The sequence below is a fragment of the Opisthocomus hoazin genome, chromosome W, assembly GCF_030867145.1.
Source record: "Opisthocomus hoazin isolate bOpiHoa1 chromosome W, bOpiHoa1.hap1, whole genome shotgun sequence".
In the NCBI taxonomy this organism is placed as follows: Eukaryota; Metazoa; Chordata; class Aves; order Opisthocomiformes; family Opisthocomidae; genus Opisthocomus; species Opisthocomus hoazin.
In genome coordinates this window covers 25,135,545-25,207,633 of record NC_134453.1, presented here as the reverse complement: position 1 = coordinate 25,207,633, position 72,089 = coordinate 25,135,545, and the positions used below count along the sequence as shown (strand labels likewise).

The 72,089-nt window shown below is 46.1% G+C and overlaps 1 protein-coding gene across 1 annotated transcript; it reads left to right on the top strand.

Moving 5' to 3' along the window:
• Positions 1 to 44,291: 44,291 nt before the first annotated feature.
• LOC142365469 (uncharacterized) lies at positions 44,292 to 44,714 on the top strand. Its single transcript, XM_075446297.1, has one exon. The coding sequence runs from the start codon at positions 44,292 to 44,294 to the stop codon at positions 44,712 to 44,714; it is 423 nt and encodes a 140-aa protein (XP_075302412.1).
• Positions 44,715 to 72,089: the final 27,375 nt, after the last annotated feature.

Here is a 72,089-nt window from a genome sequence, read left to right as displayed (position 1 = left end):
ACTTGCATGTTAAAAAGATTTACAAGCTTTATAATTATTCCAAGCGCTTTGTCCGTCTCTGGCCGTGTTCCTCGCGGAATTACGGAACCGCAGATAGGGACTCCCACTCACTTCACAACAATGCTATGTCTCAACCACACATACACACGCACAAAGACAAAACTTTTAACATAAAATCCCCGGGTATTCAAATTATAACATTATCACTTCAGTTAACATTCATACAAAAGTCACCCGAATGCAGTTACAGTTAGCATTCATACAAAAACCACTCAAACGCAATTGCGCGGAGGTCTGCTTACCCTTCTCCTGCTTCTTCTATGCAAAAACCACCCGAACGCAATTGCGCGGAGGTCTGCTTACCCTTCCAAACATTAGCAGGTCCGTCCTGGCTCCTGACACTGGGATGCAGCGGTAACCTCGGGTTTGCTCGATCTACCCTCAAGATCGCTAGCGGCCGCTCTATCGATCAGCAAACCCCCCCTTCCTTACCAGGGTACCCTTTCCCCACGGGGACTATGCTGCATGCCAGACGTATCAGTGCGATTTACCAGCAGCCCCGGCCACGCGTACGACTTACAGGCCCTTCCCTACAAAATATACCTTTCATATCCGCGGCTTCAGGAGATTGTTGTCTGCTCTCCGGGTGAGCGGCCGGCAGCGGAGGCTCCTCCGAGGAAAGTGCCCGGGGCGCGCCTAGGAGGGTCCGCTCCACAGTCGCTCCCACGGTCAAGTAGAGATTCTCCTGTCTAGTTCACCAAAACTAACGTGCGGAAAGCAGACTCCACAATCTGTAAAATTGTAAAGTAGGTATGTTTATTTGGTGCCGGGCAACACGGGGGATAGTCCCACCAGTCGTGTGCGCCGAGCAACGTGTCTCTTCAATTTATACAATCAAATATTACATATACATTAGATTTCCCAATACACCTATACATATGCATCTATCCTCATTGCATATCAAAATCAGTTCCGAGAAATAATTTCCATATTATAATTAGTTCCAAGAAGTAATTTCCATAGTCTCCTCCCATCTGCGCTTGCGCAGTGCCTCCTAGTGGTGGTCGTCGGGGGTCCCAAGATGAAGGCCCATCCTCTTCATCACGGTGTCCGCTGATTGACCTTTGTTTCTGCGCAAACTCAGTTCTCTCCTGGCTCCCATCCATACAGCAGGGTCGGTCTTGACCGGTTCTAGGCGACTCCCAGCCCCTATCAGGAACTAACCCCTTTGTATGGAGATGCAAGACTCTCTGCTTCCGTTAATTTAGACAATAGATAGGCACTATCAGTTTTTTAAATGCACAGCAACTATTAGGTAATGCCACTTCTAGTAAAATCCCTTTTAAACCCTTCCTTCACATGATCACAGAATCACAGAATGGTAGGGGTTGGAAGGGACCTCTGGGGATCATCTAGTCCAACCCCCCTGCCAAAGCAGGGTCACCTACAGCAGGCTGCACAGGACCTTGTCCAAGCGGGTTTTGAATATCTCCAGAGAAGGAGACTCCACAACCTCCCTGGGCAGCCTGTTCCAGGGCTCCATCACCCTCAAAGTAAAGAAGTTCTTCCTCATGTTCAGATGGAACTTCCTATGCTTCAGTTTGTGCCCATTGCCCCTTGTCCTGTCACTGGGCACCACTGAAATGAGTCTGGCCCCATCCTCCTGACACCCACCCTTAAGATATGCATGAGTGATAAGGAACTTCACAAAGATTAAGCAGAAACAAAGGACTGACTATCAGAGGCCTCAGGCAAAAATACACCCAAGGACATATAACTAGCACATGCTAAGGAAGTGCAGATAAAACAGCAGACCCCAAGATAAGGAAACTGAGAAATCCAAAAACTGCTCAGTGAGCCAACTCATGACCATATATGGCAGGACAGGCTCAGAATTCACGGAAAGGACACTAAGAAGTACCACTTCTACAACCACCAGGGACCACCAGAGACCACCAAAGACCACCACAAGAAACCTCACCCGCATGCGCAATGACTATGCAAATATGATAATTGGTTCCAGGAAATAGAATAAATATGTATGAACACTCCAGGAAACTTAATGCACATGAATGTAACAGGGCAATATAAGCTTGGGGTGAGGTAACATACAGCATGCATGCCAAGAGGAACTATCCTCCATGCATCTGGCGCTGTAATAAAGAATGCTTGCTTTCTAAAATTCCCAAATGAGTTTTAGAGAGGCTTTGTTTTTGCCGACTTATGGTATCAAATGCAGTGCTGCATACAAATAGAAGCCTAACCTTGATATCGGGCAGAAATATTTAGGGCATAGTAATGCTTAGGTCATAGTGACATCATTGCCTGACTACTTTGTATAAGCAATGCATACCTTACTAACAATTATGCCCTTGAAGAGGAGCTAACAGACTGATAAAAGGGGAACATCCTGCCCAGAAGGTCTGAAAGCTAGATGACTGCCAAGGAAAAATGAAGTTAACAAATATCTAGGGTAACTAGGAAAAAGGTAAAGGTGGCAGGGGGAGATCATGACCACTGACTCAATTCAGAACCAAAAAGACTGCACCCCCCCCAGCGTGCGAGCACGTGTAGTTAAGTAAGGAAGGAGTATACATCTAAGTGTGTAATGCGATGAACCAGTCAGAATGTATTGAGTAATTTATTTGGTTTTGTGAGAGTATATAGTCCTTGTGACTCTGCTAAGTGAGATGCTAGCTTTGTGGAATTATCACCTAGCACCCATATCTGCGCAAATATGCAATAAAGACAATATCTCTGCTCTATGTGTATATTGGTGTTTTGGTTTGGCCTCGATAAATGCCAGGTGCCCACCAAAACAGCTCTATCACTCCCCCTCCTCAGCTGGGCAGGGGAGAGGACATATGATAAAAGGCTCGAGGGTCAAGATAAGGACAGGGAGACATCACTCACCAATTACCGTCAAAGACAAAACGGACTGAACTTGGGGAGAAAAGAAAGTTTAATTTATCGTCAATCAAATCAGAGTAGGACAGTGAGAAATAAAACCAAATCTTAAAACACCTTCCCCCCTCCTTCTTCCCGGGCTCAACTTCACTCCCATTTCTCTACCTACTCCCCCTCCCCCCCTCGAGCGGTGCAGGGGGATGCGGAATGAGGGGTTATGATCAGTTCATCACATGTTGTCTCTGCCGCTTTTTCCTCCTCAGGGGGAGGACTCTTCACACTCTTCCCCTGCTCCAGCGTGAGGTCCCTCTCACAGGAGACAGTTCTTCACAAACTTCTCCAGTGTGAGTCCTTCCCATGGGCTGCAGCTCTTCATGAACTGCCCCAGCATAGGTCCTTCCCACGGGGTCACAAGTCCTGCCAGCAAACCTGCTCTGACGTGGGCTTCTCTCTCTACAGGTCCACAGGTCCTGCCAGGAGCCTGCTCCAGCACAGGCTCCCCACGGGGTCAGAGCCTCCTTCAGGCATACATCCGCTCTGGCATGGGGTCCCCTCCACGGGCTATACGTGGATATCTGCTCCACTGTGGATCTCCATGGACTGCAGGGGAACAACCTGCCTCACCACGGTCTTCATCACGAGTTGCAAGGGAAGAGTCTCTGCTCTGGCATCTCGAGCACCTCCTCCCCCTCCTTCTTCACTGACCTTGGTGTCTGCAGAGTTGTTTCTCTCACATAGTCTCACTCCTCTCTCTCCACTGCCCTTTCACCGCAGTTTTTTTCCATGTCTTAAATATGTTATCACAGAGGTGCTACCACTGTTGCTGATTGGCTTGGCCTTGGGCAGCGGCGGGTCCATCTTAGAGCTGGCTGGCACTGGCTTTGTCAGACATGGGGGAAGCTTCTCGCAGCTTCTCACAGAAGCCACCCTTATAGCCCCCCCACTACCAAAAACCTTCCCACCTCATAACAATTGGCGTATCTCACACCAGGTAAACAATCCCACTTTTGGGACAACAGTTTTGGCACCCCAGATGGTGTAACCAAGGTGATGGAATTAGTTAATCATAAAGCACGAACAATGCTGCTATATGTCCCTTGTACAGCCCTGCCCATCTGGACGTTAGGTCTGGGAACAGAGGGTTTAGTCCCTAGGTAATCATTAACGTTAAACAATAATGGTGAAGGGGGATTTTTTTAATAGAAATAGTGCTATTAAATGACTGCAGGTGTATTTGTGGTACCTATCTATTGTGTGAATTAACTGAAGCAAAAAGTCATACATCTCCCCCCCAAAGAAGGTAGTTTCAATTGAAATGAGCAGGTGCCTAGAACTGGTCAAGACGACCCGTGCCGCAGGGACAAGAGCCAGAAGAGGACTGAGTTTGCGCAGAAACTGTGATGAAGAGGATGAGCCTTCATCTTGGGACCCCCGACGACCACCACTAGGAGGCACTGCGCAAGTGCGGGTGGGAGGAGTGTATGAAAATGGACTGATTTGACTATGAAAGAAAGGGCTTATGTAATCAGATGAATATGTATATTTTGATCTATATAAACTGCACGGAAAAGGTATGGGGTATGCACGCTTGGTGGAATTATCCCCCGTGCATCCAGCGCTGCAATAAAGAATGCCTGCCTTTTAACACTACATTGGTGTTACGAGGTTTTATTCCCGGATTTTCGGTGACAGTTTCTGGCGACCCAGATGGGACCCTGCTTGTGAAAACCGACGGATCCGCGGGATCACGGGACCTCCAGCCGGCATCGAGGGATTCTCGAGGAGAACCTCTGATCCCCGGACCGAAGTATTCCAAGTAATTCCCCTGGAATTTAATTAAGGCATTCTTTAGGTATAATATACGCCTGCTCGTAAATCGTGGTGAAAACCTCGTAGAGTTGGGCTAAAAGGTACCTTTGTGGAAAGTCTCTGCTCGGTGAAATCCGGTGGAGCCGGGGCCCAAGGGGGAGGTCTTCAACAGCGGGTTGAAGTCTCCAGGATCTCAGCAGGGGGCTGGGATCCCAAAAGGGAGCTCCAACAAGGGTTGGGGTCCCTCTGATTAGTGTTTGTGATATAGTGCACAATCACTACCACTGGTCATTTGAAGGATGGGCACCTTTCCGAGTAAAAGACCCATCCCAAGGGGCACGCCTTTGGGATGTATTTTAAAGCACTGGAAAGAACTGGGGGGGGATCCTTTAACTCGGAAACAGTTAATTGAATATTGTAATCATTGGTGGCCGTTATATACTCTGGATGATGGGGAAAAGTGGCCGGAGGACGGGACACTGTGTTATAATACCATTTTGCAATTGATGTTGTTTTGTAAAAGGGAAGGTAAATGGGAAGAAATGACATACGTAGATTTGTTTTTCTCGCTGAGAAATCATCCGGAATGGCAAAGGCAGTGTGGGATACATCCGCATAGTTCTATGGTAATGGCTTTTGGAAAGGGAAAATGTAAGAAAGGTTCAAAGAAATGCTGCGCCGCTTGTGGTGTCGGAAAAGAATGTTTGAAGTTTGAGTCTGAGGAGAATGATGTCGAGCTAATGGTGGCACCACGTCGGAGATGGGGGGATAATCAGGAAGAGGAATCCGAGATCGGTAACCCTTCCACCTCCCCTCTGGGGGAGGGTGCGGGAGGATTTAGCCCGGTTTCGGGAAGAACGCGGGGAAGGACAGGGGGGGCAGCAGAGCCAGCTCCCCTCCAGGCCCCACTCCGAGAAGCAGTAGGAAATACTGGTCCGGTGACAGTAAAGGTTCCATTTTCAATAACTGATTTAAGGTCGTGGAAGGAGATAGCAGGCACTTATCGAGAGGACCCTGAGAGAGTAGCAAAGGTCTTTGAGACAATAATTAGGACCCAGGATCCTGATTGGAATGATTTGCAGGTGATTTTAGATACTTTGCTTGATGGCACGGAGAAAAGGATGGTACTGAATACTGCTAAGAAACAGGTAGAGGGAGCTCACGCTCATGGAGATTTGCAGGGAACGGTAGATCAGAACTTTCCCTCTTCAGATCCTGACTGTGACCCGAATCAGCCGGGACCCAGAGTAATGTTGACCAGATATCAGAGGTGGATTTTGTTCGGTGTTAAACATGCGATGCCAAAGGCGATAAATTGGTCAAAAATTTATGAAATAAGGCAGGAACTAAATGAGTCTCCTTCAGTTTTTATGGAGAGACTGAAGGAAACTGCCCGAAAGTATACTAATTTGGACCCAGAACAACCAGACGAAGCAATACAATTGGCCTCCATATTCATGGGTCAATCGGCTCCCGATATTAGGAAAAAGCTCCAAAAATTGGAAGGACCTGAATCTAGAGATTTGGGGAAAATGCTCGAAGTAGCATGGACTGTTTATAATAATAGAGAAAAAGAGAAGGAAGTAAAACAAGCTCGGAGAGATGGAAAGTTATTGGCGGCTCTAACTGGGAATAATAGAAGAGGCAGAGGAAGAGGAAGAGGGATGAATGTTGGAGAAAGAGAGAGGATAAATCTTCGATTAGCACCAGACCAATGTGCTATTTGTAAGGAACGTGGGCACTGGAAAAGACAATGTCCTAAGGCCGGGGAATTAGATCCGACTCTTCGCGCGATTAAATTGATGACTTCAGATGAGGAATCATGAAGAGGACCGGGGGAGTCAACCCTAGCTGAACCCCTGGTTACACTAAAGCTAGGGAATGAAGAAATAGAATTTTTAGTAGATACAGGAGCCACTTATTTGGTATTGAACACATGTAGAGGAAAATGTAGTCATCAGTCGGTAGATGTCGTTGGTGCGACAGGACAAAGGGAAAATCGGCCTTTTCTAGAACCATTAAAATTTAAATTGGGAAAACAGTGGGTAACACACCAGTTTTTATATATGCCTGAATGCCCTTTGCCTTTGTTAGGGCGAGATTTGTTAAGTAAATTAGAGGCACAAATAACTTTTAAAAATGGGGAAATTGAATTATTGATACCTGAATCAAAAGCCATAGAGGCGAAAGTATTTATGTTACAGGATTCTTTTAAAGAAGAACGAATTCCAGAAGAGGTGGAAAATGCTGTAACCCCCTTGGTTTGGGCAAGTGAGATTCCAGGACGATCTAAACTGGCAGAACCGGTAAAAGTGACCTTAAAACCCGGATCCAAACCAGTAAGACAAAAATAATATCCTATTAAGTGGGAGGCACGAAAAGGATTAGAGGGGTTAATCATGAAATTTTTGGAATATGGGCTTTTGGTGGAATGCGAGTCAGAATACAACACACCTATATTACCGGTAAAGAAACCTGGGGGACGGGAATATCGACTAGTCCAGGATCTAAGAGCTATAAATCAAATAGTTCAAGATATACACCCAGTAGTAGCCAATCCCTATACTTTATTGACATCCCTGAAAGAGGAGTATAAATGGTTTACTGTACTAGATTTAAAGGATGCCTTCTTTTGCATACCTCTGGATGCACAAAGTCAAAGCATATTTGCTTTTGAATGGGAAAGCCCTGCAACAGGACGAAAGATGCAACTGACATGGACTGTACTTCCACAAGGATTTAAAAATAGCCCCACAATATTTGGAAACCAGTTGGCAAAGGAATTAGAAATATGGAAGAGACAAAACCAGGAAAAGGGGACATTGTTACAATATGTAGATGATATTCTAATAGCAGCAGAAAGCAAAGAAGAATGTTTTGAAATTACTATCAGTTTGTTGAATTTCCTGGGCCAAGGAGGATATAGAGTCTCCAGAAATAAGGCCCAGATAGGAAGAGAAGCAGTGATTTATCTGGGATTTGAAATATCTCAAGGGCAAAGGCAACTAAGCAACGAAAGAAAGGAAGCCATTTGCCAAATCCCAGAACCTAACAGTCCAAAGGAGCTGAGAACCTTTTTGGGAATGATTGGATGGTGTCGGCTTTGGATTCCAAACTATGGACTATATGTGAAGCCACTTTACAACGCCTTAAGAAAATCCAAAGACTTGTATCTGACATGGACACCTGAATGCCAAAAATCATTTAAAGAACTTAAAAAAGCATTGATGATGGCCCCTGCTTTGGGTTTACCTAATTTAACCAAACCTTTTGAACTGTTTGTCCATGAGAGGCAGCATCTGGCCCTTGGAGTACTGGCACAACGTCTGGGATCCTGGAAGCGACCAGTAGGATACTTCTCAAAACAACTTGACAACGTGAGTAAAGGATGGCCGGGATGTTTGCGCGCTGTGGCAGCGACAGTATTGCTGATTCAAGAAGCTCGAAAATTGACTATGGGCCAAAAGATAGTGGTGTATGTACCACACATGGTGGTAACTGTCCTAGAACAAAAGGGGGGTCATTGGCTGTCCCCCAGCAGAATGCTAAAATATCAAGTTGTCTTGCTGGAGCAAGATGATGTGGAATTAAAAACCACAACCATTGTAAATCCAGCAATGTTTCTATCGACGGAGAATCCGACAGAAAATCTAGAACATGACTGCCTGCTAACTGTTGAACAAGTCTATTCTAGCAGACCGGACCTGAGGGATGAGCCTCTGGAGAACCCTGATCTGGAGTTGTTCACGGATGGAAGCAGCTTTGTGAAAGAAGGAAGACGAATGGCCGGATATGCTGTTGTCACCACGACCGAGTTATTGGAGTCAGGAACGCTACCTGCAAATACCTCGGCACAGAAAGCAGAACTGGTGGCATTGAGGCAAGCCTTGCGAATGGCAGAAGGAAAAAGGGTAAATATATGGACTGACTCTAAATATGCATTTGGTGTAATTCATGCTCATGGAGCCATCTGGAAAGAAAGAGGACTGCTCTCAGCCCAAGGTTCATCGATAAAACATAAAGAAGAAATCCTTCAGCTCCTCGAAGAAGCGCAAAAACCAAAGGAAGTGGCAGTGATGCACTGCAAGGCTCATCAATTTGGTCGGACAGCTGTAAACATAGGTAATCGATTGGCAGACAAAACAGCAAAAGAGGCTGCTGAACAAGGTATCTTTGCACTAGTACCAGTAAAACAAATAAAAATCCCAAATCTAAAGCCAAAATACAGTAAATTGAATGAACAATTGACAGAACAATTGAAAGCATCACAAAATACAGAAGGGTGGTGGGTAACGCCAGAAAAACAGGTAATTGTAACCCCGCAAGTTATGTTAGAACTTGCGAAAGAAAAACATACACAGACACATTGGGGTGTAGATGCTATGGTCTCAAGCCTAAAATCATCTGTGGTGTGTGTAGGAATGACAAGAGTAGTTAAATCCATAATAGCTAAGTGTCCAATTTGTCTCAAAAATAATCCTTTAAATCGGAAAAGGGCACCCCTAGGGGTAACAAAACAGGGTAACATTCCAGGAGATTACTGGCAAGTTGATTTTTCTGAACTCCCCAGGCAGAATGGATTCAGGTGTCTATTAGTATTAATTGATACTTTTTCTGGATGGCCGGAAGCCTTTCCTTGTCGCACCAACAAAGCGAGAGAAGTAGTTAAAATATTGTTAAAAGAAATAATACCAAAGTTTAGGGTACCAATTGGCATGTCTTCCGATAGGGGACCACATTTTGTAGCAGAAATAGTTCAACAAGTAAGTAAAATTTTAGGGATAAATTGGGATTTACATACCCCCTGGAGGCCACAATCAAGTGGAAGAATTGAAAGAATGAATCAGACATTAAAGCGACAAATAAGTAAAATTTGTCAAGAGGTGTCTTTCAAAATGGCCACAAGCTTTACCATTAGCACTTCTGAGAATCAGAGTTCAACCTAGATCTAAAGATGGTGTAAGTCCATACGAAATTTTGTATGGCAAACCTTATCAGACTCCTTTAATCCCAGGGGATATGAAAATAGCAGGGGAAACAGATTTAAAAATGTATTTGGTTTCTTTAGGAAGAACACTTGAAGCACTCCGAAAGTACGTTGTGCTGACCAGATCACTTGCTTTGGATACACCTGTGCATCAGTATGAACCAGGTGATTTCGTGTACATAAAGACTTGGAACTCTGAACCACTGCAGGAAAAGTGGAAAGGACCTTTTCAGGTACTGTTAACAACTTACACTGCGATCAAAGTAGAAGGGGTGGAACCGTGGATACACTACACTCGAGTGAAGAAGGCCCCTTCGTGAAGAGTCATCAACAGAGATCCAGAGACTGCAAAACTGACTTTGAAATATATCTAAAAAGAGTAGTTATTACTGTAAAATGCGAGGAGACTGTATCTCGATCTGGGAACTGATGATAATAGGAGCACTGTTCAGTATATTAGAAGTAAGAACAGAAAACGTCGATTCACTGCAAATAAAAGCGGAACAATTAATATACCTCCTAAGGAGGACTCCAGAAGAAAATTTGATGATCGGGCTTATAAAAGAATTTGCAAACTTACAAAACGTGACCCAAATAACTGCATGTCTTCCAATCCCAAGGGCTGTAGGAGAATCAGTTCCGTGGGGAATCTTAACAACAAATCTAAGTAACAAAGAACCCAAAAATGACAGTACTCATTGTGAACAAGTTCCCATTGTTGAGTGGCAAGAACGAATAGATTATGTTAGAAAACAATGGAAAACCCCTGGAAGTAGAGCAAATTGTGAGAAGTTACTAAATTATGTTTTTGTCCAAATAGTTTTTCCCAATATAGGTTGGTGTGCTTATGATGAACCCGTTAAGAAAAATGTTACTCGAACAATCATGAAATGGGAATGCAAAGAGTCCAACAAAACTAAACAAGAAATAACTTTGTGGGATTCAGTATGGTCAATGGCCATCACATCTCAGTTCCAGTATATGGCCAGTGCTCCCTGGTGTTTCACCTGGGATGGAATGATTTTTGCAGCTTTCCCATCGGTCGATGACAAAGGAAGTACTTCCCGGGAAAAGGAAATTGTAGTACCCTGGTGGAATTGTACAAAAATATATAATTGCAGTACAGTTAGTAAAGCAATCCAAAGTGTTCCACCTTTAGCAGCTGCCTTGAAATATGGATGCCAGTGTAGGGGACTTAGAAATGATTTACAGTTGACTGATACCTATAAGCCCAAAAGAGGAACATTCTTTAGTTGTAGAAAATCTACAATCCAAAGTCCAGGACACTTAGTTTGGGCAATGAGTGATGGAACCTGGTCCACTCACCTACCGGTTGATGGTAAGGTAAAACAAATTACTTTAGGAATGCCAACATGATGTCCAATTTGGAAAAAGACTCCCTTTAAGGGGAACTCTGAAAATTTAAAATTAATACGAATAAAAAGATCAAAAGTTGAAGAAGATGAAAACTGGAATGAGCCTTCAACAGGAGTAAAAATTGGATGGGCCTTAGAATCTTTATTGACTCCCTTATCAACTTATAGGAATAAGGCCTGGTTATATAAACTAACTGGTCAAGTTTAATTTATCGTCAATCAAATCAGAGTAGGACAGTGAGAAATAAAACCAAATCTTAAAACACCTTCCCCCCTCCTTCTTCCCGGGCTCAACTTCACTCCCATTTCTCTACCTACTCCCCCTCCCCCCCTCGAGCGGTGCAGGGGGATGCGGAATGAGGGGTTATGATCAGTTCATCACATGTTGTCTCTGCCGCTTTTTCCTCCTCAGGGGGAGGACTCTTCACACTCTTCCCCTGCTCCAGCGTGAGGTCCCTCTCACAGGAGACAGTTCTTCACAAACTTCTCCAGTGTGAGTCCTTCCCATGGGCTGCAGCTCTTCATGAACTGCCCCAGCATAGGTCCTTCCCACGGGGTCACAAGTCCTGCCAGCAAACCTGCTCTGACGTGGGCTTCTCTCTCTACAGGTCCACAGGTCCTGCCAGGAGCCTGCTCCAGCACAGGCTCCCCACGGGGTCAGAGCCTCCTTCAGGCATACATCCGCTCTGGCATGGGGTCCCCTCCACGGGCTATACGTGGATATCTGCTCCACTGTGGATCTCCATGGACTGCAGGGGAACAACCTGCCTCACCACGGTCTTCATCACGAGTTGCAAGGGAAGAGTCTCTGCTCTGGCATCTCGAGCACCTCCTCCCCCTCCTTCTTCACTGACCTTGGTGTCTGCAGAGTTGTTTCTCTCACATAGTCTCACTCCTCTCTCTCCACTGCCCTTTCACCGCAGTTTTTTTCCATGTCTTAAATATGTTATCACAGAGGTGCTACCACTGTTGCTGATTGGCTTGGCCTTGGGCAGCGGCGGGTCCATCTTAGAGCTGGCTGGCACTGGCTTTGTCAGACATGGGGGAAGCTTCTCGCAGCTTCTCACAGAAGCCACCCTTATAGCCCCCCCACTACCAAAAACCTTCCCACCTCATAACAATTGGCGTATCTCACACCAGGTAAACAATCCCACTTTTGGGACAACAGTTTTGGCACCCCAGATGGTGTAACCAAGGTGATGGAATTAGTTAATCATAAAGCACGAACAATGCTGCTATATGTCCCTTGTACAGCCCTGCCCATCTGGACGTTAGGTCTGGGAACAGAGGGTTTAGTCCCTAGGTAATCATTAACGTTAAACAATAATGGTGAAGGGGGATTTTTTTAATAGAAATAGTGCTATTAAATGACTGCAGGTGTATTTGTGGTACCTATCTATTGTGTGAATTAACTGAAGCAAAAAGTCATACATCTCCCCCCCAAAGAAGGTAGTTTCAATTGAAATGAGCAGGTGCCTAGAACTGGTCAAGACGACCCGTGCCGCAGGGACAAGAGCCAGAAGAGGACTGAGTTTGCGCAGAAACTGTGATGAAGAGGATGAGCCTTCATCTTGGGACCCCCGACGACCACCACTAGGAGGCACTGCGCAAGTGCGGGTGGGAGGAGTGTATGAAAATGGACTGATTTGACTATGAAAGAAAGGGCTTATGTAATCAGATGAATATGTATATTTTGATCTATATAAACTGCACGGAAAAGGTATGGGGTATGCACGCTTGGTGGAATTATCCCCCGTGCATCCAGCGCTGCAATAAAGAATGCCTGCCTTTTAACACTACATTGGTGTTACGAGGTTTTATTCCCGGATTTTCGGTGACAATGGGACTGCGCCGACAGCCTTGCCCAGATCGTCTTGCCATACCTGGTGGGGAGAAGCGGCCCAACTGGACTCCAGGGTGCACCGACCTGTTGATCAGGGACTCCACTGGCCCCTCTACTGCAGTCGGGCAGTAAGCGACACAACAATGCAATGCTGTTGGAAAAGAGGTATTTTTTTATAAGTACATAAGGGAAAAAGGAAAAGTCTTTTGGGAACTAACAAGGATTTGGGGACATTTTTGTCCCATTTGGGCTCTGCATAAGACATATTTGGAGACATATGCAGCAGCAGCATAGTTGTATTGTTTCTTACACATTGTTTAACGATGGGAGACGTTCCTCGTTTTGTATTTGTTTCTTACACGTTGTTTTAACGATGCATGTCTGTGAATTGGTTTTGTGTAAGAGACATTTGTTTGTGTAAGAAATGTTGGCCTACATTTGTGTAAGAAACATTGGTTTGTATTTGTGTAACAAACGTTGGTTTGTGTAAGAAATGTTGGATTCAGTACCGATAAGGGCAGTGCTACTTCTCAGGAGACTCCCCTTTGCTCTTCCTTAGGATGCATCCTAAAACACTGGAGTAAATCAGGGGGGGCCCCCTGACTAGGGATAAATTAAAATGGTATTGTAACCAATTGGAGGATGGTGAAAGATGGCCTGAAAATGGATCCTTAAAATATAGTATTATATTACAATTAATGCTGTTTTGTCATAGAATGGAAAAATGAGACAAGGTGCCGTATGTTGATGCTTTTATGACTTTGTATAAAAACCAGATATCCAAAAGAAATGTGGTAAAATGAAAAGATATTGCATGCAACGGTGGCCAAATTATGTATTGGGTGATGGGGTACGATGGCTGGAAAATGGGTCATTGCAGTTTAATACTGTATTGCAGTTGATGTTGTTTTGTCATCAACTTGGAAAACGTTGATGCTTTTGTATGCTGATGCTTTTGTGACTTTGTGTAGAAACCCAAGTGTTCAGAAAAAGTGTAAATTAGGAGAGATGAGTTGATGCCAGGTATTGAAGGGTTATGCAAAAACATATGTCAGCAGTGGCAGCCTGCTTCTAAGATTGCTTTAACTTTGCTTCTTCAGCTGTTTTGATTTAGTTAAGCCAGGGAAGGTAAAGCATGATAAGAGTATATCAGGTAAGTTACTGTTCATCGCTGCCGCAGTAATTTGATAATTAGTCTGTCTTTACTTTTACGGTCTGGTCCAAGGAATTTGAACCAGCCAGGTGTTTTTCATTTTCTCCTAAGAGTAAACTTCAGTTTTGTTCTCTTGTATCTGTATGTTGTGCAGGGGATGAGCAGGAGAAAGAAAATGCAAAAAAAAAAGTGGATGGAGTAGGAGGAATGTCTATATCTCAACTGACAGAAATAGCTTAATTGGGATGAAACAGAGAAAAGGAGGCCTGTAACTAGTGGTGTCCCCCAGGGGTCAGTACTGGGCCCAGTCTTGTTTAACTTCTTCATCAACGACCTGGATGAAGAGTTAGAGTGTACCCTCAGCAAGTTTGCTGATGACACCAAACTGGGAGGAGTGGTGGATACACCAGAAGGCTGTGCTGCCATTCAGCGTGACCTGGACAGGCTGGAAAGTTGGGCAGAGAGGAACCTGATGAGGTTCAACAAGGGCAAATGCAGGGTCCTGCACCTGGGGAGGAACAACCCCATGCATCAGCACAGGCTTGGGGTGGACCTGCTGGAGTGCAGCTCTGTGGAGAGGGACCTGGGTGTCCTGGTGGACGACAGGTTAACCATGAGCCAGCAGTGTGCCCTGGCCGGCAAGAAAGCTAATGGTATCCTGGGGTGCATTAGGAGGAGTGTGGCCAGCAGGTCGAGGGAGGTTCTCCTTCCCCTCTACTCTGCCCTGGTGAGGCCTCATCTGGAGTACTGTGTCCACTTCTGGGCTCCCCAGTTCAAGAAAGGTGAGGAGCTACTGGAGAGAGTCCAGCGGAGGGCTACAAGGATGGTGAGGGGACTGGAACATCTCCCCTACGAGGAGAGGCTGAGGGAGCTGGGCTTGTTCAGCCTGAAGAAGAGAAGGCTGCGAGGGGACCTAATATATACTTACAAATATCTGAAGGGTGGGTGTCAGGAGGATGGGGCCAGACTCTTTTCAGTGGTGCCCAGCGACAGGACAAGGGGCAATGGGCACAAACTTAAGCACAGGAAGTTCCGTCTGAATATGAGGAAGAACTTCTTCCCTCTGAGGGTGACGGAGCATTGGAACAGGCTGCCCAGGGAGGTTGTGGAGTCTCCTTCTCTGGAGATATTGAAGACCCGCCTGGACAAGGTCCTGTGCAGCCTGCTGTAGGTGATCCTGCTTTGGCAGGAGGGTTGGACTAGATGACCCACAGAGGTCCCTTCCAACCCCTACCATTCTGTGATTCTGTGTGATTCTGTGATTCTGTAATACCAAAAGGATAAATTAAAAGATAGAAAGCTGCAGGCTTCATTACTAGCTGCAGCAATTGTGGGGAACTCGGCAAGAGGCAGAGGCTGGGGCTGGAACCCTGGGTCTATGCCTGTTATAAATCACCCATTAGGATTAAATTAGTCCACATACTGCAGGGACGAAGGACATTGGAAAAATGAATGCCCAAAGAAGGAATTGATTACCCAAGGGGGGGATGTATACTGGAGGCTGATCTGATTATTTTGGGAATTTCAGGTTCGAACTGACAGGGACTGGGGGAGAACATTAAAATTCGCCAGCCGATCCCCTGGTTCCAGTTCAGGGAATGAAATTATAGATTTTCTGATAGACACGGGGGGCCACCCATTCTGTAGTGACTAATTGTAAGGGATCTTTAAGTAATATGTATATGCCTATTGTTGAGGTCACAGGAAAGCGAGCTTTGAAACCATTTCTGAAACCAATGGAATGTAAAATTGGAAGTAAAGTGGTATCTGATGAGTTTCTCTATATGCCAGGGTCCCCCATTCCTCTTTTAGGGCAATATTTACTTTGTAAATTAAGAGCACAAATAACCTTTTCTGATAAATTGATACAGCTACATCTACCAAAAGAAACTGCCTGGAAAACACAATTTTGTTTATTGACTACAAAATAACAGGAGGATATCAATGTCCTCGAGGGGATTCTGTACACTGTGATATCTACAGTATGGGCAACCAAGAGACTGGGAAGAGTGAAAAATGCTGTACCAATAAAAATTGAAATGAAACCTGGAGCACAATCGGCAAAAAAGAGACAGTATCCTATTAAACGGGAAGCCAGAATAGGTTCGGTGCTGTTGATAAATGACTTTACTCAGTATGGACTATTAACAGAATCTCAATCTGAATATAGTACTTCAATTTTGCCAGTCAGAAAGCCCCGGACACAGGAGTATCGGTTAGCACTGGATTTAAGAGAAATTAACTGGAAATGAGTTGATGTGCATCCAGTAGTTCCTAATCCATATACTTTATTATCATCAGTATCTGAGAATAAGGCTTATTTTACAGTACTGGACCTGAAGGATGCTTTCTTTTGTATACCTCTGGAAGAAGAAAGCCAGAAATTGTTCACGTTGGAATGGGAAAGTCTAACTCTGCTGCACTGTGCTACCCTAGGGATTTAAGAACAGCCCTACCTTGTCTGGTGGCGTACTTGCCAAAGAATTAGAAGACTGGCAAGGTAAGCATCCTTCTGTTGCTTTACTACAGTATGTAGATGATATATTAATAAGGACCACTTCAGAACAAAAATGCAAAAGAGCCACCATCAATCTGTTGAATTTCTTGGGACTTGCTGGATACAGAGTATCACAAAAGAAAGCCCAGATTGTGCAAACAACTGCGGAATACCTTGATTTTGAAATTTCACAGGGCAAAAGAAAATTTGGATTAGAACTAGAACGTGATTGATTGTTTGCAGGTTATAGAACAGGTGTATTCCAGCTGACCAGATTTGAAACTTTGGAAAAGCCAGACTGGGAGTTGTTGACTGATGGCAGCAGCTTCGTGGATAACAGAGAATGAAAAGCTGGATATGCTGTAGTGATGTTGCATAGAGAAATAAAGGCTAAACCATTACCTGTTAATCCATTGGCACAGGAAGCTGAAATCGTTACACTAACCAGAGTGCTGGAATTGTCTGAAAATATGAGAGTAAACATATATAAAGACGCAAAATATGCTTTTGGAGTGATACATGCCCATGGAGCCGTATGGAAAGAAAGAGGGCTGTTGTCCTCTCAAGGAACTCCAGTTAAACATGGGAAAGCAATATAAATTTATTACAGTCCATTCTCAAGCCAAAGGAAGTGTCTGTAATGCACTGTAAAGACAATCAGAAAGGACAAACAGATATCCTTAGTGGAAATCAGAAAGCTGACGAGACAGCAAAAAGGGCAGCTTTGACAGAGTCTTTGGTGGGGGTTTTAACTCCAACTGGAAGAATTTTACTGGAGCCTCCAGCATATTCGGAAAAGGACAATCAATTAGCAAAACTTCTAAATTGTACTAAAACCAAGGATGGATGGTGGACAACTGATACTGGACAAATAATAGTCACAACCCCACTAATGAAGGAATTAATAAAAATACTCATCAAGAAACTCATATGGGGGCAGATGCAGTAGTAGCAAACATCAGACGGTATGCTAAAGGGCCAAAAATGCAATCAAGTGCAGACGCAATAGTAAGGAAATGCCAGATCCGCTGTGCGAATAACCCTAAAATCCAAAGAAAGCCACTGATGGGTGAAGTAAAAAGGGGACTACTGGCAAATAGATTTCTCGGAGTTACCAAAATGGGGACAATATAAATATCTACTTGTTCTAGTAGATACATTTTCTGGGGGGTCTGAAGCTTTCCCTTGTCACAACAATAGGGCTAGGGATGTTGTTAAAATTTCATTAAAAGAAATTATCCCCAGGTTCAGGATCCAGGTTTGTCCTCTGACAATAGACCTCATTTTATCTGAGAAGTAGTTCAGGGAGTGTTGAGGTTTCTCCAATTTAAATGGGATCTACCTACCCCCTGGAGGCCACAATCTAGTGGGAAAGTAGAAAGAATGAATCAGGCTCTCAAGACGCACGTCTCTAAACTTTGTCAGGAAGCCCACCTGAAGTGGACAGAAGCCTTACCCTTAGCTCTTTTGTGAATTTGAATAACCCCTAGGATTGAGGAAGGAGTAACTCGCTTTGAGATGATAAAGGGGAAAGTATATCCCACAAATCTTTTAAACATTAAGGGAGACCAAATGCACATAAAATGACAGGCTGCAATTAAAAAATATTTGATTTCTCTTTCACAGACTTTGTCTTCACTACATAGGTACCTAAATCAAAAGGTTTCTCTTCCCTTGGATGCAACAGTTCACCCATTTCAACCAGGGGACACCATTTATATACGAACCTGGAAAGATGAACCATTGAAAGAGAAGTGGAAAGGACCCTATACCATGTTATTAAAGATTTATACTGCGGTCAAAGTAGAGGGAATTGATTTCTGGATTCATTATACACAGGTAAAATAAGCACCAAAGCCTGACCAAGATAAATGGATCTCTACACCAACTGAAGAATTTAAACTTCGATTGACCAGTGACCTTCAATGAACTGTAACTGGAAAAATGGACTTGCATAAGTAAAAATTGAGTAACCTGAGGCCAACTGTTTTTGTGTTTAGGATTAATAATTTTGTTACCTGTTGTTTTGCTGTTTATGTATGGAATGAAATTTTTCTCACACAAGAATAATTATAAAACCCCCCAAAAAGCATTATTAGTCTAACTCTGACGAAATGAGAATTGTGAATATTATAATCATATGTTCAGTACCTGTTGTCTGTAAAGGAAATTTAATCTTACAGCTTATTCAGTCATTTGGGAGAATCCACAACACGAGCAGTGTGACCACCTGTCTACCATTGCCAAAATCAGCAGCTAGCCCCTTGGAATGAGGAATCTTAACTTTATATCTAAACCAAACATTTGAGGCCATGATAGATAATGGAGCAGGAATTTTGACTCTAAAAGAAACTGGTGAAGAGGTGCTACGATTAGGAAAGTGGGCAGGGGCTTTTCATCTGACATTCAGAAGGATAATAGATATCTGTTGGCATGTAAATGAGGCTCAGAATACTCCTTTTGGAAAAGGGAGAGAATATAACCCAGGAGAAAGTGGACCTGAACCTTGTGAATGCCTCTGCTCTGATGAGACCCCACCTGGAGTATTGTGTCCAGATCTGGAGCCCTCAGCACAGGAAAGGCATGGAGCTGTTGGAGCGGGTCCAGAGGAGGGCCACAAAGATGATCAGAGGGATGGAACACCTCTCCTATAGCAGCCTTTCTGTACCTTAAGGGGGCCTATAGGAAAGAGGGGGAAAATATTTTCAGCAGGGCATGTTGCGATAGGACAAGGAGTAATGGCTTTAAACTAAGGGAGGATAGATTTAGACTAGGTATAAGGAAGAAATTTTTTACCATGAGGGTGATGAGGCAATGGAACAGATTGCCCAGATAGCTAGTGGAGGCCCCATCCCTGGAAACATTCAAGGTCAGGTTGGATGGGGCTCTGAGCAACCTGGTCTAGTTGAAGATATCCCTGCTCGCTGCAGGGGGGTTGGGCTAGATGACCTCTAAAGGTCCCTTCCAACCCAAAGCATTCTAGGATTCTATGATTCTATGAATGTTATCCCTGGGGAATGGACCTATCTCAGGTATGGACCACCCCAGAAGAAGGTGAGTGGCATTATATGGAAAGCACACCTTGGTGTATTGAGTGGACTGGGGAGGGAAGATCAAATCAAAAAGATAGAAACATTCCAGATATTAAACTATTGGCAAATATAGCAGCAACAAGAGTTAAGAAATCACAATATCTTTAGATGGAACTGCACCCGAGTTTTCAGTTGTTTCACAATCGATTATGGGATTCAATGGTTAGGTCCAGTTGCACACGTCCTGCAATTAGGATGTATTTGTAGGAATTATTCTACCTACATCAATGATACTTGGACTGGTACAATAATCAAAAGCAAATCTATTAATTGCAATAAAGAAACAGTAATCCCTATGGGTCAGTGATGATGGCACCTGGATGACACAATTGCCTCTAGAAGGGAAACAACGACAACACACATTGGGCATATTAACTTTATGCCCTCTGTGGAGAAAGAGACCCTTAGGACCTCAATTATGGGGAAAAATAAAGAGGGATGAAGCAGATCCCTGGAGACATCCCTCTTCAGGGACAAAAGTAGGGTGGATACATGTGCCCCTTATTCCATACCATTTATGTCATGCTCAAATCAATATTGCCTTTTCCTGTGGTGAAATATATATACATACAGACAGACAGACATATATATCACTAGGTTATGATTCATCTTTTTACACAAAAAGTTCACTGAGTTCATTTAGTTTATGACTGTGGGTCTCTGTTATGGGTTTGCATGGCAAGGTTTTTGGTAGTGGGGGGGCTGTAGGGGTGGCTTCTGTGAGAAGCTGCGAGAAGCTTCCCCCATGTCTGATAAAGCCAGTGCCAGCCAGCTCTAAGATGGACCCGCCGCTGCCCAAGGCCAAGCCAATCAGCAACAGTGGTAGCACCTCTGTGATATCATATTTAAGAATGGGAAGAAAAAAAACTCAGCAGGAGAAATGGAAGGGTAGAGAGAGGAGTGAGACTATCTGAGAGAAACAACTCTGCAGACACCAAGGTCAGTGAAGAAGGAGGGGGGAGAAGGTGCCTGAAATGTCGGAGCAGAGAGCCTTCCCTTGCAACTCGTGATGAAGACCATGGTGAGGCAGATTGTTCCCCTGCAGTCCATGGAGGTCCACAGTGGAGCAGATATCCACCTATAGCCCGTGGAAGGCACCCCACATCGGAGCAGGTGGATGCCTGAAGGAAGCTGTGACCTCCTGGGGAGCCTGTGCTGGAGCAGGCTCCTGGCAGGACCTGCGGACCTGTGAAGAGCCCATGCCCATGCCAGAGCAGGTTTTCTGGCAGGGCTTGTGACCCCGTGGGAAGGACACACATTGGAGAAGTTTGTGGAGAACTGTCTCCCCTGAGAGGGACCTCACGCTGGAGCCAGGGAGGAGTGTGAGGAGTCCTTCCCCTGTGGAGGAAGGAGCGGCAGAGATAACATGTGATGGACTGATTGTAACCCCCATTCCCCATCCCCCTGCACCACTCAGAGGAGGTGGAGAAATGGGATTGAAGTTGAGCCCGGGAAGAAGGGAGGGGTGGGGCGAATGTGTTTTAAGGTCTGGATTTATTTCTCACTATCCTACTCTGATTTGATTGTTGATGAATTAAACTTTCTTTTCTCCCCAAGTTCAGTCTGTTTTGTCTTTGACGGTAATTGGTGAGTGATGTCTCCCTGTCCTTATCTCGACCCTTGAGCCTTTCATGATATTTCCTCTCCCCTGCCCAGCTGAGGAGGGGAAGTGATAGAGCTGTTTTGGTGGGCACCTGGAATTTATCTGGGCTAAACCAAAACACTGTCATAGCAGTCTCTCAGGGCAGGAGAGATGGTATATACTTTGATGTGGTTCATGTCCAAGGATTGCAGGTTAGAAATGTCAATCTTGAGGAAGTTACTGGATGTCATTCAAAGAAGTTAGCTCAGGTTTCACCACCACTGCATTAACCTGGAAGACACTTACTGTACACTGTTCGTATTACGTAGCAGTTAACATCATACAGTTCAAAACTGAGTATTCTCACCAACAATCAGATCTCCCTGAGATATGCATTGGACTTCACCATCCTTCAGCATCACCCACTAAGCACATCCAGGTAATTAAGCAGAAACAATCCCGCAAATGGGTTTGCCTTTGCCCAAAGCAGGAATAACCCAGACAGTTTTCTCCAACATATTCCTTTCATGCACTACAGGGACTTTATCCCCTTCTACTCTATGTAAAAGATCTGACTGAGCAGGGCCAGCTTGATTGATTGATCCCCTGGTGATAACTAACCAGGTGGCTTGTGCCAAATGCTTATCCCAGTTTTCCCAGAGTCTGGTGCATGATAGGGGATGTGATATACCCACTCAATGCCATGTTCTTTAGCCCAGTTGTTTATGAGGCTATTTTTAAAATGAGTGCCATTTTCTGACTCAGTTCTTTCTGGAATACTGTGTCGCCACAGAACTTGCTTTTCAAGGCCCAGGATAGTGTTCCGGGCAGCGGCATGAGGCACGGGATACATTTCCAGCCATCCGGTGGTTGCTTCCACCACTGTAAGCACATAGCGTTTACCCGGTTGGGTTTGTGGGAGTGTGATGTAGTCAATCTGCCAGGCCTCCCCATATTTATATTTCAACCACCGCCCCCCCATGCCACAAAGGCTTTAACCGTTTGGGTTGCTTGACTGCGGTGCATGTTTCACAATCACGGAATAGTGTCCATGGTTAAATGCGCCACTCGATCATGAGCCCATCTGTATGTTGCATCTCTTCCTTGATGACCTGAAGCATCATGGGCCCACCGAGCTAGAAACAGTTCATCTGGTTGTTGCCAGTCCAAATCCACCTAAGCCAATTTAATCGTAGCAGCCTTATCCACCCGCTTGTCGCGTTAATTTGGCAGAAAATAGACCCCCTTGTGTTCTAACTCTCTTCACCGGCGTGAGAGGCTAGGTGCGGCTAGGTTTAAATTCTGAGTGATATCCAATTTGCCACTACCAGTCCAGTCGTGTTTAATATGTATATTAAACTACCACGATTCTGGATACACTAATAGCAGTCTGCACCTTCAGTCCAGTCGTGCTCATGAACTGGCACGGCCGCATTCGGTCGCGTTCAGTGAGAAACTGTGACAACTGGCTACTTAAACAGTGCAGTTTTATTTGTGCAACAGGTATATAGGGTTTTTGAATTGCCGGTGATAGTGACTGTCTGCAAGAAAGCACGTGCAAATACAAAATGCGTGAAAAGGTTGTAAATAATACAGCCTGGATATAAACATTAGGGAGAAAGGCACTTAGTTTAAGTCTCACCCAAGGCGTCCGTCCCAAGGGGGGAAGAAGGAAGGCTCAGCCTGTCGGCCAATCCCGGTAGTCAGAGGCAGTGTGAGGTGGAGTTTCCCTTGACTTGCTCATGGTGTTATCTTCTTCTCCGAAAATCTATGGTGTTATCTTCTTCTCCGAAAATCCCCCATTTCCCTGGCTATTTTTATATCCTTTCTACCTTTAAGGTGGAGTTTGAGTGACTGTAGTCATACATACCTTTTATCATGATACTGGTGTAGAATTCTCTCGCTTCACGTTTAAAGGTATAGTTTACGAAAAATCGAGAGCGCAGACTCGAAGAGGGGTGGTCGCACCTTGGAGGCAGGTAGCCTTCAGGATGGAGGTGTGTTTTGGTATTAAAATGATATTAAAACGAGCAAAGTTCACAAGAGGACAGCACTTTGGCAAGGTTTCGAAAACCTGTTGGCTCAGGGGGCCAGATGAGCTGCTTATCAGTTCTAGAGGACCATTTCTTCCCACTTTATCATCAGGGAGTATGGCCACGGAGTCTTCACTCCGCTCCATCCTCTATGGTATGTTGCAGGGAGTTCCTGTGTTAGTGGATTCTTCGCACGCCTGCTGCAGCTGTGTCCCATCCTCAGAGCTCCTTTTGCTTTTCCTCAATGGGTGAACAATGCTACGTTTTTCATATAAACCTTAATTTTCAGATGTAAAACCTTAATTTTACTAATAATTCCACACTGCTGATTGTTTTGATGTTCTTTGGTGGACCAACTCTTAGGGACATGAGGATCCACATGACGTACTGTAACAGGCAAGTTCTCTAGCTGGGCTGCAATATCTTGCCACAATGAGGCAGCTCAAATGGGCTTGCCTCTGCGCTGCCAGTTGTTCTTCTTCCATTGCTGCAGCCACCCCCACAAGGTATTTGCCACTATCCATGAGTCAGTATAAAGATAAAGTACTGGCCACTTTCCCCGTTCAGACATGTTTAAGGCCAGCTGTGTGGCTCTTACCTCCACAAGCTGACTTCACTCACCTTGTCCCTCATCAGCTGCTGTGATTTGTTGTGTAGGACTTTTTTTTTTTTGCATTTCGGCGAAGCTACTGAAGGTGAAGGGTTCTGGAGCAGAGGCTCGCGCCGAGGGACCCTTTCTCCGGTGGCAAAACCGCAGCGGCGAGGCGGCAAAAAGCGCCGAGAGAGGAGACCCCAGCCCCCCCTGCCCCCGAGCGGGAAAGCGGGAGGTGCCAACGAGCGGCAGCTCTGACTCAGCGGGGGCGGAGTCGAGTGTGACAGCGGCCAAACCCCCTCACGGATAAGAGCAGCCCCCAGGGAGCGCGAGCGACCAGGGCCAGTAAACAGAAGCGGCGCAGCAGCCCGGGAGCGGCGCGGCAGTTCGCGCAGGCAGGGCGAGAGGGGAAGGCGACTGGCAGGGTACAGCCGCCCCTTCTGGCAACTCAAGTAGTGGGCATCGCCCATCCAGGAGATATTCTAGCCATGGTTACCACCCGTGGTAAAGCTGTTGCTAGAAGGAGTGTGGGGACCCAGACGGAGGCCCCACGCAAGAACGCAGGTGTCCAGGTCTCTGGCTGCAGGGAGTGCCTGAGCCTGGCACTCGTACTGGAGGACAGCAGAGACAACGGCTGTGTTCGGTGCGAGCAGGTGAATGACCTGCTCAGCCTGGTGGCAGAGCTGAAGGTGGAAGTGGAGAGGCTGAGGAGCATCCGGGAGTGTGAGAGGGAGATCGACTGGTGGAGCAGCACCCTGCCCTCCCTGAGGCCGAGGCAGCAGGAAGCGGCTCCACAGAAAGCAGAGAACCCCCTACCCTCTTGACACCGAGCAGAAAGAGGGGGCCTAAGAGATGGGGGGGAATGGAAACGGTTCCCTGCTCGGGGGGGCAAGCGAATCTCCCCCCGGCCTCCCTCACCTGCCCAGTTGCCCTTAAGCAACAGATATGGGGCTCTGGAATGTGAGGGACTGGCCACAGAGGATGTGGGTGAAGGTGAGGCTCCATCCAGGGGGTTGCCTAGAACGAGTCAGACAGCCCCAAGAATTACGACTGCCTCAACTAAGAAAAAAAGGAGGGTCATTGTCATAGGTGATTCCCTTCTGAGGGGAACAGAGGGCCCGATCTGCCGACCGGACCCATCCCACGGGGAAGTCTGCTGCCTCCCTGGGGCCCGGGTTAGGGATGTTGCGAAGAAACTCCCTGGTCTGGTGCGGCCTTCTGATTACTACCCCCTCTTGGTAATGCAGGTTGGCGGGGATGAGATAGCAGAAAGAAGTCCCAAGGCCATCAAAAGGGACTTCAGGGCACTGGGGCGACTGGTTGAGGGATCAGGGGCGCAGGTGGTGTTTTCCTCCATCCCTTCAGTGGCAGGGAACAGCACTGAAAGGGGGCAGGAAAACTCACCTGGTTAACAGGTGGCTCAGGGACTGGTGCCATCAGTCAAATTTTGGCTTCTTTGATCATGGGGAGGTGTACACAGCACCCGGCCTGCTGGCGACAGGTGGAACTCAGCTATCTCAAAGGGGAAAAAGGATTCTTGGCCACGAGCTGGCAGGGCTCATTGAGAGGGCTTTAAACTAGGTTCGAAGGGGGAAGGGGATATTGCCCAGCTCACTAGGGATGAGCCTAGGCTTGGAGTGCCAAGGCCAGGGGTGAGATTGACAGCCCAGCTCAAGTGTGTTTACACCAATGCACGTAGCATGGGCAATAAACAGGAGGAGCTGGAAGCCATTATACAGCAGGACGGCTATGACTTGGTCGCCATCACAGAAACGTGGTGGGACAGCTCGCATGACTGGCATGCTGTCATAGATGGCTACAGACTCTTTAGGAAAGACAGGCCAACAAGGAGAGGTGGAGGAGTTGCTCTATATGTGAGGGAGCAACTGGAATGCATTGAGCTTGGCCTGGGGGCAAATGAGGAACAAGTTGAAAGCTTGTGGGTTAGAATTAAGGGACAGGCTCACATGAGTGACATTATGGTGGGTGTGTACTACAGGCCACCTGACCAGGAGGAGGAGGTTGATGAGGCCTTCTACAGGCAGCTGCAAGCAGCCTCACAGTCACAGGCCCTGGTTCTCATGGGGGACTTCAACCACCCTGACATCAGCTGGGAAGACCACACAGCTAGGCAGGCCCAATCCAGGAGGTTCCTACAGAGCATCGATGATAACTTTCTGATGCAAGTGGTGGAGGAACCAACAAGGAAAGGTGCTCTGCTGGACCTTGTATTAACAAACAAGGAGGGACTGGTGGAGGATGTGAAGTTTGGAGGTAGACTCGGCTGCAGTGACCATGAAATGGTCGAGTTCAGGATCCTGCGTGGAGGAAGCAGGGCGATAAGCAGGATCAAAACCCTGGACCTCAGGAGGGCTGACTTTGGCCTCTTCAAGGAGCTACTCGGAGGAATCCCGTGGGCCAGGGCTCTCGAAGGCAGGGGGGTCCATGAGTGGTGGTCGTTCTTTAAACAACACTTCTTCCATGCACAGGAGCAATGCATCCCTCTGAGAAAGAAATCTAGCAAAGGAGGCAGGAGACCTGCATGGTTGAACAAGGAGCTTCTAGTGGAGATCAGGTGGAAGAGAAAGGTCCATGGAATGTGGAAAGAGGGACAGGCCACTTGGGAAGAGTACAGAAACGTGGTGAGAGCATGCAGGGATGCGACGAGGAAGGCCAAGGCCCACCTGGAATTGAAGCTGGCAAGGGATGTCAAAAACAACAAGAAGGGCTTCTTCAACTACATCAGCAGCAAAAGGAAGGCTAGGGACAATGTGGGGCCGCTGCTGAATGAGGCGGGTGTCCTGGTGACGGAGGATGCGGAGAAGGCAGAGCTACTGGATGCCTTCTATGCTTCAGTCTTCAGTGCTAAGACTGGCCCTCAGGAATCCCAGGCCCCGGACGTAAGAGAAGAAGCCTACAAAGAGGACGACTTTCCCTTGGTCGAGGAGAACTGTGTGAGGGATCGCTTAAGCGATCTGGACGCCCACAAATCCATGGGCCCCGATGGAATGCACCCACGAGTGCTGAGGGAGCTGGCGGATGTCATTGCTGAGCCACTCTCCATCATCTTTGAGAGGTCCTGGAGGACAGGAGAGGTGCCCGAGGACTGGAGAAAGGCCAATGTCACTCCAATCTTCAAAAAGGGCAAGAAGGAGGACCCAGGGAACTACAGGCCGGTCAGCCTCACCTCCATCCCGGGAAAGGTGATGGAGCAGCTTATCCTGGAGGCCATCATCAAGCAAGTGGAGGAAAAGAAGGTTATCAGGAGTAGTCAGCATGGATTCACCAAGGGGAAAGAATGCCTTACCAATCTAATAGCTTTCTACGATGACATGACTGGCTGGGTAGATGAAGGGAGAGCCGTGGATGTTGTCTACCTTGACTTCAGCAAGGCTTTCGACACATTCTCCCATGATATCCTCCTAGGGAAGCTGAGGAAGTGTGGGCTGGATGAGTGGTCGGTGAAGTGGATTGAGAACTGGCTGAATGGCAGAACTCAGAGGGTTGTCATCAGCGGCGCTGAGTCTAGTTGGAGGCCTGTAACTAGTGGTGTCCCCCAGGGGTCAGTACTGGGCCCAGTCTTGTTTAACTTCTTCATCAACGACCTGGATGAAGACTTAGAATGTACCCTCAGCAAGTTTGCTGATGACACCAAACTGGGAGGAGTGGTAGACACACCGGAAGGCTGTGCTGCCATTCAGCGTGACCTGGATAGGCTGGAAAGCTGGGCAGAGAGGAACCTGATGAGGTTCAACAAAGCCAAATGCAGGGTCCTGCACCCGGGGAGGAACAACCTCATGCACCAGTACAGGCTTGGGGTGGACCTGCTGGAGAGCAGCTCTGCGGAGAGGGACCTGGGTGTCCTGGTGGACGACAGGTTAACCATGAGCCAGCAGTGTGCCCTGGCTGCCAAGAAAGCCAATGGGATCCTGGGGTGCATCAAGAAGAGTGTGGCCAGCAGGACGAGGGAGGTTCTCCTTCCCCTCTACACTGCCCTGGTGAGGCCTCATCTGGAGTACTGTGTCCAGTTCTGGGCTCCCCAGTTCAAGAAAGATGAAGAGCTACTGGAGAGAGTCCAGCGGAGGGCTACGAGGATGATGAGGGGACTGGAACATCTCCCCTACGAGGAGAGATTGAGGGAACTGGGCTTGTTCAGCCTGAAGAAGAGAAGGCTGCGAGGGGACCTTATAAATGCTTATAAATATCTGAAGGGTGGGTGTCAGGAGGATGGGGCCAAGCTCTTTTCAGTGGTGCCCAGTGACAGGACAAGGGGCAATGGGCACAAACTGGGGCACAGGAAGTTCCGTCTGAACATGAGGAAGAACTTCTTCCCTCTGAGGGTGACGGAGCCCTGGAACAGGCTGCCCAGGGAGGTTGTGGAGTCTCCTTCTCTGGAGATATTGAAGACCCGCCTGGACAAGGTCCTGTGCAGCCTGCTGTAGGTGATCCTGCTTTGGCAGGAGGGTTGGACTAGATGACCCACAGAGGTCCCTTCCAACCCCTACCATTCTGTGATTCTGTGATTCTATGACTTCAGACAGCAGCTTTCCACTTTTGATGTTTTCCTACAAGGCGGCAGGATCTGTCAGTGCACAGGGCATACTGCTTTTCATTCTCCAGTAGTTCATTATGTGTTGGGCTTCTTCAGCATGCATCACCTCCTCTTCTTCTGGTGACACTGTGAAATCTTTGCCTTCTGGCCAGTCCATGATTACTTCCAAGATTCCTGGGTGGCTGGAGTTACCTATTCGAGCCCACTGTGTGATTAATGCAATTCACTTACTCCAGGTAGCATCGGATGCATGGTGAGCAACAGCAACCTTTCCCTTGAACATCCAGCCAAGTACTGGCAGTCAGGGTGCTAAGAGGAGCTGTGTTTCAGTACTGATCACCTCAGAAGCAGCTCAAACTCCTTCATATGCTGCTAATATTTCTTTTTCAGTTGGAGTATAATTGGCCTCGGAGCCTTTGTATCCTCGACTCCAGAAATCTAAGGGTCGACCCTGAGTCTCACCTGGTGCTTTTTGCCAGAGGCTCCAGGTAGGACCATTGTCTCTGGCTGCAATGTAGAGCACATTTTTGATATCTTGTCCTGACCGGACTGGTCCAAGGGCTACTGCATGCACAATTTCTTGTTACGTGTGACGTGTTCCATTTCTCTCGAGCTGATCCCACAAAAGGGTGTCTTCTAATGGCTGCAACACAGTCTCGTGTAGGTAGAGAGTTGAGTCTATCCTGTATCTTGGACAATTTTTGAAATGTGTTCTTGTTTCTCTCAGTCATCTTCTGCATTGCTGAGATGCAGGCCTGTAGGGGGGGAGAGACACTGTCTTCTAACTGCCACACTTCACATACAGTTGCTTCCTCATCCTCTTATATTAAGTTAATTACTGCCAATCATAGAATCATAGAAAGTTTTGGGTCGGAAGGGACCCCTAGAGGTCATCTAGTCCAACCCCCCCACAGTGAGCAGGGACACCGCTAACTAGATCAGGTTGCTCAGAGCCCTGTCCAACCTGACCTTGAATGTTTCCAGGGATGGGGCCTCCACTACCTCTCTGGGAAACCCATTCCAGTGTTTCACCACCCTCATTGTAAAGAATTTCTTCCTTATATCTAGCCTAAACCTACCCTGTTTTAGTTTAAAACCATTACCCCTCGTCCTGTCACTGCTGTCTCTACTAAAAAGATTGTCCCCATCTTTCCTATAGGCTCCCTTTAAGTACTGGCAGGCTGCAATCAGGTCTCCCCACAGCCTTCTCTTCTCCAGGCTGAACAAGCCCAACTCTCTCAGCCTGTCCTCATAGGAGAGGTGCTCCAGCCCTCGGATCATTTTTGTAGCCCTAATAAGTGGACATTTAAGTGGACATATGTCAATGGTGCACTCTGCACAACCTTCTGCAATAAAGGTCGGGTGCATGGCACTTCGTCAGGATTTATAATGGTCTGTGGGTCGCTGTGAATTATCTCTCACACAGCTAATTCTCTGAGATACTTAATACCTTTCTCCATGGTGGTCCATTTGCCTGGGTGGCATACGATATCAGTCTTACAGGGATACCTGCTCTTTACTGCTGACAAGATTCGCCTCCAGAGGCTTTGATTTTCTACCTTTCCCCCAATTGCCTTATCAATGCCACCATCTCTGGCCAGGGATCCTAAATGCATGGCTTCTCTGCCATCTGAGTCAAAACTATCAGCCCCATTATCCCAGCATCGAACCAACCAGGTGGTGACTCCCCTTCATGACAGCTAAAATCTTTCCTTATACCTCGCAACTCCTCCAGGGATAAGGAGCAGATAATCATCTCTGGTTCTGATGATGATGATGATGTGCCGCCTCCCTGCTCTGGTTTTCCCTTGTATTTCCTCTTGGCTGCAGGGACGACTGATACCGCTGGCACCTGAGTAATCAAAGTACCCACTGTGGGGGATTGAATGGCTGCAGGGGCAATCACTAAGGTTGGTGTAGCTGCAGTGCCAGTCATCAGGGTCAAAGTAGCTGCAGAGCCTGTCATTGGAGGTGGAGTGGCTGCAGGGGCTGTAGCAGGAGCAGCAATATTTGCCGCACTTGTTATGGAGGCTGCAGTGTCTGTGGTGGGGGAGGAGGTTTCATTGGCACACCTTGCATTGCAATACCTTGAAACAGCTAAAATGATTCCATGGCACTTACACCTGCAGCAAGGTTTAATCTTACGCAACACCTGCAAAAAATGCAGGGAAGCCAAATAAAATAGAGCAATGGTTTGATAGTCCTCAGAATATCCAAAATTCCCAAACTCTGGCAAATTCAGGTTAGCATAACAAGAAAATGTATAATTTCTCAAATTAAAAGTATGATTACTAACAAATTCCACAAGGTAACTCCTATAGTACTCAAATGAACTTGTTGGCACTGGTTCAGGTTTTGCACTTTTTCATTGCTTGATAAAGATAAGAGAGCAGAGCAATAATGGCCAATCTTACCACGGCACAGCTCAGTAAAAGAACCCACAGTAATGAAATGCCTTTCAGCCTATGCCTAAACTTCACAGACCTAACAAAAACACTGGCAAGTGACCCATACGGCATCAAGGCAATCAGCTCTAAACAAAGATCTAAAGAGACATCACGTAATATCGAGCTTAATGACAAGGCACTCGGCATGGTGAATGAAAGCTGCATTTTAATTCCAAACTCCTCGAAACTCTCAAAGAAAAAACCTTACACTCTCTCGAGTGAGCCTGGTCTCCTCCTGCCTGAGCCTGGATTTGAACTCAGACCCACTCTCAAGCCGTCCTCGAGCCCTACGTTGAGCGCCAAGAGATCTGTCACTGTTTTGAGCAGGGTGGCAATAAACAGAGTGGCAGATGCTCTCTATTAACCCACACTCTTCCACCAGAGGAAGGGAGAAAGGGGGAAAAGGGAGAGAGACTTACAAATTGAATATAAAAACAGCTTTACTAATAACACTAATCATAGAATCATAGAATCATAGGTTGAAAAAGACCTCTAAGATCATCAAGTCTAACCATCCACCCAACACCACCATACCTACTAAACCATATACTGAAGTGCCACATCTACTTGTTTTCTAAAAACCTCCAGGGATGGTGACTCCACCATCTCCTTGGGCAGCCTGTTCTAATGCCTGACCACTCTTTCAGTAAAGAAATTTTTCCTAATATCTAATCTAAACCTCCCCTGATGCAACTTGAGGCCATTGCCTCTCGTCCTATACTAACAATATTAATAATAAGAGGAACAAAACAAAATATACAAAACTGATACTGGATACTGAGTTTCCTGGAGTTGGGTGACAGGGTGCTGGCATCCTGCCAGCAGCTGCCAGGCAGGCACCAGGAAGTCCTGGACTGGCCTCAGCAGTAGACAGGAACAGGACTCAGGAATGAACGTATCAGAATCTGGATCAGGATCGCAAGGAGGACAATGAGCAGGGTCCTCTTCAGAAGGCGGCCATGGACGAAGAGAGAGCGAGATTCTCATGATCCCTCAGCTTTAAACAGAGTATGACGTGTATGGCATGGAGTACATCGTTGGTCAATATTGGGTCGCCTGTTCTGTCCACCCCTTCCTGCAAGTGTGACCCTTTACGACTCCTCACTTGCAGGACCTAAGAGGTCTATCAGTGACTTTGGCTGCTATAGTGATAATTATAAACAGGGGCCTTTTTCTTCATTCCTTTCCTACCATTAGTTCAGTAAGACTATATACATTAGATGTTATCAGCTTTGGAGTGGACAGTGTCTATAAAATATGCAGCCAGCTTCAGAAAAATGCAGTTACTTAGAAGAACGTAGTTGTAAGGAAGATTCACTAAAAGAGAATTGCTTCTGTTTTAACAGGTTAGTGTGTTGTGGAGTTTCCACCTCTCCCTTGCTTTTTCTGATAACTGAGGGAGACATCGCTGGGTGTTTTTATTCATTTACTTGTCTAGGAGTCCTATGGGTCTTTTTGTTTTGGGGGCTTATCTAGCTCTAAATTACGGATGACTAGACATGAGCAGATTAATCTTGGGTTTCTTGTTTAGCTTGAATTGTATCAACTTCTTCCAAAGGAGCTCCCCTACAAATTTCATAGAATGTCTCCGATGTCTGATGTATAAGATTAAAAGCATACTTTAAGGAAACATTTGCTACCTTTGAATTCATGATATGTGAAGTCACAGAGAGTGGTATCCAACAGAAATCCATGTGTGTGATGGTACCAAAAGTATAGCAGACTCGTAGAGCAGTAGTATATTAATCATACAAGAGCCCAGTGCTGTAAATTTTACTGCAATCAGGTTGCAGGCACTGTATGTGATGAAATGAAACAGTACTTACTAGAGTTCTTCTTCATGTAAACATTGCAAACAAGCTGAGGTAGAATGAATAATGCATGCATTAGTGTTCTGCAGGGGGATATATTCATTAATTCTTTTAAAGTATATGGTGGACCTACTTGTGAATCATGAGAAAAGACTAAGTAGTTCCAATCTGCTGAGTGTCAAAATCCATTTCAAAATAGTAGGAAAACTCATTTACATTTTGATTTGTTCATTCTTTTGAAAACTTATGTGCCTGTATACTTTAAGCTCCTGGTAGGCTATAAACACAAACCTTTTTTTCCTTTCTTATACAGCAAATAATGAAACAATCCTGCCACTGACAACTCACAAAATAAGTAGACAGAAAAAAATCCAGTTGAAATAGTGTATATAGAAGTAATTTTGTCCAAAGAAAAATAGGCAAGAAGACGTCACTCTTTTTCACTGACTTCTGGCAAGCCGCAAAATGATTCATGGTGTGACAGTGGGTAAGTTTTTGTTCCATGCTAAAACCCAGGAGAGCCCTGGATTCTGTGTCCTGATACACTCACCATTAAATTGGGGGGGAAAAAAAACTCTGGAATCTGAGCGTCTGCTGTCTGAGTCCTAAAATGATCCAGGTTGGTGAGATGACCATAGCTTAGTGTAAGAGTATCTTCTTGCCTCATCTGAGCAGAGTTTTCTTCTCCCCACCCTTCCAATAAGGCAGATTTTGGCATCAACTCTGTGAAGTTTGTGTTAATGACCCCTTTCCAGCAGAAAACCTTTATGACTCCGCTCAACAGAGCAGGTCCAGCTGAGAGCTTCAGCCTGACATTAATGTATGATGTTAACATGGCCGATGTACTACTGCATACAGATAGAGTCCGCAGCTGAACAGCATGTAACACTAGATTAGCATGCTGCAGTCCAAGCCAAATCCTAAGTAACCCCATAGAGCTGCTACCTAATACTGGAAGTGCCTAATTTCATGAGAAACTGCCTTTTTGATATAAAAATCTGAGCCTATCTTCTTGTCATCATTATGAAAATCAACACCTATCTTTTTATGAGGGTCTTGTGCCTGGGATGAGTGATGCCTGGTTCCCCTGGGATGCTAGTCCACTAGGAATTCTCCCAGGACTCTTAATCCTTGGGGCCCAGTGAAAGCACTGAATTCCTCTGGCATCTGTTACACAGATGCTTCGTTTTAAAACAGGATCAGCACGCACAATGTCAGCAAATAGCCTGTATAAAATAGCCTACTTCTCAGAGAAAGGCAGAGCAGGAAGAAAAGAATACAGGCCCACGTCAAGGAGGACTGACGGGGACCTGGGGAATCTACCCTAGCGGATCCAGTGGTTGTATTAAAGCTAAGGAAACGGCAACAGAGCGTGGAATTTTTAGTTGGTACTGGAGCAACATTGTCAGTTTTAAATCAGGCTTTGACACCTGTAGATAATGACTTTGTAAAGGTAAGGGGAGCTACTGGCCAAAGTGAAAAGGCGTACTTTCTAAAACCTCTTGAATTCAAATTAGGGAAACAATTGGGGGTACACAAATTTTTATATATGCCTAATTCGCCAAGACCTCTATTAAGATGAGATTTATTGGAACAATTAAAGGCAGAAATAAGATTTGACAAAAGGAAAGTAGAATTCTGGGTGGGAAATGACCAGCTAATTAAAGTTTTGAGTTTGGCCCTCATAAATAACCCTGCTGGCTCAGGAGTACCTGAGGAAGTCCAGAACCAGGTATACCCGGGAGTATGGGCCACAGAGACACCAGGAAAAGCGAAAAATGCATCTCCAATAATAGTCAAACTTAAGCAAGGAACATGGCCTGTAAGGATTAGACAATATCCTCTTAGAATGAAAGACAGAGAAGAAAATCGACCAGTGATCGACCAGTTCATCAAATAAGGGTTATTAATAAAGTGTGAATCAGAATATAACACTCCCATTTTACCTATTAGAAAGCCGGATGGTAGTTATCGAATAGTACAGGATCTCAGGGCTATCAATAGAATTGTTGAGGACCTGCACCCTGTCGTGGCAAACCCATACACATTATTAACCAAACTGATACCTGAATTGGCCTGGTTTACCGTCCTGGATTTGAAAGACACCTTCTTTTGCATCCCATTAAGTTTAGAAAGCCAGTTGTTGTTTGCATTTGAATGGGAAAAACCAGAGTCCGGAGGGAAGACACAGCTGACACGGACTGTGTTACCCCAGGGATTTAAAAATAGCCCCACTCTTTTTGGAAATCAATTAACTAAAGACTTGGAACAGTGGGAGCGACTCCATGGAGCAGGAACAATATTACAATATGTACATAATCTATTAATAGGCACTGAAACGAAAGAACTTTGTATAATATGGACAATCAGTCTGCTAAATTTCCTTGGACTTAACAGCTATCGAGTTTCTCCACAGAAAGCCCAAATAGCTCGACAGCAAGTAACCTACCTCGAGTATGAGATAGCTGCGGGCCAATGAACACCGGGGACAACGAGGAAGGAGGCCATCTGTCAGACCCCTCGACTACAGACACCTAAAGAGCTCTGCACGTTCCTAAGAATGACAGGATGGTGTCGCCTATGGATATATAATTACGGGCTCTTGGTAAAACCGCTCTATGAACTATTAAAATCTGATAAAAAACTCCTCATCTGGAATGAGGAAGCAAAAAGAGCATTCCAACAGCTGAAGAAAAAGCTGATGGACGCCCCTGCTTTGGGGTTACCAGACACTACTAAGCCCTTCTGGCTGTTCTCTCATGAAAAGCAGGGAATAGCCCTAGGAATCCTAACCCAAAATCTGGGACCATATCTAAGGGCGGTGGCATACTTCTCTGAACAACTTGATGAAGTAAGCAAGGGTTTGCCTAGCTGCCTGAGGGCAGTACCAGCAGTAGTGCTGAACATTCAAGAAGCACGTAAATTTACACTAGGCCAAAAGATTACAGTACCAGAATCTCATACTGTATCAGCAGTATTAGAGGTGAAGAGAGGACACTGGCTTTCACCACAAAAGTTTCTTAAATGTCAAGCTATCCTGGTAGAGCAGGATGGTGTGGAAATAGTGGTTACTAACATTGTCAATCCAGCATCTTTCCTCAGTGGGACCACAGGGGAACCAGTATCGCACGACTGTTTGGAAACGATTGAAGCAGTCTATTCCAGCCAACCTGACCTAAAAGAGGAGCCACTGGAGGATGCTGAAGATTGCTGGTACACTGACAGAAGCAGCTTCGTTCGACAAGGAGTCCGCAAGACAGGATATGCGGTAACCACTACAGATCAGGTAATCAAGTCCAAAACCCTTGCCCCAAACACCTCATCTCAAAAGGCAGAAATAATAGCCTTAACTCGAGCATTAGAACTAGCTAAAGGCAAGAAAATTAATATCTGGACGGACTCTAAATACGCCTTTGGGGTAGTCCATGCTCATGGAGCTGCGTGGAAAGAAAGAAGACTCCTATCTACCCAAGGAAAACATATAAAACATGCCGAAGAAATTCTTAAGCTCCTGGAAGCAGTGCAGCTACCCGAGAAAGTGGCTATTATGCATTGTAAAGCTCATCAGAAAGGAGACACCGCTCAAGAACTGGGCAACGCCATGACGGACTGCGAGGCTAGAAGAGTAGCGGAGAAGAGTGAATTGGGGGTGCGGTCTTTAGTCCCAGACGGTAAAGTACAAATTGATTGTGAACCCAAGTATTCTAAAGAAGATCAAAAATTAATTGAAGACCTAGGGGGAATAATAGAGAAAGGTAGGTGGGCAAAGACTCCACAAGGTAAAATAATAATACCATTTGCATTGTTATGGGCCATAGTTATGCCAGAACATAGAAAATCTCACTGGGGAACAGAGGCCCTGTATAAATATTTGAACCGGCTGATCTATACACTACTATGAACCAGGTAACACAACAATGTGGGGTTTGTTTACAGAGTAGCCCTAAGACAAGACCTAAAGCCCAACTAGGACAAATTGGAAAAGGTAATTACCCAGGGCAGCAGTGACAAACTGATTTCTCAGAACTGCCAAGAAAAGGGGAGTTTCGATACCTGCTAGTCTTGACGGATACCTTTTCAGGATGGCCAGAAGCATTCCCTTGTCGAACTAATAAAGCTAGGGAAGTAACCAAGGTACTATTGCAAGAACTAATACTGAGATTTGGGGTTCCTGCGGTAATCTCATCAGATAGAGGTTGACATTTTATTGCCAAGATCATTCAACAAGTTAGTAAACTTTAGGGAATAGATTGGCAATTACATACCCCATATAATCCAAAATCAAGCAGTCAAGTGGAAAAGATGAACCACCAAATTAAACTGCAAATTGTAAAACTGGGTCAGGAGGCTAACCTGTCTTGGCCCCAATCATTGCCATTAGCACTCCTAAGAATTAGAACCAAACCCAGAACCAAAAAAGGACTAAGTGCTTTCGAAATAATATATGGGAGGCCCTATATTGTACAAGCAGGAACATCAACTCAAGTTGGGGATGAGGTATTAACTAGCTATATAATAAGTTTGCAGAAGCAGCTTCGAAAAGTAGAGAAACTGGTCTTAGGAACTAGAGCCCGAGGTCTTAATGGACCTGTACATAATATTGAACCAGGTGACTGTGTATATATCAGATCTCTTTTAGATTCTCCACTAGAACCGAAATGGGAAGGACTGTTCCAAGTGCTGCTGACATCCCACACAGCAGTCAAGATTAAGGAGCAGACATCCTGGATCCATCATACAAGAGTGAAGAAAGCTCCTCAGCAGCAATGGAAAATAACGTCCACTGGACCCCTGAAGCTCCGCATCCAAAGGCGCTAACATGGACTAACCAAGCTAAGCTAAGAACCTTTGCAATAATGTGGGTGGTAACTGTGCTGAAACCCATGAGAGTTAATACTTGGGAATGGCCTTGGTCAAAAGCCTATTTTTGATATACAGGAATTATGGGAAAAGATTTAGTGGGAATGAATCTAGCAACTGTTATCATATATGACAACAGGAAATTGCAATTACATGAATCAGAATGGAAGCATTCGATGCATAGACGGAAGGTCGATAAAGGGAAAACAATCCACGTAGGTTGCAGAATCTTTAGTGCTAGCAGTAGAAAAGATTTCCCTCCTTTAACCCAAGTTACTATGAGAAGATTTTCTGAACAAAGAACAGAACCCACAAGAGGTGGGGAACATTGTGCATCTGATGTTTGTTGGTTCAATTTTACTATAATTCAGTCAGTATCTGTTGTCTGTTTAAAGAGCACTGGCAGAGGAGACAGAACATTATCATTTAAATTTGGGTTGGACATATCACAGGAAAAGATTTCGACTACGGCTATACCTGTGCCCATCACAGTGTCAACTTCTACACCCCAGAAAATGATAGCACCTTATATATATGAAGTGAGCCCCTATATAGTTAAGCGTATGGACAAATGGAAAATGATAGTTCGTTAAAGAAAGTGGAGCTAATAATGATTCTCACATCTCAAAGGAGAAAAAGGGATACAACAGGCTTTGTGGGAATGGGTTTAGGAATTTTGAACAGTATAGATTCTGAGGTGCTAGCGAATAGGTTGTCCACCATTACGCAAGATTTAAGCAGAATACAACACCCGTTACGATCGTCACTCTTAGCTGTAGGTAATAACCAATATCTAATGAGAAAAAGTCTAAATGAGAAAAGCCTGAGATCCGTAGTTAAAGCTGTAGAAGCCACCCAGAGTAGTACCTCCTTGGCCTTTAGCTGTGTTCAAGCTCAGTTATGGATACAATCTATGACAGCAGCTATTGTCAGGGAGGGAGAACAAGGCATATTACCTCTGGAAATTCGAAAGGTAATTTGTGAAAATGCAACAGAATTCGAGAAGAACTCTCAGTCTTGGTGGAAATGACTTAATTTTACATATAATCCCTTTAACAACATAGCCACAGCATTTGTGTTAACAATATCTGAGGCCACTGTATATGACATTTATCCTATTGTTACATTAAGGATATTCCTTAATGGGACTTTGGTTCACCCTTTGGAACATGAAAAATGGGCAAGACAAAGTAGGAATAGGTGGCTAACAGTTAATGTAGAAACATGCATTATGAGAGAACACCAAGGCTACATTTGTGAAGGAAATACATTACAGGCCCAAGACATCTGTTTAGATACTGAACAGAATGTCTGTCATTTTGAAATTTACCAAAAAGAATTAACAAACACAGTAGTAGTGTATATTAAAAAAAAAGTGCATGTTTAAAAATTTCTTGTGATAAAATACAGACAGATGGGTCCATCAAGGCTATGAAAAATCATAGTAATATTTGTGTTTTTAATTTCAGAAAAATTAAATGGCTGTGATTTCAGCTATTCACCTCCGATTACGTCCTACTAGTTGATGAAGGCCAATTACACCTTGATACAAAAGTTACAACCTGTCCCCATAGAAATGAGTTTAAATTCAGTAAAGGAACTACTACAACACAAAGATTTGAAACGGTTGTTGAAGCGAATTCAAGAAAGTGGAAGAAAAACTTTAATTACAGTGCATCATGACGTAAAAAGAATATACCAGGTCATTGAGCAAGTAAAAAGGGACAGAAAACATCACTGGTGAGACATGTTTATAGGTAAATCTCCTTCCACTACTAAGATACTAAATGTGCTTATACATCCCATAATAGCTTTATTGATAACAGTGGTCCTTCTCACAATAGCTAATCTTGTATTCTGTTGCAAATTAAGGAATATGATGGGAAAGCTTCAAGCCTTATCTGCTATGGAAATTGTCATGAGAAACATAAGTTAAAACAGTGACAGTGTCAAATATTTTGCCAAAACCCTTAAAGAGGGTAACTTTATAGCAAAAGAATTTGCAAAAGAAGAAAGAAAAGGGGGGACTTGATGTGGGAAATTGACAATTAGTTCGATTTTGCTATAGCTTTAGTTTAATTTCGTTATATAACTTTGCATCTATGTTAAGGTAAGAGTTAAACACTGTTAATTAATTTAGTTCTGCTCTTTGTAATCTTGCTAACAAGGACTGTTGTGGCTCAAATGTAGCTAACAAGGACTGCTTGCGAGACAGACGAAGAGAAACAAAGACTGATAACCAGAACTTTGTTGTCTGTAAGAAGCAACTCTCTAGCTGAAACTGGTTCTATGGTTTGGGACTCAGCCAACACAGACAACTCAGGAATTTTTGAGCCAAAGGTGAAAGCACACAGCGAGGAAGACTATGAGCCTTCATCCAGAAGACCCCTACAGACGACCACCAGACGACACTGCGCAAGTGCTAAAGAAGGGTGGAGTATGATAATGAATTTCTAGAAATAATTACAGTAGTCCAGCCTACTTAGATAAGCTTTGTAATAAATAGGTGCATGCTTCGTGACTCGGTGTGCAAGTTAGGAGGAGCGATCCCCCTTGCACCCGGCGCCGCAATAAACATACCTGCTTTATAACTCTCTGAGTTGTGAAGTTAGATTCTGCACGTCACATGTGACATCATGCTCGGTTCTGAGTGGGGGAGTGAATCGTGGCTCAGGAGCGTGCTGGGCATCAGGCGGTGAGAGTTGCTCTGTGCGTTTCTCCTGTTTGTTTTGTATATTCTTCTTATCAGTATTGTTGTCATTACTGTTCCCTTCGTTTGCTGTTCTGTTAAACTGCCCTTATCCCGACCCATGAGTTTTGCCTTTTTCTTTCCATTCTCCCCACCCCACCGGGGGGATAGGCGATAGACTGACCATGTGGTCCTTTGTTGCCAACCAGGGCCAAACCACGACAATATCCCAAACTGATTCTGCACAAATAAGCATCTATAAGCCAAACCCTGAGAAAGGGGAAAGTTTCTCAGGGGACCTGGCTAGAGAAACACCATTCTGGAAGTCGGACTTTAACTTAACTACTTTGATATAGCCATACAGGTGTGTGTAAGTATAAATCCATCCAGAGGTACGGTGGATTTAGTGCCATAAAAATCTTCCTTGAAGATCTAAGCAGTAGCCATTTGCCCAAGGTACCTCAGTGTGTGGCGCAGCAGTGGAGAGGGCTTCCTTATGCTATGTCCTCCACGGGTGCTTTGCACTAAGACCCTATAGCTCTGCAACTGGTACCTGTGAATGTAGCGAATGTAGCAGATGCAGATAAAAGTTATCACTTTAAGTCATCAGAATCATTGCACAACAGATTAATTAAAACCAAAGCAAGTCTTGGGTCTTTGTGAATAATTGGGAAGGTTCTAAGATAAGAGACTCCTGAATAATCCCACTCAGACAGCTCGGCCTTGGGAGAGCAGATGCGCAGGACCATGAAGATAAGGAGGCTGCAAGATGACCATAAGACTGCAATGAAGCAGCCTTGAAGGACATGGTATACGTGATCTTAGAACTGAGTTTGCACAGAAGCAAAGGTCAACCAGCGGACACCATGATGAAGAGTACAAGCCTTCATCCAAAGACCCCCAACGACCACCTGGGGATGCTAACAGACATGTGTGAAAGACGTTAACGTATGCTAATGAGTTCTCAGAAGAACCATGAATAAGACAAGCATTTTTCAGGAATGTAATGAATATGTATGTTATCATAGCATAAATACCTAGTCATTGTGTCTTATCAGCATGCACGTCTGGGCGGAGCTATCCCCTGTGCGTCCAGCACTGCAATAATGAATGCTTGCTTTCTAAAACTCCAAACTTAAGTTTTAGAGAGTGAATTATTTTGCTGCTTTCCAGTAACAGATTTTGGCGACCCAGATGGGACCCTGCTCTTGAACATCAACGGATCCGAGGGATCGCAGGATCTCCGGCCAGCACCGAGGGATTCTTGGGGAGAACTTCCGATCCCCGGACCAAAGAGTTCTGAGCAAGGACCATCAATAAGGTAAAGGCATTCTTCCAGTATTATTTCCTGTTGCCTGCCCGTCAGTCACAGTGAGAGCTTCACAGCATTGGGCTGTATCCCCAGGGAAAAGGGAACGTACCCTTCCTGAAACCGAATTAAAGGGCAAGTATCCTTCCTGAAACAGAACTGAAGGGAAAGTCTCCTTCCTGAAACAAAATTGAAGGATAAGTCTCCTCCCTGAAACCAAGGCTCAGGAGTTTGTCTGTTAAATGTTGAATATAGTTGTGATTATAATTGTGTATTGTTGTTGTTAACAGTGATAATTACTGTAAGTCCCTGTCTGTTTCTAAGTCTCTGTCTGTTTGTAATGTTTGGATTTATGTTGAAAACTCGGTGTGCCTGGGCGTGTGCTGTTGTGACTATAATTGTGTGGTTTTGTGTGTTTGTTGTCATAGTCTTTGTAATTGTGTGATCTGGTTTCTGTCATCTGATGGATTTATTTAGTTGCTGTGATCTGACAGATTTGTCTGGATGAAGTGACTGCTTTTGCACTTTTCGGTTTGGTACATTCTGCAGGTATTGATTATTTCTGGGTTTTGACTTTAGACTGTTGTATTTGGACTCTGATTTATCGGGGCTGCAGTTTATAATCTCTTAGGAATGGGTGCAGGATCTTCCCGCGGGGGGGTGGAATTTTGAAAAAGTCTCCCCCAGGATCTATATTGAAACACTGGAAAAGTAGGGAGAAACACCCCACACACACACTCGAAAACAGCTTAATAATGTGTGGGGCTTGGTTTGTTTAAAGGGAAATTGGCACAATTTGGGAATTGAATTGGGAATTTGGGAATTGGTTTTGGGATACTTACAAGTTGGTACATATTGTGGGGTTGCAGGTTCTCTGGTTATTTGGCATCGATCAATCATTTTGGGGCTCTGGTTTTGAGGTATATATTATATGTACTGTGTATATTGTTTTGAATGAGCTCTATGTGCATATATATATATATTATATTGGTTGAGGCAGTTTGGCTGTATGTTGTATATGTTGTTGTACTTGAGTGATGCACAGTTTGTAGACAGAGGGATTTTAAAAGGATCCCCTCTAGGAGGTATGTGTGGTGTTAACCAATCGTTGGAGAAGCTGCGAGGTTATTTTACTGTAACATGAGCTTCGGAGGGAGGTGATCCCCTCACATAGAAGCAATTAATGTTGATTTGTTCTGTAATGTTTGGTGAATGATGTATGATTTGAACGATGGCAAGAAATAGCCTAAAAAAGAACTAAAAATTATGCTGTTACTATTGATGCAGTTTTGTAGACAGTTAGAAAAGTGTAAGAGATGAAAACTTTAACACGGTATTAAAAAAAAAGAGGAAAATCCCTCTGGCTTTTGCGAATGGTTGTGTGAAGTGATTAGGACAGAAAGGTGTCGGGTTGCAGGCTTCTTTGCTAGCTGCTGCTTTGAATGGAAAAAGCAGAGGAGTACGGAATGAAAGGGGGGGGGGGAGGAGACAGGGTAGTCCTCCCCAGCAAAAAAGGGCAAGTAAGTAGAAGAGGATTTTGAGGAAGTAGAAATTGATTCCGAGGAAGAGGATAAGGCAATGTGCATACTGTAAAAAGGAGGGACACTGGAAAGCAAACTGCCCTTCCCGACAGGGAATAGAAAGGGCTGACTTTGCTTTGACAACAATAATTGCAGTTAACACTGAGGAATGAAGGGGACCAGAGGAATCTTCTCCAGCAGAACCTCTGGTTAAAATGCAGCTGGGGGAAGATCAAACTGAAATACGATTCTTAGTAGACACTGGGGCTGCCTATTTGGTTTTGAATGAAAAAGGTTTTGAATTTAATAACAAAAGAATCAAAGTTGCTGGTGTGACTGGTAATGCTGAAACTAGGCCATTCTTCAAGCCTTTAACATTTAAAATTGGAAAACAATGGGTGACACATCAATTCTTGTATTTACCAGGAGCTCCGAAACCCTTACTAGGGTGAAATTTGTTAGAAAATCTGGAAGCGGAAATATGATTTAAAGATGGGGAGGTCGATGTGTTAATTCCTGAATCTAAACTTGTACAAGCAACTGTGTTCCTATTGCAGGAAGACAAAACTTTAGAAACTGGCATTCTGATAGAAGCGGAAAATGCAGTGATACCCCTCGTATGGGCCAGCAAAGTCCCTGGCAAAGCTAAGAACACTGAATCGATAAAAACTGAACTCAAAGCAGGAGCCAGGCCGGTAAGGCAAAAACCAATATCCTTTGAAACTAGAAGCTAGAATCAGATTAATGCCGATTATTGAAAAATTTGTAAAATATGGTTTGCTGCCAGTTACGAAGGCTGATGGAAAAAGTTATCAATTGGTCCAAGATCTGAGAACTATTAATCAAATTGTTCAGAATATTCATCCAGTAGTTGCAAATCCATACACTTTATCGACCATGACAAATGAAAGACAAGAATTGTTTACAGTTCTAGATCTGAAAGATGCCTTTTTCTGCATAGCTCTCGAGCAAGAAAGTAAAAACATATTTGCCTTTGAGTGGGAAAATCCAGAAACTGGTCAGAAATCACAATATACTTGGACAGTATTGCCACAAGGATTCAAAAATAGTCCCACAATATTTTGAAATCATTTAGCTAAAGAATTGGAAAACTGGAAAAGAAGACAAGAGGCAGGGTCTGTGTGTTGCAGTATGTCGATGATATTCTAATTGTAGCTGTAACCCGGGAAGAATGTTTACAATTACTTATCGATCTTTTGAATTTTTTGGGAATGAATGGTTACCGAGTTTCAAAGGAAAAGGCTCAAGTCGCTCGGGAATCTGTCAAGTACCTGGGATTTGAACTTCTGAAAGGACAAAGAAGACTGAGCATGGAACGAAAAGAGGCTATCTGTCAGCTTCCAGAACCCCAGGATGCACATGAGCTACGTACCTTCCTTGGAATGGGAGGGTGGTGCAGGCTGTGGATTATATATTATGGACTCATTGTGAAATCTCTTTATGAGTTACTGAAAACTTCACCACCTGGGTGTTTGGAATGGGACAACAGCACCAGAAATGCTTTCAAACAAATAAAAAAGACTCTAATGAAAGCACTGGCTTTAGGACTCCCTAATCTAACTAAAACTTTCGAATTGTTCGTTCATGAGCAGCAAGCCATAGCTCTGGGAGTGCTCTCAGATACCAGGAGGTAGCAGACGGGCTGTGGCCTATTTCTCCAAGCAATTGGACCATACCAGCAAAGGATGGCCAGGATGTCTGAGAGCTGTAGCTGCTACTGTGCTGTTAATTCAAGCAGCCCAGAAATTGACACTGGGACAGAAACTAACTGTTTTTGTACCACACATGGTACTTACTGTCCTGGATCAAAAAGGTGGGCACTGGTTGTCTCCGAGACGGATGTTGAAATACCAGATAGTACTTCTTGAACAAGATGATGTTGTTTTAAAATCAACTACAGTAGTAAACCCAGCAGTTTTCCTGTCGTCCCAACAACGGGAGGAGGAAGAACCTATGCACGATTGTTTACAGACCATTGAGGAAATATATGCCAGCCGACCTGACCTGAAAGACACCCCTCTGTAAAAACCCAGACTGGGAGCTGTATTTGGATGGGATCAGTTTTGTGAGACATTGGATCTGGATGTCAGGCTATGCTGTGACTACAGTAGATATTGTTACAGAGGCAGAAGCTCTGCAATCAAAAACGTCAGCCCAAAAGGCAGAAGTGATTGCACTGACAAGAGCTTTAGAGTTAAGTGAAGGAAATATGTATGTTATCATAGCATAAATACCTAGTCATTGTGTCTTTTCAGCACGCACATCTGGGCGGAGCTATCCCCTGTGCGTCCAGCACTGCAATAATGAATGCCTGCTTTCTAAAACTCCAAACTTAAATTTTAGAGATGTGGAGTCCTGGCTGGACGAGAGGGGACATAGTTTGGTGCGTTGAGCAACCCAGGTTCCGATCCGGAAGTGAGCCTTGGGAGCGGCTGACACGGAACCCTGCTGGGAAGGCAGAGCGACGAGCTCGGGACACTGGAGCAGGGGGAACGTCACCGTTTCCTGCCACACTGTCACTTCCTTCCTGCCACGCTGTTGTTTCCTGCCACAGTACTGTTTTCACTTCGAGATGCAGCTCTGCACCAATCACAACGAATTGCAGTAGTTTTGCCTATATATGGATTGGGGGTTTAACCATTCAGATGCTGTAATAGTTTTGCTATATAAACCTTGTTTTTGCTGACTAATAAAGGTGAACGATCATACTCATATTGGGGTCACATCGTTACAATGGATCAAGAAGAGTGTGGCCAGCAGGACGAGGGAGGTTCTCCTTCCCCTCTACACTGCCCTGGTGAGGCCTCATCTGGAGTACTGTGTCCAGTTCTGGGCTCCCCAGTTCAAGAAAGATGAAGAGCTACTGGAGAGAGTCCAGCGGAGGGCTACAAGGATGGTGAGGGGACTGGAGCATCTCCCCTACAAGGAGAGGTTGAGGGAACTGGGCTTGTTCAGCCTGAAGAAGAGAAGGCTGCGAGGGGACCTTATAAATGCCTACAAATATCTGAAGGGTGGGTGTCAGGAGGATGGGGCCAAGCTCTTTTCAGTAGTGCCCAGCGACAGGACAAGGGGCAATGGGCACAAACTGAGGCACAGGAAGTTTCGTCTGAACATGAGGAAGAACTTCTTCCCTCTGAGGGTGATGGAGCCCTGGAACAGGCTGCCCAGGGAGGTTGTGGAGTCTCCTTCTCTGGAGATATTCAAGACCCGCCTGGACAAGATCCTGTGCAGCCTGCTGTAGGTGACCCTGCTTCGGCAGGGGGGTTGGACTAGATGACCCACAGAGGTCCCTTCCAACCCCTACTATTCTGTGATTCTGTGATTCTGTGATTCGTAACCCACGCCAACATAGAGAGTAAATTATTGTATTCTTCTGATGTATTATGTCATTCACAAATATTTGTGACATATGAGATGTTATTCACAGAAGACCTTTATAGGTGCTAGCTGTGGAGAGAGTAATATCTTGATAAGCTGCATTTTCTAAACACCTCATGGAATTTGTAACTTTCTTATGCTGTCCTACATCTTAAAAGAAAGCTAAAAATAGACAGAAAATTAATGTGCGACTCAGGTGTGCTGGTTTTGGCTGAGACAGAGTTAATTTTCTTCATAGTAGCTAGTATGGGGCTATGTTTTGGATTTGTGCTGGAAACAGTGTTGATAATACAGGGATGTTTTAGTTACTGTTGAGCAGTGCTTGCAAAGCATCAAGGCCTTTTCTGCTTTTCATTCTGCCCCACCAGCGAGTAGGCTGGGAGTGCACAAGAAGTTGGGAGGGGACACAACCAGGACAGCTGACCCCAACTGATCAAAGGGATATTCCATACCATACGACGTCATGCTCAGCAATAAAACTAGGGTGGGGAGGTTGGCCGGGGGGCTGTTGCTTGGGGACTGGCTGGGCATCGGTCAGTTGGCGCTGAGCAATTGTTTTCATTTGCATCACTTTCTTGGGTTTTATTTCTCTGTTATTTTCCTTTTCATTACAATTTATTATTATCATTATTTTATTTTATTTCAATTATTAAACTTCTTTTATCTCAACCCACGAGTTTTCTCCCTTTTACCCTTCCAATTCTCCCCCCCATGCCGCTGGGAAGGAGTGAGCGAGCCATTGTGTGGTGCTTAGTTGCTGGCTGGGGTTAAACCATGACAACAAGTTTTATACAATAAGTTCAAATGGAAATCTTTCCTGTAACAAAAATATGTGTCATTTTATAAACATATTTCCTTTTTTAGTGGAGAAGAATTTGGTCAGTACTTCCCGTATTTTAATACTCTTGATGTATTTGTTGTGATTGGTCATAGGAAAAGTAGATAGACCTTTGACTAGTGGAAACGGAAAATATATTATTGTTTTCATTACCAATTGCAACTTAAGTATTAGAACAAAGGCATATATTTTCCTTTAAAGGGATATTGGTTACAAGGTTGTAAGTGCTTTAATAAAAACTAATATCTGTATGATATGTGATTACTATAAAGATAAAGCATTAAAAATGAAAATTCCAACAATACTTTAGGGGTTTTTTTTCTTGCATTTTTCTCTGCTTAGGCAATGAGAGCAGGCTAGTGTTTCCTTTTTCAAAATCTATTCGGTTTCACTTATTAGCTTTTACAGAGTGAGACATTTCTTAGAAACGCAGCAACACTAAGGGCGTCTTAAAATATGAACTGCTCTGTTTGCTGAGACAGTTGAAAATAATCTTAAATTTTGTGTTAACTTTACATTTTTGTTTAAAAAGTTTTTAATAAAACCAGAATTTAGCCCCAAGCTATCCTGACACTGTCCCTTTAAGAAAACCAATATGCTTTAAATTTTATTATTCCGGGGGGAGGGAGTGGGGGGGGGGGGGAGGAGGAGGAAGGGGGATGTTGGACAACTCAGATCAAAGGGGAAGAACACCTAACAAATTTTTGGATACTGTCCGACTCCTGAGCTAAGCCATGAACTCCATATTTTGCTTGAAATAAGGAATTTTCTCCTCAACAGCTTTCCCTGGAGTCAACATAAACTGTTCTAAAATATTTAGTTACCAGCAGAGAGATACTGCAGGAGACACTAAAACAAACTGTTGTGAAGCATTGACCATTGTAAGGGAGCCCTGATTTATAGACTGTACTGTACATTGGATAATGATGCAGCTATTCCCCTACATGTTTTCAGTGTTATGGCATGTTACATAATAAGAGGACTTCCAATGCATGTAAGTAGTTCTTTTGGGAGGAATGACAGAGAGATGAATAAAGCTGTTTGTGAGAAAGGAATGCAGATCCAGGCATGATGATAGCGGCTGAATTACCTTTCATTTATTCCTTAAAAGAATTTTTAAAAGAATATGGTGTTCACCTCTTTGCCTGTCTTTGTACTTTTTAAAGACTTACTGCTCTAATAAATGATGATTTTGGACACAATACTTTCTGACAATGGAAGAAAGCCAAAAAAACCTTAAAACCTAACTGGATCATTAGAAATAAAAGTACCGCTTGAGCAAAATTTTACAATTCTGAATGAACTATTTATTCAATCAGAGCCTCGAAACACTGCTTAAAATGAAGCTTTAAGAAAGACATTATTTTTGTTCTTTCATTTATGAATCATAATAAAAGCAGGATAAAAAGTTATTTGAAAAAATGCTGCTTGACTCCTCAGTTGCTGAACTGAATTCCTATGCTAATCCAGTGCATGCAACTGAATAATGAACTGAGACTGAGATTACCTACTCTAGGCTTTTATTTATACTACCACAAAAGCAGCAACCTTACTGTATATTTAAACAATGTATAAAAGAGAGTGCATGCAAATAAAGAATGTCAGGTAGATATAAATCAGAACTGGCTAGAGTAAGGAGGCTGTGGAGCTGTATCTTCTCTTATGGAACATTTTGCAGTCTGCTAAGAACCCTGCATATTTTATCATCATCATGGATGATGACTGTTGTTGAAATCGGAAATATTGACATAGAAGGTTTGGATGTAACTTCTGAAAAGAAAGTACTACCAGAATGCATCATGGGATAGAATGGTCTTTGTGAGATTTCTCCCTTCAAGGGCAGTTCAAAAAAATGCAACAGAATGGATTTATTTTGTACTGAAATGCAACAATTGGCAAGAGTCATCTTGCAACTAAAGCAAAAGATTAAACCTGTGTTGAGGTTGAATGTGGTACAACATCAAGAGGTTGAAACTAAAGTCTTTAGCTCTGTTCTGGTTTGGCTGCAGCCGGCAACAAAAGCGCCACGCGGCCGCCCCTCCCCCTGCCGCGGTGCGGAGAAGAATGGAAAGAAACAGGCAGAAAACTGGTGGGTCGGGATAAGGGCAGTTTAACAGAACAGCAAACAAGGGGAACAGGAACAACAATGATACAGTTAAGGAGAAAACACAACACAAACCGCACGACCCACAGAGCCGTTCTCCCGGACAGGACTGGTGCCCGCGCTCCCGAGCTGCGAGTGAGTTCCCGCCGCGCCGCCCCCACCTTCCGGGTCACATGGTACAGAGGATTTACAATCTGGCTGTAATTTGGGATATACATCCTCCAAAAACCCATAACACCTAAGAAGGCTTATGCTTCCTTTTTGCTGGTTGGTGGAGACATAGCTGCTATTTTGTTGATGACATCCATTGGCATCTGACAACACCCATTCTGCCATTTTGTTCCTAAAAACTGGATCTCCTATGCAGGTCCCTTGACTTTATTTCGCTAATGGCGAAACCGGCTTTCAGGAGGATCTGAACTATTTTCTCCCCTTTCTCAAAAACTTCCTCTGCTGTGTCACCCCATACAATGATGTCATCGATGTACTGCAGATGTTCTGGAGCTTCACCCTTTTCCAGTGCAGTCTGGATTAGTCCATGGCAAATGGTGGGACTGTGTTTCCACCCCTGGGGCAGTCGATTCCAGGTGTACTGGATGCCCCTCCAGGTGAAAGCAAACTGTGGCCTGCACTCTGCTGCCAAAGGGATGGAGAAGAATGCATTAGCGATGTCGTTGTAGCATACCACTTGGCTGCCTTTGACTCCAGCTGATATTGAAGCTCTAGCATGTCTGGAACGGTGATATGACTTCATTCAGGCCACGGTAGTCTATTGTCAGTCTCCACTCTCCAGTAGATTTTCTCACTGGCCATATGGGACTATTAAAGGGTGAGCGAGTTTTGCTGATCACTCCTTGACTCTCCAGCTGGCGGATCAGCTGATGAATGGGGATCAGGGAGTCTCGGTTGCTACGATACTGTCGCCCGTTCACCGTTGTGGTTGCGATTGGCACCTGTTGTTCTTCCACCCTCAGCAACCCCACAATGGAAGGATCCTCCGAGACCAGGCAAAATGGACAGCTGTTCAATTTCTTCCGTCTCCAAAGCAGCTATGCCAAAAGCCCACCGATACCCCTTTGGGTCCTTGAAATACCCTCTCCTGAGGTAGTCTATACCAAGGATGCACGGAGCCTCGGGGCCAGTCACAATGGGGTGCTTCTGCCACTCCTGCCCAGTGAGGCTCACTTCAGCCTCCAATACACTCAGCTCTTGGGACCCCCCTGTCACTCCCGAAATGCAAATGGACTCTGACCCTTTGAACTCTGATGGCATTAAAGTACACTGTGCACCAGTGTCCACTAGAGCTTTATACTCTTGTGGATCTGATGTGCCAGGCCCCCGAATCCACATCAACCAATAAACGCGGTTGTCCCTTTCCTCCACCTGGCTGGAGGCAGGGCCCCTCTAATCCTCGTCAGAGAATTTGCTGCTCACCTGCTGTAAAAATGACTTGGAGGTCCCCTCCAGAGGATCGGAATCAAGATCAAACTGCCTACCTGGTCTGGAGAGCTGCCCGCTGGAAACCGGAGAGAATCCCTTTTTGTGATTGTTTTACCTCGCAACTCAGCACTCGTGCCTCTAGGGTTGAGGTAGGTTTTCCATCCCACTTCCTCATGTCCTCTCCATGGTCACGCAGGTAAAACCATAGGGTGCCCCGTGGTGTGTAGCCTCTGTATTCTCTGTCCTGAGCAGAGAAACGCTTGCCCCTAACAGGTGAGATGATGGCCCGTACAGGTGGGGAGTAAGACATGCTCTGTTCGAGTCGCTGGACCTTCTGGGACAATTTCTCCATGGCCGAAATGAGGGAGGAAGAGAGACTTTCCTCATATTTCCGGAGTCTGACAGCCACCTCATCCACTGTTGGTGCCTCTTACCTTTCCAGTTTACTACTGCCAGTGAGTTGGCATATGAGGATGGTGTGCTCCGTACAAACTTCCTCCACATAGATGGTGTGCACTGGACTTCATCTGGGTCTGTGGATACCTGCTCATCGTCTGTGTCACAGTAAACCAGCTCCCGCACAGCTAATTCCATCAAGTACTGAATACCCCTTTCCATATTGGTCCACTTGCCAGGATAGCATACAAAATCCTCACTGAAGGGTTACCTCTCCCTCATGCCTGACAGAAGTCTCCTCCAGAGGCTGAGGACTTGTTCCTTTTTCCCAATGGCCTTTTCAATGCCCCCATCCCTGGCCAGGGATCCCATCTGCTTGGCTTCCTTGCCCTCTAACTCCAAGCTGCTGGCCCCGTTATCCCAGCACCTCAGCAGCCAGGTGAGAATGTGCTCGCCTGGGTGGCGGCTGAAATCTTTCCGCATGTCTCGCAGCTCGCTCAGGGGCAGGGACCGGGTGATGATCTCTGTCTCTGTCTCCCGCGATGACCCTGGCTTATCGTCATCCCTCCCGGAGCGATCTGCTTTCTTTGCGTCTTTCTTTTGTTTTACAGGGGCGACTGCTACTGGCACAGGTTGGTCATTGGGCTCAGTCACTGTGCCTGTGGCTGGAGCTGGGGCTGCAGCAACTTCCGTGCCTGCCGGGGGAGCCGGGACAACGCCAGTGGCTGCAGCAGCTGTGGTGCCGGTCGGGGGGGGGGCTGTGACTGCCTGCTGGGCTGGAGGGGCTGCAGGGCCGGCTGGGGGTCAGTGCTAGCCGCAGTGCCTGCCGCTTCGTTTCCCCCCCTTTCCCCTTTAAGGCACTGAATCAGGTTGAACAGGGCTCGGTAGGCGTGGGCCAGACCCCAGCACATTGCAGTGATTTGTGTCTCTCTGGAGTTCCCAGGGTGGCAGCACACTTTTTGCAGATATTTTACTAGTTTGTCCGGATTCTGCACTTGGTCAGGTGTGAGTTTCAAAGACACCGGGGGTTCCCACTGCCCTAGACACCTGCCCATGCTGTCCCACACACCCAGCCACTCACAGCTATCCAGCTCCGGGGCAGGTCTCTGCATGATGTTCTTAACTACTTGTTTAACCCTAAACAAAACCTGCAATCCATTCAGGAGGCAGAACAAAAGGAGAGTGCTGGCCTGAGCATCCAACGGGTACTCGAAATTTACAAAAGCTGTTAGGACCAGCCTGAAGGAGAGGGGGGGGGTGAAAGAGTGGGGGAAGGTATCCCCTCCGGTTTTCCCCACAGGCTGGGTTTGATTATTAACAAATTCTAAGACATAGGATCCGAGGTATGGAAATGACCGCAGTGCCGCATGCAAATACAAGCCTATCTTCATGCACAGTGATGTTATCATGTCATAAGTCGATATCGTACAGTACAGTAAAATCATCATCCTGATCCTTTTCCCCGAGGTAATGAACAGCACCACAGGGAAACCATAGTGCAAGTAAGGATTCAAAAACCACAGCCATCTGATCACAGACAGAAACATTTTTTACCGGCGACTGCTTAACTAACACAGTAAATGCGTATGATAAATTTTAACAAAATCTAAGAAAGCTGTTTTAACACCCACTGCTCAGCCCTGCCGTTATCCCTGCCCCACGCTTGGGCACCAAATTTAATGTTCTGGTTTGGCTGCAGCCTGCAACAAAAGTGCCACGTGGCCGCCCCTCCTCCCGCTGGGGTGCGGAGAAGAATGGAAAGAAACAGGCAGAAAACTGGTGGGTCGGGATAAGGGCAGTTTAACAGAACAGCAAACAAAGGGAACAGGAACAACAACGATACAGTTAAGGAGAAAACACGAAATAAACCGCACGACCCACAGAGCCGTTCTCCCGGACAGGACCGGTGCCCGCGCTCCCGAGCCGCAAGTGAGTTCCCGCCGCGCCGCCCTCCCCACCAGAACCCAGCATGACGGCACATGGTGTGGAATACCCTGCTCTGTTTGGCCAGGTTGGGGTTGGGTCGGCCCACCTGGCTGTGCCCCTTCCTGGATTCCGGTGAAAATTAACCCTGTCCTGGCCGAACCCAGGACAAGCTCACAGGTATTAAATTAAGATTGCTGGCAGTGAACTCATCCATGTTTTTGGGTGTTGGCTGTTTCAAATGTGGTTAACTGCATTCAGTTAAAACAAAACTAGGAGACTGTTTATACTACTGCTAGAAGGAGCAGAACACAAAAAAAAAAAAGCACTTAGCTGAGAACAGAGAAGGTATGGGAACAGAGAATGAAAAGAGGATGGTGAAGGTTGTTGAAGGGAAAAAAGAAAAAAATCATAAATATGTGAACATATGCAATATGTAAGAATGCAAATAACTGTGGGTTCTGAAAAGATGAGGACTCTCCAATTTAGAGAGAAGGATGTTGTGGGGCACCGTGTCAAAGGCTTTACAAAAATCCAGATAGATGACGTCCATTGGTTTTCCCTTGTCCACTCTTGTTGTTACACCATCATAGAAAGCCACTAGGTTCGTCAGGCAGGACTTGCCCTTGGTGAAGCCATGCTGGCTGTCTCGAATCACCTCCCTGGCCTCCGTGTGCCTTAGCATAGCTTCTAGGAGGATCTGTACCATGATCTTCCCAGGCACAGAGGTGAGGCTGACAGGTCGGTAGTTCCCAGGGTCTTCCTTTCTACCCTTTTTGAAAAGGGGCTCAATGTTTCCCTTTTTGCAGTCACTGGGGACTTCCCCTGACAGCCATGACTTTTCAAATATCATGGAGAGTGGCTTGGTAACTACATCAGCCAGTTCCCTCAGGACTCTGGGATGCATCTCATCGGGTCCCATGGACTTCTGTACGTTTAGGTTCCTCAGGAGGTCCCGAACCTGGTCTTCACTTACAGCTGGAGGGATTTTACCCTCCTGGTCTCCTTCATGCCATCCATCGACTCGGGAGGGGTGAGGAGAGAGGTTGCCAGTGAAGACTGAGGCAAAAAAGTCGTTGAGTACCTCAGCTTTCTCCTCATCTGCTGTTACCAGTTTGCCGGTCTCGCTCATGAGCGGGGGTACGCTTTCTTTGACCATCTTTTTCCGGCTGACATACCTGTAGAAGCCCTTCTTGTTATTTTTCGCATCCCTTGCCAAGTTCAGCTCCAGCTGTGCCTTGGCCTTCCTGACCCCATCCCTACACAACTGGGCAGCTTCCCTATACTCTTCCCAGGAAGCCAGTCCCTGCTTCCACTGCCTGTGCAGTTCCCTCTTCTTCCTTAGTTTGACCAGCATCTCTTGCCTCAGCCATGCAGGTCTCTTCCCTTCTCTGCCCGACTTCTCACACTTGGGGATCGAGAGCTCTTGCGCTCTGCGCAATACATCCTTAAAGACCTGCCAGCTTTTTTCTGTTCCCCTGTCCCTGAGGACCGTTTCCCAGGGAGTCCTTCTGACTATCTCCTTGAAGAGCTGGAAATTGGCCCTCCTAAAATTTAGGGTCCTGACTATGCTCTTCGTTATTCCCATTTCCCTCATTAGCATTAGTTCCACCAGCGTGTGGTCACTGCAGCCCAGGCTGCCTCCGATCTTGACATCCCCAACGAGCTCACTCGCACTGGTGACCACCAGGTTTAGTATCGCATCCCCTCGGGTAGGGGTGCTTATTACCTGGCTTAAGAAGTTGTCCTCAATGCATTCTAGGAACCTGCTGGATTGCCTACAGCTTGCCGTGTTGCTTTTCCAGCAGATGTTGGGGTGGTTGAAGTCCCCCAGTAGGACGAGAGCCTGCAAGCGCAAAGCCTCCTGGAGTTGGAGGAAGAACGCTTCGCCTGTCAGCTCCTCTTGATCTGGCGGCCTGTAGTAGACACCAACCACTAGGTTCCCTTTGTTGCCTCTCTCTCTGATTCTTACCCATAAGTTTTTGACCTGCTCGTGGTTATTCTTCAGGGACAGCTCTTCACTCTGTAGTGTTTTCTTGATGTAAAGGGCAACTCCCCCACCCCTCCTTCCTCGCCTGTCCCTTCTGAACAGCCTGTAGCCATCAAGAGCTACATTCCAGTCGTGGGATTCATCCCACCAAGTTTCCGTGATGGCAATCAGGTCGTAGCTTTCCAGCAGCACGGTTGCTTCCAACTCCTCCTGTTTGTTTCCCATGCTGCGTGCGTTTGTATAGAGGCATTTCATCTGAGCTGTCGGCCTCGTTACCTTCATAGCAGAGCACCCCTTTTTTCCCTTGAGGTGTTTCATGGGTATTTTCTTGTTGGCACCTGATACCTCAGGCGCCTCCAGCTCCCATCCGCAAGACTTCCACATTGCTGCAGTGTCCCTCGCATGCTGCTGGGCAACGGGTTGAGGGCTCCTACTAGCCCCCCATCCCTCTAACCATTGTGTATCATCCCGTAGCCTATCGCTGGCAGGCCTGATAGGTTCCCCTTCCCCCTTCACCTCTAGTTTAAAGCCCTGTCAATGAGCCCCGTGAGCTCCTGGGCAAAGATCCTCTTCCCCCTTTGAGAAAGCTGGCTCCCATTTGATGCCAGCAAGCTTGGTGCTGTTTATGTCATCCCATGGTCAAAGAACCCAAAGTTGTGGCGATGACACCAGTCACGGAGCCATGTGTTAATAGATTGAGTCTGCCTATGTCGCTCAGCGTCTCTGCCCACCACTGGAAGGAGCGATGAAAAGATAACCTGTGCTCCAGATTCCTTTACTAATCGTCCTAGGGCTTTGAATTCTTTTTAAATTACCCTCGGGCTACTTACTGCAACTTCGTCCGCACCCACCTGACAGAGCAGCAGAGGATAATGGTCTGAGGGTCGGACCAGTCTAGGAAGTTTCCTAGCGATGTCCTTGACCCATGCTCCAGGGAGGCAACAGACTTATGCAGTTATTCCCTTTGCTGTTGTCCGTCTCCAGCGCTAGCTGGTGGCACTCGCTGCAGCCAGAGACCTGGACAGCTGCGTGCTTTCCAGGGACCTCAGTCTGGGTTGAAGCTTCCTTTCTGACCAGCAGAGAAGAAGCAGTCTTCTGACGGTGGGGTGCCATGGCTGGGCTTCCTTCCTGCAGATGAGTTTCCTGAGCTTGCCTCGGGGGCTGGGGGAGGGCCTCTGCCTTCCCTGCACACCCTGCCTGCGTGAACTGCCTGCGCAAACTGCCGCGCCACACCCTTCTGACGTGCCACACTCTGTCTGCCCACCGTGTTCGTCGCGTTCCTGGTCGCTCGCACTCCCTAGGGACTGCTCTTGTACTCAGGAGGGTCACGCCTCCGTCACCGCTGACTCCGCCCCCGCTGAGTCAGAGCTGCCCGCTCGTTAGGCACTGACTCCTGCCTGCTCTGAGGCGGGGGGGGGGGGGGGGGGCTGGGGTGTCTTCTCCCTCCCTGTGCTTTTGACTTCATGATTCTGCCGCTTCAGGAAAGGGTTCCCCGGCACGGTTGTCCACTCTGGAGCCCTTCGCCTCGGTGGCTTCGTAAAATCTAGCAAAGGAGGCAGGCGACCCGCATGGATGAGCAAGGAGCTTTTAGCGAAGCACAGGTGGAACAGAAAAGGTCCATGTAATGTGGAGAGAGGGACAGGCCACTTGGGAGGAATACAGGAATGTGGTCAGAGCGTGCAGGGATGCAAGGAGGAAGGCCAAGGCCCACCCGGAACTGAATGTGGCAAGGGATGTCAAAGACAACAAGAAGGGCTTCTTCAACTACATCAGCAGCAAATGGAAGACTAGGGACAATGTGAGGTGGCTGCTGAACGAGGTGGGTGTCCTGGTGACGGAGGATGCAGAGAAGGCAGAGCTAATGAATGCCTTCTTTGCTTCAGTCTTCAGTGCTAAGACTGGCCCTCAGGAATCCCAGGCCCCGGAGGTAAGAGAAGAAGCCTACAGAGAGGACGATTTTCCCTTGGTCGAGGAGGACTGTGTGAGGGATCGCTTAAGCAATCTGGACGTCCACAAATCCATGGGCCCCAATGGAATGCACCCACGAGTGCTGAGGGAGCTGGCGGATGTCATTGCTGAGCCACTCTCCATCATCTCTGAGAGGTCCTGGAGGACAGGAGAGGTGCCCGAGGACTGGAGAAAGGCCAATGTCACTCCAATCTTCCAAAAGGGCAAGAAGGAGGACCCAGGGAACTACAGGCCGGTCAGCCTCACCTCCATCCCGGGAAAGGTGATGGAGCAGCTTATCCTGGAGGCCATCATCAAGCAAGTGGAGGAAAAGAAGGTTATCAGGAGTAGTCAGCATGGATTCACCAAGGGGAAATCATGCCTGACCAATCTAATAGCTTTCTACGATGGCAGAACCGGCTGGGTAGATGAGGGGAGAGCCGTGGATGTTGTCTACCTAGACTTCAGCAAGGCTTTCGACACGGTCTCCCATAACATCCTCCTAGGGAAGCTGAGGAAGTGTGGGCTGGATGAGTGGTCAGCGAGGTGGATTGAGAACTGGCTGAATGGCAGAACTCAGAGGGTTGTCATCAGCGGTGCTGAGTCTAGTTGGAGGCCTGTAACAAGTGGTGTCCCTCAGGGGTCAGTACTGGGCCCAGTCTTGTTTAACTTCTTCATCAACGACCTGGATGAAGAGTTGGAATGTACCCTCAGCAAGTTTGCTGATGACACCAAACTGGGAGGAGTGGTGGATACACCAGCAGGCTGTGCTGCCATTCAGCATGACCTGGATAGGCTGGAGAGTTGGGCAGAGAGGAACCTGATGAGGTTCAACAAGGGAAAATGCAGGGTCCTGCACCTGGGGAGGAACAACCCCATGCATCAGCACAGGCTTGGGGCGGACCTGCTGCAGAGCAGTTCTGTGGAGAGGGACCTGGGTGTGCTGGTGGATGACAGGTTAACCATGAGCCAGCAGTGTGCCCTTGTTGCCAAGAAGGCCAATGGTATCCTGGGGTGCATTAAGAGGAGTGTGGCCAGTAGGTGGAGGGAGGTTCTCCTTCCCCTCTACTCTGCCCTATTGAGGCCCCATCTGGAGTACTGTGTCCACTTCTGGGATCCCCAGTTCAAGAAAGGTGAGGAGCTACTGGAGAGAGTCCCGTGGAGGGCTATGAAGATGATGAGGGGACTGGAGCATCTCTCCTACGAGGGGCAATGGGCACAAACTGAAGCATAGGAAGTTCCGCCTGAACATGAGGAAGAACTTCTTCCCTCTGAGGGTGATGGAGCCCTGGAACACGTTGCCCAGGGAGGTTGTGGAGTCTCCTTCTCTGGAGATATTCAAGACCCACCTGGACAAGGTCCTGTGCAGCCTGCTCTATGTGATCCTGCTTTGGCAGGGGATGTTGGAGTAGTTGATCCCCAGAGGTCCCTTCCAACCCCTACCATTCTGTGATTCTGTGATTCTGTGATTTATTTACTGCCAAATATAACTCCTATTCCCCCTTCTCTCCAAATATTGTGAATATTTTTAAATACTTCTGTAGCTTTATTCTTGGGCTATTAATAAACTCTTTATGACATTTTATGTTGCAGTAGTTAAAGGGAATTGTTGACTGGGACACCTGATGTAAGCCAGGCATGTGGGTCCTGGTCAGTTTTTACTGGAGACAGATGCATGTTCCCACAGGGAGGAGTCAGAGCTTTTCTAGGCTTAGCTGCCCTGTGGAAGTGCACACCTTATTGGCAAGAGCATTCGAGCATCTGTCATGGGCAAAACTTCTCAGGGATTTTTTTCCTTATTTTATATTCGGTTAATGTCAACTTCTGATCACTGCTTTGGGTATGGAGAAAAAAGAACATCAACAATCAAAAAAGCACTTGAGCCAAATTCTTTTCCTTCCTCTTTTCTCAGGCTCAACATCCCCTGTGTTTGCTGTGGGTGAAACTCAGTCTGTCCCAGTTATTCCAGTCAGGCAATAGGTGACACAGGAGTTTTGGGTTTCCGTGCATAAATGTTTTTTCTGCTGCTCTCTTTGCTTATTTATTTTGTTTTGATATACTTTGCTTCTTACTGCTTTTCCTCTGCTGCTATTCGCTTCTCATTCATTTTCTCTGCTGATCTTTGCTTCTTCAGGTTTTCTTGCTACTCTGTTTCTTAGTGCCTTTCCTCTGATGTGGGTTGCCCATGGGTCGCAGTCATTCAGGTGTGTCCCTGTCCTGGTGTGGGTCACCCAGGAGCAACAGTCCCCTGGGGGTGCCCTTGTTGCGGCATGGGTCCTCTGTGGGCTGCAGTCCTGCAGGGATGTCCCTGCTGCAGCATGGGTCATCCATAGGCCACAGTCACTCAGGGGACTGTAGGATATTTACAATACCTACGTGAGTCTTTTGCTCTTCATCACTCCCCATGAAGCGTATTTGGGAAAGTCATGGAACAGGTCCTCCTAGAAGCTGTGCTAAGGCACATGGAGGACAGGAAGGTGACCAATCTGATAGCTTTCTACGATGGCATGACTGGCTGGGTAGACGAAGGGAGAGCAGTGGATGTTGTCTACCTCGACTTCAGCAAGGCTTTTGACACGGTCTCCCATGATATCCTCCTAGGGAAGATCAGGAAGTGTGGGCTGGATGAGTGGTCGGTGAAGTGGATTGAGAACTGGCTGAATGGCAGAACTCAGAGGGTTGTCATCAGCGGTGCTGAGTCTAGTTGGAGGCCTGTAACTAGTGGTGTCCCCCAGGGGTCAGTACTGGGCCCAGTCTTGTTCAACTTCTTCATCAACGACCTGGATGAAGACTTAGAATGTACCCTCAGCAAGTTTGCTGATGACACCAAACTGGGAGGTGTGGTGAATACACCAGCAGGCTGTGCTGCCATTCAGCGTGACCTGGATAAGCTGGAAAGTTGGGCAGAGAGGAACCTGATGAGGTTCAACAAGGGCAAATGCAGGGTCCTGAACCTGGGGAGGAACAACCCCATGCATCAGCACAGGCTTGGGGCTGACCTGCTGCAGAGCAGTTCTGTGGAGAGGGACCTGGGTGTGTGCTGGTGGATGACAGGTTAACCATGAGCCAGCAGTGTGCCCTTGTTGCCAAGAAGGCCAATGGTATCCTGGGGTGCATTAAGAGGAGTGTGGCCAGTAGGTCAAGGGAGGTTCTCCTTCCCCTCTACTCTGCCCTATTGAGGCCCCATCTGGAGTACTGTGTCCACTTCTGGGCTCCCCACTTCAAGAAAGGTGAGGAGCTGCTGGAGAGAGTCCAGCGGAGGGCTACGAGGATGGTGAGGGGACTGGAGCATGTCTCCTATGAGGAAAGGCTGAGGGACCTGGGCTTGTTCAGCCTGGAGAAGGCTGCGAGGGGACCTAATATATGCTTACAAATATCTCAAGGGTGGGTGTCAGGAGGATGGGGCCAAGCTCTTTTCAGTGGTGCCCAGCAACAGGACAAGGGGCAACGGGCACAAACTGAAGCACAGGAAGTTCCGTCTGAACATGAGGAAGAACTTCTTCCCTCTGAGGGTGACGGAGCCCTGGAACAGGTTGCCCAGGGAGGTTGTGGAGTCTCCTTCTCTGGAGATATTCAAGACCCGCCTGGACAAGGTCCTGTGCAGCCTGCTGTAGGTGACCCTGCTTTGGCAGGGGGGTTGGACTACATGACCCACAGTGGTCCCTTCCAACCCCTACCATTCTGTGATTCTGTGATTCTGTGATTCTGTGATTCTGTGAGTCTCTGCTCCTCCCCAGGGGGATTACTCCACTGCTAATTGCTCTCATGGCCGGGAAGTTTCCTTCTCTCTCTCCTACTGTTCTTAGCTAACTCTCCTACTGCTAAGTCATTTTAAATAATTCCTCTGTATTGCTGGTGTGTCCATCTCTATATATGTTCATACATAAAGTGGCCACAGCTTCTCCTCCTTCAAGAGTTTAGTCATATTTAAAATGCTTAATTCTTCAAGAAATTTTTCAAGTCTGTGCTCCATTTCCACGGCAGCCCTCCTTAATGCTGAATCCTCCCCTCCTGTCAGTACCATGCTGGCAGCACCATTTGGTGCAGTGCATTGCCCAGATCATATTTCAGGTGCAATTATCGCACCTTACTGGCAGAGGGACCATTACCATCCCCCTTTTTGATATGAGTCTGTACACAGCCCTATTCCGCTAGCATGTTTTGATGCATAGGTTTCTGTATAGAATCGTAGAATCATTATTAAGTTTGGAAAAGACTTCTAAGATCATCAAGTCCAATCGTCAACCCAACACCACCATGCCTGCTAAACCATGTCCTGAAGTGCCATATCAACAAGGTTTTTGAACATCACCAGGTGTCCCAAATTTTTCCTAATATCCAGTCTGAACCTCCCCTTACGCAACTTGAGTCCATTGCCTCTCGTTCTATCGCTAGTTACTTGGGAGAAGAGACCAACACCCACCTCACTACAACCTCCTTTCAGGTAGTTGTAGAGAGCAATAAGGTCTCCCCTCAGCCTCCTCTTCTCCGGTCACAAGCAGTGTTCCCCAGGGCTCAGTTTTGGGGCCAGTCTTGGCCTCTCCTTCCTCGCCTTCTGAAGAGCTTATAGCCATCCATTGCAGCACCCTAGTCATGAGAGTCATCCCACTATGTTTATGTGATGCCGACCATGTCATAGCTGTCCTGCTGCACAATGGCTTCCAGCTCCTCCTTTTTGTTGCCCATGCTATGTGCATTGGTGTAGATGCGCTTGAGCTGGGTTATCAATATCACCCCCAACGTTGGCATGCCATGCCTGGGCTCATCTCTAGTGAGCCTGGTTATATCCCCCTCCCCCTTCAAACCTAGTTTAAAGCCCTCTCAGTGAGCCCCGCCAGCTCATGTGCGAGAATCCTTTTCCCCCTTTGAGACAGCTGGACTCCATCTATCGCCAATGATAACCACAAACTGAGTAATAAGGCAATCTGTGAACGCCGAAAAGGAGTTCACTGACATTTGTTTGTTAGATGCTGTTTTAAGCCTCAGTAGAGCAGCAGTAGGTAACTGGTTCTTCCATGCCTGCAAACAATTATTTGTGACTCAGCACAGCAGCTCCTTCACATGCCTTTTGTCATTTAGGCAGCAAAAGGCATGACAAAACTTCAGTGGAAAAGTCTGATTTACATTACACAACTAGCTATCTCTGGACCAACACCCACTCTAGCCTCCTTCCTCTGATTGGACAACTGTTTCAGGTTATCTTTACACAGTTTTAAGTGGTTTACATTTTTTCCTAACTAAAGGATTTTTTTTCCAATCTCTCTAACTTCTGCTGCAGTAGTTCTGCAGTCTCACTATGGCCTCAGTTCCTCCCAGGCACTTAAATATTATGCATATATGTTGATACCAAGCTCATTACTACCTCTTTTCAGTCACCAATTAAAGTACCAATTTAGACCCACAATAATCCTTGATTCCAGTAAAGAGCATTAAAGACATCTCTAACTAACACAGCATTTTCACAGAAGCTATAACATTTACTTTTGCCTCTCCACAGGAAGGACATTGTCAGAGATGCAAGCTTTCCTAACCAGTCTGAGAGAAGAACCATGGTGTGTGGGAAAGGATAAAATATCTGAAAATATGTTTCATTTTTTATAATCTTAAGACTTCATGATGCAAATATCTCTGAAAGGCTTTCACTAGCTATGAAAAGATCCCTAGGACTCCTAGCTACAAACGATCCCTGCAGTTTTATGTCGTGATTTCAGAAAGTAGAAATGGATCTCAAGCTCAGTTCATGCTAAGTAGGAGGCTACTGTAAAGGAAGATCTCTAAAGAGCCCACTACGCAAAGACTCAACTAGAAAGAGAAAGCACTGCTCATAATCTAATTTATAGCCAAACGCAAAGAAAGAATTTGGTACAAAACCGAAGAAGCTGTGTGTGTATTACACCCATCCTTATGTAAAGCAGTCCAAACATGAGTTTTCACAACCTGGTCTGAGTTTTGCCTCTAAGCAGGTGAATTAGCCAATGAGACATTCTGCATATATGCCTTTCATTAGCATCACAAGGGCAAAGGATAGAGTAGAAGAACATCTTATAAAGAAATTACAGACAGGTTGATACACGACTGCTGATCATTTTATCTTGGTTTGCAAACTGAGCCATGTGTAAATGGTTAGAAGCTTATTCCACACAGGCAAGAAAAAAAAGAAAGGGTAAATTGTTGTTTTTAAGGGAGGGAGGCAATGGAATTGCAAAGTAAGGGGTGAAAAGTAAGAGCAGAAGGGACAAGAATACATGACATGTCAATTGGCTGGAAAAAAAAGAGAGTTGAAGTAAAAAAGCTACAAAACTGATCTCTTAGACTTGGGTTACTTTTTAATACTTCCTGTTAAAAGCTGGCAGTTAGATCTTATCATATCATTGATCTTTTGTACGACTAAGGATATACCATTTCCTCTAGTGTGTCTACTTTTAGTTCTTTATTTGCCAACTTTGCAGGACTTCACTGAGAACAGATACATGCAAAGGTTGTAAAGAGCTCAGGTGCCCTGGGTAGGATCTAAAATGCCTAAGTTTTAGGTATTTACTTCTGACAGGCAGGATGCTCTATTACTCTTAGGCTCTATTGCTTTGCTATGATGTAAACACACTGTTCCTGCAAACTGAATTCCAAATCAACTCAGTTGTGATTGTAGCTCTGACAAAATATCTGGTATCTTAATAGCACTGTCTTTATATTGTTGGAGTAAAATTATCCTGATCAGGACTGCTTCTTTCTACACTGCAGAGATATTCAACTTGCTTCAGGCCTGAAAGTGAATTTCATTCATTCACATAGTCCTGTGCTAAAGCCTCTCCAGCACCACAGTCCTTTCTTGAAACGAGGGCTATTATTTCCAGAAGGTACCAGGAGAATCAGGTGGCTGGGCAAATTAAGGTCAAAAGTTGTGAAATCTCTGTTACTGGAGAATACAATATAGAGAAAATTGTTTAAATCACATGAGCTAGCTGTAACTGCCATAGTAGCTCCTTATATACTGACTCCATCTGAGCTACTTCTGATTTCTGGACTGGTGCCGGGTCTCAGCATCCGTGAAAGGACGGGAACGACTCTCACACGCATTGGTAAGATACACAGTCGGATACCTTTATTCCCCCGCTTCTGCCGTTATATACATTTGCCATATCTGTACACACGATTACGCTTACATCGGATAGATTACAGACATAAATCACACACTGTTCACATGCCCCACATTCCCTTATAATTGGTAACTATGCACTAACGCCAATAGCAACAGACTGCCTCCACGTCCTTGAACACATCTTATTTTGCTAACTCACACCATGTGCACTATCAGAACTTTCTCAATGGCTATTCTTAGCTGTCCTTTCCAGCAAGCCTGTTAAATCACACTGTTTTGCTTAAGCGGCCTAGTCGTGCTAATTCTCAAGCTACATCGACCCCAACATCTCCCCCTTTTTCTTTTAAAAAAGGCTAAGCTATCTTATCATTACCTTAAAAACATTTGCTCAATTTGCGTTAGTTGCATCACAAAAATTTTCTTCGCAGTTACATCTAGTGCCTCTTGTGTTATGCGTATTGTACACGGGACCAACATAATCACTGCCATAATCATTACAACAATAAGCAATAACATTTTGATTAGTGACATTAACTAGTCAGAAATTCCCCATCTGTTTCCTGCTGCGTCAAATGCTTCCGCAGCCCCAATAAATCAGAATGCAGATACAATAGTCTAAAGGCAGAACCCATAAAACTTACCAAACCAGAAGATGCAAAGGCAGTTACTTAGTCCAGACAAATCCATTGGATCACAAAAACCAAATCAGTCCATCAGAACACAGAAATACAAACACTATGACAACAAACACATAAAATCACACATTTATGGTCGCGGCCACACACACACACACAGACACACAGGCAGGCACAGCAAGTTTTCAACATAAATCCAAGTATTACAAAGACATATGAACAGACAGCAGGCAGGCAAGAAAAGTGATACTGGAAGAATGCCTTTGTCTTATTAATAGTCCCTGCTCAGAACTTTTTGGTCCAGGGATCAGAGGTTCTCCCCGAGAATCCCTCGGTGCCAGCTGGAGGTCTTGCGATCCCTGGGACCATTGATGTTCAAGAGCAGGGTCCTACCTGGGCACCCAAACTCTACTACCAGAAAGGAGCAAAATAATTCACTCTCCAAAACTTAACCCCGGAGCCCTAGAAAGCAGGCACTCATATTGACACTCATCAGATAGTACAGATAACAGCTATACATCGTTAGGATGTAGCATCTTTGTTAACCGGGCCCACTGTCTTTTTATCCCCTCCCCTTCTTCTTCCGTGTTCATTCAAGATGGGTTTGATCCATTTCGCTGGCACCCACTCCGTCTGTCCATTATCTGTAGAAACACAAGCATATCCCCTCCCCCAAGTGAGTAGTCGTACTGGACCTTCCCAAACCCCTTTATCTTGGCGGAATACTGTTACTAACACCACATCATTGTCATAGACATTTTTGTTTGTTCCCCTGTGCCAAACAGCTGGGGGGTCACTATGACCTCCTCTAACATTCAACCAATTCAGGACAAAAAGGGTTTTGTGTAGACAGTCTATCGGGGATTGCTCTCCCCCCTTTTTTAAAATATTTAAATGATCTTTTAGTAAGCGATGGGAACGCTCAACAATAGCTTGACCAGTGGAGTTGTATGGGATGCCCCGTACATGCTTAACACCCCACCGCTGAAGGAAACGGGCCACCACCTGAGACCTGTAGGCTGGGCCATTATCAGTTTTAATTTGTTCAGGTACTCCCAACACAGCAAAGGCTTGCGCCCAATGTCGTTGGGTTGCTTTGGCATTGGTAGAAGTAGCTGCTGTTGCCCAGATGGCAGCCGAACACGTATCAACAGAGACATGGATGTGATTCAAACGCCCAAACTGGGGGAACTCGGTCACATCGGTTTGCCAAAGTTGTCTGGGCTGTAGACCTCGAGGATTTACACCACCATCCTGTATAGGAGTGAGTCTCGCACAGTCAGGGCAGGCTGCAACAGTAGCACACACATCTGCTTTAGATAATGAATACTGTCTTTGCAGCGCCACCGCAGACTGATGGAAAAAATCATGCGCTGCTCGTGCATGACCCGATCCGATATCGGGGAGGTTTCGATTCGATCCCAGGAGATGAGATTAAGATGCAAAACGCAGTCATATGCCGTGCAACCTTGTAAACTTTATCTTCGGTGAACCGGGAATCGGAGGTCTGGTGGGGATGGCTGGGGGGGGGGGGGGGGAGAAGACGAGACAGGAAAAAAAAAGGGGTAAAGTCGGAAAAACCCCAGCGGGTGAGGAAAAGAAGTGCGGGGGGGGGGGAGAGGATCAGTTACCACCACCACGGATTCGACGATGTCCAGCGATGTCCATTCGGCTCAGTCTCTGTGCAGGCGTGGAGCCCCGGCGAGAGTAGAGCCCAGCAGCCAGGGGGTGAGGAGGAGAGCAAGAGGGCAGCGAGGAGAGCAAGAGAGCAGCGAGGAGCATGTGCTGCCCTTTTATAGGGGCATTTGCGCATGCACAGAGCATGTCTGCATACGTGCAGTTCCTGCCATGCGTGCTGCCCGCTTAGACAAGTCCGTTTTTGCCCATCCACGGGCTACTCTGTGCGCAACTCTCTGCTTTCCTGCAGGTCGTTATGGCAGCTTCCTTCCAGAGGCCAGCAAGAGATGGCAATATCAATGTCGAGACAAAACCAGTTTGTAGCGGTCTTCTACACCACCCCGTGGCTCGACATTGCTGCCTTTGTGGTGGTGTGGGAGGTGGTGGTGGTCTAGAGATACAGAACGAGAGGGAATGAGAAATGAGAGAGAAAGAAAAAGAGAAAGAGAGAAAGAGAGAGTGAGAGAGAAATAGGGGTAGAAACCAGGATAGAAGGGATGGGTGACACGGCAGGGGAAGGAGGGACCAAAAAAGAGAAAAAAAAAAAAAAAAGGGTATGGCACAGAAATGCACAATCGTAGGCAGGTTGAAACATTACACAATGTAAACACTGTCTCTTCTAACACTGCTAAGTTTAACAATGTCTTACTGAACAAAAGTTTGAGGAATCAGGTAAGTATGAGGTAGTCTTTTCATGATAACAAACAGAAAATCAGGGTGGGTGTGACATGGATATAGGTATGCAATTCTTCCCTTTGACAGTCTGTGAATTCTATAGGGTCTAAATGATGGGTACAGTGGTCGGTTTTGGTTGACGAATGACATGGATCTGTCTTACGCCGTCAGGTGATGTGATGGGTATGAATTGCATATTGGATATCACATGTCGGATTAACTGAACAAAACAGGGAATAATACATGGTAAAAACATTAAAGCAGCAACCGCGCATAACAAAAATAGTAGTAATTGTTTCACCCATCGTGTCCCTGGCAACCAGGACCACAAATCACCAGTCCAACCATTCCATGTTTGTGCTGGAACGTGAGCGATTCTCCTAATATCTTTGGTCAATTGGAGGACCACTTCGCCCACGTCATCGATCTCCAAGCAACAGTTAGAAATATTTAGTTTCCCACACACACCCCCCTCTTCAGCTAACAGGTAATCCAGGACCATGCGATGTTGAAGGACTGCCGTGCGCATCTGTTGAGACTGTCGAGTTAAAAGGTCTAAGGCATCTGCAGTTTTATTAGTGACGATTTCCAGGGCCACTTGCAATCGAATTATCCGATTTAGATTATAAATTGGTTCCCTTGCCCCTGATATTGGTTCATTGGGGTTCCAGGTGGCAGGTCCGTAATGCTGAATTATTCTCTCAGGAGGCCACTCATCACTCCCCCATTTTTGCGTTCCACCCAGGTTAACCTCAATAGATCGTGTTTTACGGGCAGTCCTTCTATCCCCCAGATCATCATATAGTCTTATCCCCAAACGAGGTCCACCCATCTCTGGGAGGAGGAAAAACATGGGCCAGATAATCCCTACGTAACAAGTCCCTGACCATTCTGCCGGTAAACGTCTGTAGGCAGTATGTCCGCAGATCCAATAATGACCCCTTTTTGCCTTAGTGCCATAAGCAAATGGTCCAACTTTCTCCCTTGGAAATTGAAAATGAGTTGTGTCCTTGTCGCCAAAAGGGCTAAAAAACTCAGTGGGGTTGTTGTTTATGCGGCCAGTGCAGTACCAGGTGCCAGAATCATTTTTCCACTCACACACTTGACTATAGGGGTAATAATTGGACCGTTGGAGGAAGGTTTCATTTTTGCTTGACCAGTATCCCTTAAATCCCCGACTGTGCCCGGCTTCATCAAGCCACATCCATATGCGGACACCTCTGTCAACTAACTTACGGGTGAGTGTCCATTTGCACTTGCTTTCCCCAACATGGATCCCTCCCTCCTGGACACGGTTTAAACAATATTGCCCGACAGTCGGAAACTGAATTGGCCATGTTCCGCTATCACCCCAAGTAGAATTCGTGGTCTCACTGTAATTGCTCACAATCTGGGCTGGGGTGAGGGGTGTAGACGTCCATGGCCAGTTCGATAACCCCAGGGGTCCACCACAGACCCAACAGTGACTCAGATTAAAAGTTCGACTTACAGCCTTGGCTAACAACACAAACTCATTGTCCTTAAAGGGATCGTAGGGATCAGTGGGAGGTGGAGGAAGTGGTTTTCCATGGCTTCCATAGATGCATCCCCAAACTAGTATGACCAACAATAACGTGCGCATTCTGATTAAGTCACAATCTGTGTCCATTTTGTTTCCTCCGGGAGGGTGTGTCCAGGTCAGTTGTTCCTTCCTGGAAAGTAAGAACAGAAACAAACTCGCTTCTCGGGTCAGAAGGAAGGAATAATCCACTTAGTGTGAATCTTATGGACCTTCCCACAAGCGTCTCTCGCCTTCCAAATATATTTGTTCCCTGGGGTGTCCAATACCAACAGTACTGCTCCCACAGTGGGGAGTTCAACCAGGACAGGTTGCCCGGGGAAATGGGATGGGTTGTTAGAGTGACCAGGGCCATGCGAGGTGGGCATAATTGTTGGTGCCTGGGGGCAAAACACTGTAATCTTTGGGCATCCATTTGTTCCCCAGTGGCTATTGACACTGGTCACTGCGTCCCCCACCTGCTCGGCCCATCCTGATTTGTGTGGTTTCAGAAATCGCTTTAGTAAACCATTTGTTCTTTCCACGATCCCATTTGCTTGCGGGTAGTATGGTGTGTGGAACACCCATGAAATTCCCTCTTGGGCCGCCCATTCTTGAACTATTTTAGCTGTGAAGTGTGAACCATTGTCCGATTGAATCGATTGCGGTTTAGGGAAGGTCCCAAACCATTCTTTCAGGGCCTTCACAGTGTTCTCCCCTGTCGCCTTGGCACATGCCTTGGCCTGTACTAGTCCAGACACTATTTCAACACCCACCAATATGTAACATTTTCCCTCTGATTTTCGAAACGGACCAATGTAATCAACCTGCCAGGCCTCCCACAAACCTTTTCCTTCTCTTAAGTGCAGGGGGTCATTTTCCAGGGGGTGTCTGTCCAAACGGACACAACACTGTTCACAAGAGGATATACATGTTTTGCATTCCTCCCTGGTAACTGGCCACCCTTGAGCTTGCGCCTCACGAAATAAATCATTTATCCCTGAATGTTTCCGTTTTATATGCAGCCATTCTAATAAATGTTCCCAATTTTCTGTTATTTGGGTGCTCTGCAGAGGAGCTAGTCGAGCTAGTTCGTCCACTTCAGCATTCCATCGGTTCACTGGGGTGTCACTTTGTTGGTGGGATGCAACCCATGCCACTGCAAACTTCCCACATTTAGCAATTGCAAGAATATCTTGCCATTTTTCCTTTTGCCATATCGGTATCCTGTTAACCTCCCATTCATTCTGTTCCCAGAATGGCAGCCACTCTGTGCAACCTTTAAAAACCGCATAGGAGTCAGTATAAATATATACAGGGGAAGCAGCTTGGGTCTCATGCTGGAATACACTCCACACTGCAGTTAGCTCTCCCACCTGCGCGCTGCCCTCCCCTTCAGTAATGATTTGTTCCTTAGTCCCGACCTGAAGTGCCACAGCTCGATACTTCCAAATCTTTCCTTCTCACTTCGACGAAGCATCTGTAAACCATATGTTCTGTAACTGTTCAGAAAACGGGGGAGCTATTTGTATCACAGGAGCAAGCTGGGGCGCATCCTTATCTAGGTCTGCCTCATCCTGTATATTCAACACTTTAGTAGCTCCTTCAGATACAGAAAAGATCTCACAATAATGCTCTATTTGGGCATACCATTTCCGTACAGAGGCTCTTTGAGCCACCCTGTCAGGGGGTGGGGTTCCTGTTAAAACTGCTTTGGTCACTTTAAATGGGCCCCGAAGGATTATGGGCTGCTGTCGGATAGTTCGTTCAGCCTCTCTCAAAGCCAGAATAACTACAAATAGGCCCTTTTCCCAAGTTGTATACCTTTTTTCAGCATCCTTGAAACTACGTGAATAGAATCTGATGGGCCGAATGGGCCCCTCTGGTCCCTTCTGCCACAAATGAATTGAGAGCCCAGTCCAGGCAAACCCCATTCGATTTGGACTGGGTCTGTCGGATGGATATGTCCCAGGGCTTGGTATGCATTTGCCTCAAACACCAACAGTCATAACGCCTCATTGTGGACCTGGGTCCACTCCCATTGGGCCTTTTTCTGCAGTAAATCATACAAAGGTCTAGCAATAATCGAAAAATCAGGGATATGTTTCCTCCAGAACACAAGTAGTCCTAATGCATGTTGCAGATCTTTCTTTGATTCTGGCATTTTAATTAGGTTGAGGGAGGACAGAGTATCAGGGGGGATACAAGTCATTCCCCCCCTCCACCAGATTCCCAAAAATTTCACTTCACTAGAAGGGGCTTGTATCTTTTCGGGCAGAACCGTCAATCCTATATGTTCTAAATGGGTAATAATGTCCCACTGCGCCTCCTTAACTTCCTCTATCTGACTCCCACCCACAAGCACATCATCTATATACTGATAAATCTTCACCCCCGCTTGTATGGGGATCGCTTCCAGTTCCTGCGCTAGAGCATGGTGAGCTAACGTGGGGGAGTGCTTATAGCCCTGGGGAAGCCGCGTGAAAGTGTACTGCTGTCCTTCCCAGGTGAAAGCAAAATGGCTCTGATCTTCAGGTTGAAGGGGAACCATAAAGAACATGTCCTTAACATCAATAGTTGCCAGAATCGGGTGCGTGTGCTCCTGAATGGTGCTAATGAGCTCGGCAATGTTGGGCACAGCAGCAGTTAACGGTCCCGTATTAGCATTCAAACGGCGATAATCGACCGTTAACTGCCACTTTCCATTAGGTTTTCCCACCGGCCAGACCAGGGAATTGTAAGGCAAGTGGGTGGGAACCACCACTCCCTGTTCCCGCAGCTCTGCCAGCACCGGGGCTATGCCTGCCCTGGCTCCCAGCTGCAGCGGGTAGGGTTTCACATTCGTTAATTTAGAAGGGGGGAGGGCAGGCGGCGCTTGTAGCAGACGCACCTCCACGCTGGGGGTTTGAGCCAACTGTCTAATTTGGGGGGCACCGAAGGACCACGAATTTCCCTGGGTATCACGCCACTGTTTACCCTTTAAAACATCCATGCCTAAAAGGTTCATTTGGAAAGGTCCCACAGCTACCATGGTGTCCACGGGGTCTTCCTCCCCCGGTAGCCATAATGTCACCGGAGTCATGGGCACTGTCTGAGTTTTCCCCAAGGCGTTTAAAACTATCAGGCTTTTGGACGGGACCGAAATTCCACACCATTCCGCCTCGACCCGGCTTAGCACAGTAATTCGTGCTCCAGTGTCAACCAAAAAGGTTACCGGTCTCCTCATTGGCCCTACTGCCACCGTAATCCATAAATCCCCTTTGTTATTGCAGGTGAGCTGTCTTACAAACATCCACCCTCTGCCTCCCCCCTCACCCTGGGGGAGCGGAGGATTTAGTTTCCCACCATCTTCTCCCTATTTTGCTCCCCCACC

Excerpts from the sequence above, each read along its gene's own strand:
- LOC142365469 (XM_075446297.1), top strand. The coding sequence starts at position 44,292 with ATGAATGGTTACCGAGTTTCAAAGGAAAAGGCTCAAGTCGCTCGGGAA.